Source organism: Juglans microcarpa x Juglans regia, chromosome 1D, assembly GCF_004785595.1.
Source record: "Juglans microcarpa x Juglans regia isolate MS1-56 chromosome 1D, Jm3101_v1.0, whole genome shotgun sequence".
Taxonomy (NCBI): Eukaryota; Viridiplantae; Streptophyta; class Magnoliopsida; order Fagales; family Juglandaceae; genus Juglans; species Juglans microcarpa x Juglans regia.
The window spans coordinates 37,471,262-37,533,729 of NC_054594.1; the positions used below are offsets into that span (position 1 = coordinate 37,471,262).

General features: G+C 34.2%; 6 protein-coding genes across 8 annotated transcripts; 4 read left to right on the forward strand and 2 right to left on the reverse strand.

The window, feature by feature from the left end:
• Positions 1–9,985: 9,985 nt before the first annotated feature.
• Positions 9,986–10,963, reverse strand: LOC121247196. The gene is made up of 4 exons (XM_041145562.1): positions 10,957–10,963; positions 10,583–10,841; positions 10,215–10,491; positions 9,986–10,117 (listed from the first exon to the last, which is right to left on the reverse strand). Exons 1-4 carry the CDS (start codon positions 10,961–10,963, stop codon positions 9,986–9,988), a joined length of 675 nt encoding a protein of 224 aa, XP_041001496.1.
• Positions 10,964–18,944: 7,981 nt separating this feature from the next.
• LOC121251876 (early nodulin-75-like) lies at positions 18,945–23,391 on the forward strand. Of its 2 annotated transcripts, XM_041151280.1 has the most exons (2): positions 18,945–19,194; positions 22,913–23,391. In XM_041151280.1, the coding sequence occupies exons 1-2, from the start codon at positions 18,960–18,962 to the stop codon at positions 23,362–23,364; spliced, it is 687 nt and encodes a 228-aa protein (XP_041007214.1). In that variant the 5' UTR covers positions 18,945–18,959; the 3' UTR covers positions 23,365–23,391. The 2 variants fall into 2 exon arrangements, with proteins under 2 accessions (XP_041007214.1, XP_041007205.1); XM_041151271.1 differs by lacking the exon at positions 22,913–23,391 and having other exon boundaries at positions 18,945–19,889.
• Positions 23,392–32,612: 9,221 nt separating this feature from the next.
• LOC121247203 (early nodulin-75-like) lies at positions 32,613–33,533 on the forward strand. The gene has a single exon (XM_041145573.1). It carries the CDS (start codon positions 32,613–32,615, stop codon positions 33,531–33,533), a length of 921 nt encoding a protein of 306 aa, XP_041001507.1.
• A 2,594-nt stretch (positions 33,534–36,127) lies between these two features.
• Positions 36,128–37,143, forward strand: LOC121251888 (early nodulin-75-like). 2 transcript variants are annotated; one of them, XM_041151300.1, is made up of 3 exons: positions 36,128–36,275; positions 36,360–36,658; positions 36,719–37,143. In XM_041151300.1, the coding sequence occupies exons 1-3, from the start codon at positions 36,157–36,159 to the stop codon at positions 36,937–36,939; spliced, it is 639 nt and encodes a 212-aa protein (XP_041007234.1). In that variant the 5' UTR covers positions 36,128–36,156; the 3' UTR covers positions 36,940–37,143. The 2 variants fall into 2 exon arrangements, with proteins under 2 accessions (XP_041007234.1, XP_041007225.1); XM_041151291.1 differs by having other exon boundaries at positions 36,131–36,275; positions 36,360–37,143.
• Positions 37,144–41,950: 4,807 nt separating this feature from the next.
• Positions 41,951–42,253, forward strand: LOC121247212 (repetitive proline-rich cell wall protein-like). The gene has a single exon (XM_041145585.1). The coding sequence runs from the start codon at positions 41,951–41,953 to the stop codon at positions 42,251–42,253; it is 303 nt and encodes a 100-aa protein (XP_041001519.1).
• Positions 42,254–49,393: 7,140 nt separating this feature from the next.
• LOC121247218 lies at positions 49,394–54,160 on the reverse strand. Its single transcript, XM_041145596.1, has 9 exons — positions 53,878–54,160; positions 53,664–53,787; positions 53,315–53,559; positions 52,270–53,258; positions 51,138–51,253; positions 50,597–50,721; positions 50,436–50,514; positions 50,188–50,332; positions 49,394–49,546 (listed from the first exon to the last, which is right to left on the reverse strand). Exons 1-9 carry the CDS (start codon positions 54,158–54,160, stop codon positions 49,394–49,396), a joined length of 2,259 nt encoding a protein of 752 aa, XP_041001530.1.
• Between the last annotated feature and the right edge of the window lie 8,308 nt (positions 54,161–62,468).

Here is a 62,468-nt window from a genome sequence, read left to right on the forward strand (position 1 = left end):
CAATTTAATAAATTAATTGATAGAACATATAATCAATTAAATGATGAAAACAATTTAATAAGCTAATAAAATGTTAATGGAATGAATTTAATAGTTAGCGTTCGAACGTCTAAATATATGGTCGAACGGGCAATTAATAACGTTCGAACGTGTCGATCAAGTTTGAACGTACAGGTTTACCCGTTCGAACGGACTGGTTAATACCGTTCGAACGTAAAACAGATCTAACTCGGACATGGCTGAGTCAACTCAGTGGCCATGAAAATACTCAAAAATTAATCGATTCCGTGGTTTCTTCAACTAAAAACAAAGTACTATTCATTTCTAAACATCCTGCGATAGATTTATGATGTTCTACGGTAATTATTGATGAAAAAAATGCAATTTTAAAAAAAAACAAATAAAACCATAAAATTATAAAATAAACGGTAAAATGAGTTTGAAAATACATACCTTTACTTGGGAGGAAAAGTGATTGACATATGTGCTGATCACGACGGCAGACGGCGGTGAATGTAGTGCGTTCAAACGTTTTCTCGCTTTTTCAAACGGTGGGGACGGCGGCGTGAGAGAAGGAGCTGCCTGCGATAACTTATACGTGCATAACCGTTCGAACGTTAATAGTTAAAGTTCGAACGTTAATATAAAACCGTTCGACCGTTACTATTTCACGTTCGAACAGAAGTTTTGTAAGTTTATTAAAAAATATATTAAATGTATATTATATTTATATTCCTATAAATTGTTATAATATATATACTATTATAGTAGATTATATAGACTGTAATATATATGTAATATTATAATATATATTATGATAGTAGAATACTTTAAATGAAAGCATAATAACTTATAAAATATTTTTTTATAGTACAATAGTAATATATCATAATACTTTACTATCAAAGTGTTATATATGAGATATTAATATGTATATAGTACCATATAACAGCATGTAGTGCTATATGGTATGAGTTTATACTTAACTAATATATGTCATATTATATATTCCATTATACTTTACCTACTAAAGTTATATATGATATTATGCAACATATATATATAGAGTATAGCTTACTAATATACTATCATCTTATAAATTTCTCTACACTTTATTATGTGACCTTAGTATATTTGAGGCTATATATATGTGAGTATATATTACTAATACATATGATCTTAATAATATATATGATAGTATAGGTCACTACATATATGATAATATATATTACTATATATATATACTATATATTTAGTATAGATTACTATATATATGATAGTATATATTACATTATATATGATAGTATATATAACTAATACATATGATGCTATAGTACTTTTCATTTAATGATGAAAAAAGTTATATTTAAACATAAAGGATATGTGTTCGAACGGTACTCGTAAACCGTTCGAACACATATGTTAACGTTTGAACGTAAAAAAACATTCAAACGGACAAGGCAAATGGCGGGAAAACATCCCGCCAAAAACAAGACAGCTGGATTACCGTTCGAACGTAATTTGTTATAGTTCGAACGGATTATTGCAGTGGTGGGAAAATATCCCGCCAATTAAACTATAGTATCATCTAATATGTCTATATATATTAATGTTGTTCTTTTATTCAAAAGGTGTAATGAAAAAAAATTATAAATAAACATTTACAATACCGTTTGAACAGTTAGAAATTAAAGTTCGAACTGTTAATTTTCGAGCGGTAATAAATCAATAACGTTCGAACATACTTTTGTTACGTTCGAACGTGAAAATTAGGAGGGAATTTTCTCCCGCTTAATATTTTCACGTTCGAACGGTTAGTAAATAACCGTTCGAACATGAAATGTTCTTCAAAAACACGACAGAACCTCACAATTCTGTTTCTCTCCTCCTGCTGTCGCTCCGTGTGGTCGCCCGAAGATTACCCCTTCGCATGTCAGAGGTATTCTTTCTCAAACTAGCCCTTAAGCTCAAAAAAATTGTTCATCTCACTCCATTATTCTCGGATTATTACTTGTAGGATAGTTTGTGATTATTCTCGGATTATTCTCGGATTATTTCCTTTTCATCTTAAAAAATTCAGGTATTTCTTTTAAAATAGAAATGTATGGTTTGAACTTAATATTTTGCAATATTAGAAAGTTGTATGCTTTGAGATTGTTGTTTGTGTTTGTTAGAGTTTGGGATTAATGGAGTTTTCGGCGTTGTTGAAGGCGACTGGAATCTGGAATGAATACGTTCGAACGGGTTCGGATTACCGTTCGAACGTATCATTTTGTTCGAACATAGATTCTCATAGTTCGAACGGATAATGACATGACATCAATAACGTATACAGAATACGTTAGGTTTGGTATGGTTATAAATTATATGTACTACTAAATCACAAATAATTAGGACCAACTACCATTTAATATTGTTAATTCTAAATAAATAAAATTAATATTCAAATTAAAATACTACTAAATCTTTAAATTAAAATAGAAATAGTTAAGATTTAATAATACTTAAATACTTAAAGATAAATTAATAAGTTTAATATTCAAATTAAAATACTACTAAATCTTTAAATTAAAATAGAAATAGTTAAGATTTAATAATACTTAAATACTTAAAGATAAATTAATAAGTTTAATATTCAAATTAAAATACTACTAAATCTTTAAATTAAAATAGAAATAGTTAATATTTAATAATATTTAAATACTTAAAGATAAATTAATAAAATTAATATTCAAATTAAAATACTACTAAATCTTTAAATTAAAATATAAATAGTTAAGATTTAATAATACTTAAATACTTAAAGATAAATTAATAAGTTTAATATTCAAATTAAAATACTACTAAATCTTTAAATTAAAATAGAAATAGTTAAGATTTAATAATACTTAAATACTTAAAGATAAATTAATAAGTTTAATATTCAAATTAAAATACTACTAAATCTTTAAATTAAAATATAAATAGTTAAGATTTAATAATACTTAAATACTTAAATATAAATTAATAAAATTAATATTCAAATTAAAATACTACTAAATCTTTAAATTAAAATATAAATAGTTAAGATTTAATAATACCTACTAATTAAGTTTTTGTTGTATTGTTGTATAAATAATATGTTGTTATTGTTTGACATATATTAGCATATTTTGCATTGTTTGTTCATCAAAATAAACCTTAGACCCGTTCGAGAATTATCAATCTGGATGAATGCTTGATTGATAATTCTTGAATTGTCCAGAGTGGACAGTTTGGGATTGTAAGATCATTCTTGCAAACTATAGAACTATATCTGTTGTCGTCCAACATTATGATTTTGGTAGATTCATCCATTGTTCTCTGGATATGCAGTTTCGGTGATGGTGCAACGACGTGTTAATCGTCAGTGCACACAACCAAACGAGCATATTTGGAGAACTATGGGGAGATGCTGCCGAAATTTTGTTGGACGTGACAGATAATAGATCATAGGTTGACGACTATGATCTTACAATACCGAACGGGATAGGACCAACTACCCGGTGAAAGGTGGCATACTTATTAATTGGTACATGATACATAGTTGTTTGCTGATGCATTACAATATTGTTTGTAATGAATATAGTCGGCATGGATAAGAGTTGGATGAGAGTTAGCGATCGATTGGGTCAGAATTACAATGTATATGCTGAAGGTGTTAAGAAATTCTTGGAGTTTGCATTGGGTACATGTGATAGTGATGGGCGTATCAGATGCCCATGCAGAGAACGCAGGAATTTGCGTTCTCATAAGATAGACTTGGTGAGAGAGCATCTATTTGTCAAAGGTATTGATAAGGGTTATACTGATTGGGTCTTACACGGTGAACCATATCCAACTTCATTTGAAGCTCCACATGAAGAAGAAGAAATCGATGAAGATGTACAACCAGAGATTGTTGGAGATGATTACGATGAGGATATGGAGGAAATGTTAGGTGACATCGGTGCGGGAATGTTTATGAATGAAGGTGACACGGACACATCAAGCTCAAATGATGGGGGCCATAACACTTTTGCACGCTTGTGGAATGATTCACAACGTGAGCTATATCCAGGATGCAGAAGACATAGTAAGTTGTCGTTTACCGTAAGATTACTTCACATAAAATCAATGTGTCGATTATCTATTAAGGCAGTCAATATGTTACTTGAGCTGTTTAAAGAGGCACTGCCGATAGACAATACTTTACCTCGTAACTTCTATGAAGCAAAAAAGTTGAAACGAGGACTTGGATTTGATTACAACGTAATACATGCATGTAAGAATGACTGCATATTATTTTGGCTAGAGAATGAGCAGTTGAATGAGTGTCCTATATGCCACGAGTCAAGATGGACATCGGACAAGGCAAATGTTCCGCAAAAGGTCATACGCCACTTTCCATTGATACCTAGATTACAACGATTATTTATGTCACGCGCAACGGCTGTAGATATGACATGGCACTCATCAGACAGAGAAGGAACGATAAGATTTTGTCACATCCTACTGACTCCCAGGTGTGGAAGGAATTTGATCAGGAACACCCATGGTTTGCTGAAGAACCCCGTAACGTAAGACTTGGGTTGGCAAGAGATGGATTTAATCCTTTTGGGAACATGAGTACTAGTCATAGTACTTGGCCAGTTGTACTTATGCCGTATAATCTACCACCGTGGAAGTGTATGAAAGATCCATATTTCATGATGAGTTTGCTCATCCCAGGTCCGAGGTCACCGGGAAATGATATAGACATACACTTACAGCCATTGATTGCAGAATTGAAAGATTTGTGGGAGAATGGGGTTGTCACATTTGATTCGTCAACAGGCAAGTCGTTCAAGATGCATGCTGCGATGTTGTGGACAATAAATGATTTTCCAGCTTATGGGAATTTGTCAGGTTAGAGTACTAAGGGGAAAATGGCATGTCCAACTTGTAACAAATATACCAAATCTGAATGGCTTACGTACGGGAGGAAATTATGTTTCATGGGTCATCGTCGATTTTTACCTGGTGACCATAGATGGCGTGGAAATTCTAGAATGTTTGATGGAACTGTTGAATGGGGCCAACCTCCACCATATTTGTCTGCGCGAAGATGTACTTGCACAATTTATAAATGTTGGTTGTAATGAATTTGGTAAAAAACAACGAAAGAGAAAACGAGCTACGAATGAGTTGAATTGGACAAAGAAGAGTATATTTTTCGAACTCCCGTACTGGTCGAAGTTAAAATTGCGACATAGCCTTGATGTTATGCATTACCCAAGATGTTAAAGAGCTTATCAAGAAGCGTTGTTTGGTAATGTTTAAAACATTGATTTAGTAGAATAAATTTCTATATTTTACTTAAATTTAGAATATTATAAATGATAATGTGTTTGTGACTATTTTTTTAAGGATGATTTCGAATTAAATTTTGGTCGGAGAGATGAGCGTAAGACTGTGGAAGAGCTTATGGGTAATGCATTCCTCAAATATAAGGCAAGGTGTCATGAGTATTATAATAAGTTTGAGAAGAAGGAAGATGCACGCCAACATCCTTTCCAGGATGTCCGACCTTCTGAGTGGGAAAAACTTTATGACATGTTTGAGGATCCATCATATCAGGTATAATGAAATTTAATTATTTTACTTGTCCTATCTGTCATTTCGCTTCATCATATTTTCAATTTCTTCGCAGGAGCGAAGTTCTATAAACAAAACAAATAGATCAAAATTGAAGATTAATCATCATGCAGGCTCAAGATCTTTCCATCGCCTTTCTAAGAAATTGGTATTGCTATTTTTTTTATTGGATATAGTTAATTATTTGGATGAATCATAATGACTTTATATCTTAACACATTTATTGTAGCAAGATTCATATACTAATTATGATCTGACAAAATTATATACTGCATCGCACACTGATCGTAATGGAGAGTGGACTCATCCTGATGCCCGTGAAAATTATGTAAGTTTTATAACCTGTTTTAATTAAATATATTAGAATATTTATGACGATATTAATTCTTTATCTTATATATGGCTAGGATAAAATGATTGCCCTACGTGCTGAATCTGCGTCAGATCAAAATTCCTCAACAAGTGATATTGAGATTTTTACACAAGTCCTGGGTCAACGTTCAGGATATTTGAGGGGTTTGGGTCGTTGTGTAAAGTCTGGTCCCTCTTCCTCTTCTTCTGGGAATGCATCTATGACTTCTATAGCGCTAGAGAATGCGAATTCCAGAATCGAAGAATTGACTGCAAGACAGCATGAGTTAGAGGCTCAATTGGCAAAACAAGCAGATATGGAGATGCGCCTCAAACAACATGAAGAACAACAAGAAGAGTTCAGAAGACAGATGCAACTCCAAATGCAGCAGCTTATGCAACAGTACAGGCCTCCAAGCAACTAATGGATTTTGGGATTATCTATTTATGTACGAACAATGCCCATCTCGACTGTTATTTATTTAGTTTGCGCTTATTTTAACACTTTTGTGAGTGTTAAACAGTTTCTAATATATTTTTTCAAATAGTATGAATGTCTATTTGGTTTTCTATTATTGATTTAAATTAAAGAGATATCGTTCGAACGAACGTAAAACGTTCAAACTCTATGTAACTACAATAGCGTTCGAACGTAAACGTAATGTTCGAACGAAATTTATGTTCGTAGAGTTCGAACGATCACACAACGTTCGAACGTAAATAATTTCAGTCGTGTTCGAACATAGCCTATACCGTTCGAACTTATATACCGTTCGACCTAACCATTTAACGTTCGAACACAAAGACAATTCATAACGTTCGAACAAATTCATGTGTGTTCGAACATATTTCGAAATCGTTCAAACACGTCACTACTGTTTGAACTTAAAATTTTTTCCGTTCGAACTATTTTCTAGGACGAATTTAAACCATGACAAAAAAAATTTTCGTTCGAATGTGTTCGAACGGTTTCCTTCAATTTCGTCCCAAAAGAATATTTTTGGGACGAAATGGTGATTTTCGTCCCAAAATACCTTTTGGCACAGTGATATTGGAACGACTTTGGGACGAATTTTTTTCGTCCCAAAAATTTTTTTGGGACGAAATTGGGGTCTTTTGGGATGAAAATTTTCATCCCAAAAGACCATTTCTGTTGTAGTGACGGCTATTTAAGGAAAATACAACCATAAACAACGCTATAGTTATTGAAGGAATATATAATTAGAAAACAGAGTAGCTATACAAATATATTGATAGAGAGAATCACAGATGAGCATGATTTATATGAATTCCTTTATACGACCCCTCAAAATGTTCGTTCCATCAGCAATGTTAATTTTGCCACGTAACGAGTTGAAGCGAGACTGAGCAAGAGGCTTTGTCAGTAGATTGGCAAGTTGGTCATCTGTGTGAACATGAGCAACACGCAATTTACCACGACGAACAAAGTCACGGACAAAGTGGAGATCGATGGCAATGTGTTTCATCCTAGAATGCGTAACAAGATTAAGACTGAGCTGGGTTGCACCAACATTATCACAGAGAAGGAGTGGTGGTTCACGTAACTAGAGACCAAGTTCATCAAGAAGAGACTGAATCCAAGCTATGTCCGAAGCTGTAGTGGCTAGTGCCTGATACTCGGCTTTTGTAAAGGAGCGATCCATCGCCTTTTGCTTCCAAGTGCACCAGTTGATAGGATAATTACCCAGAAAAATTATATAAGCCATAGTAGACTTTCGATCATCAAGATCCCCACCCTAGTCAGCATATGAGAAGCCCCTAAGCACTGGATTTGTTTGATGATGCAGTAAGAGACCAAAGTGAATGGTATGTTTGACATAACGTAAGAACCATTTAACATGTTGCCAGTGCGTTATGGTCGGTTTGTGCATGAGCTGAGCAAGATGATTGACTGCGAAATCAAGGTCTGGGTGAGTAAGCGAGAGGTATTGAAGACAACTAATGGTGCGTCTGTATTCAATAGCAACACAGATAGCGGAACCATCATCAAGCACGAGCTTAGCATACACAGATATGGGTGTTTGAACTTCCTTAGCACCAGCCATCTTTAACCTGGTAAGGAGATCATGAACATAACGATTTTGAGAAAGAAATAAACCTTGTTGAACCGAAATGACTTCCACCCCGAGAAAATAATGCAGATCACTTAGTTCCTTCAACGAAAATTTATCACTTAGAGATTTGACAACATGCTGCAAGAACTGATTGTTATTGCCGGTGAGGATTAAATCATCAACGTACACCAACACATAGAACAAAATGCCATCCCGATTGAAGATGAACAAGGAGCTGTCAGACTTCGAATTAAAGAAACCCAACGCAAGTAGACCAGAGCACAGTGCATTGTACTATGTCCGAGGTGCCTGCTTGAGCCCATGAATGGATTTCTAAAGAGAACAAACATGATGAGGATGGGATTGATCTATGAAGCCTGTGGGTTGCTGCATAAATACCTGCTCAGTTAATTGACCATGAAGAAATGCGTTGTTGAAGTCAATTTGTTTGAGTGTCCAATTGTTGGACAAAGCCAGTGATAAAATAAGCCGAATGGTGGTCGGTTTTATAACAGGACTAAAGGTCTTAGTATAATCGACACCTGGACGCTGATTGAACCCTTTAGCGATAAGGCATGCCTTAAACCGATCCATTGTACCATCAGGATGACGCTTAATCCGAAACAACCATTTACAGCCAATTATATTGGAGGCAGAGGACTAAGGAACTAGGTTCCAAGTGCCATGTGAAACTAAGGCAGTAGATTCATCTGCCATGGCCTTACGCCAGTGTGGGTCCTTGAGTGCCTGAGAGACACAGGTTGGTTCCAATGGTGGTGCAAGAGGATGCTTTGTAGTGACTGAAAGTTGCTTAGGACAGAAAATATTAATTTGAGCCCAAGTAACCATGGGGTGAGTGCGAGTAGGAGGTGTGCTATGGGCAAGGGAGACTCAGAATTAGAGGGATTACTAGCATGAGAAGAGGAAGCCATACCTAGCGTAGGAGACGGAGTCACGATTGCCGTAGCATTAGGCGCAGGAGGTCTGACGGGAAGATCATCCAAAGGAACAATACACACTAAAGGAACAGAAGTAGGAGGAGAAGCAGCAGGGGACGGTGTAGCAGCAGTCATAGGAGCGGAAGAATGGCCTTTGTGAAGGGGAAAATTTTTTCATCAAAAGTAATGTGTCGTGAAAGATAGAGCTTACCAGTTTGAATGTCCAGACATTTGAAAGCATGTTGAGTGAGGGAATATCCAAGAAAAACACAAGGGTTAGACTTGGGTTGAAATTTATTTGTGCGATATGGAACAAGCCAAGGGTAGCACTGACAACCAAAGGTGCGCATCTTATGATAATTGGGAACCCGTCCAAATAACGCTTCGAAAGGACTTTGATGTGAGAGTAAGGGAGTAGGAAGACGATTGATAAGATGAACTGCCGTGGCCAAAGCATATGACCAATAAATAGAAGGAGCGGATGCATGACGTAAAAGAGTCATCCCCGTTTTGACGATATGTCGATGGCTACGTTCAACAGTCCCGTTTTGCTGGGGAGTATGTGGGGCAGTAGTAAAATGGCTAATACCGCGAGCAGCCCCAAAAGGTCTAAGTTTGATAAATTCACCACCATTGTCGGAATAAAAATTTTTAATTTTTCCGGAGAATTGATTTTCAACCAATGTGGTAAACTGAACAAAAATAGAGGACACGTCCGACTTATTTCGCATAGGATAGAACCAGCAATATTACATAATATCGGTATCCATCAACAGAAGAAACTAGGGATGGTCCCCAAATATCGGCATACAAATACTCAAGGGGAGCATGACTCTTAAGAGAAGTGAGACTAAATGGTAATTTTTGCGACTTATTGCAATGACATGAAATATATGATGAGGAGGTCTTAGGGGAGGACACAGGTAAATGAAAGCTGCGAAGAAGAGAGGATAAAACTTTTGGAGAAGGGTGACCCAGCCGATGATGCTAGCAATCAAACGAGGCAAGAGTTCCAGCCAAGTTGACAGCGTGTGCCTGAGGTTGGGGAGAACATAGTTCCATGGGATAAACTCCACCTTCACACCGACCTCGCATGAGCACCGCTTCAGTCATCCGATCCTTCAAAAGGTAAAAGGAGGGGTAAAATTCAACAATAACATTGTTATCATGAGTAAACTTGTGAACGAAAATCAAATTTTTTATGAATAAGAGGCACATGCAAAGTTTCATTTAAAGGAAGAGAACGAGAAATGGAGGAAATAGTGGTGGAACCGATGTTAGCAACTTGAAAACCTATGCCATCTCCAAGAACAACCTCATCTTGCCTATCATAGTCAGAGTGAATGGAGAGATTAGCCAAATCAGACGTAATATTATGAGAAGCAGCAGAATCACAGAGCCAGCCATTTGCCATTCGATGGAGCCGAAGAAGTGGTACAGTTAGCAGCAGGGTGAGATTGCATTTTCGCACAATGCCTTGCAATGTGACCAGGCTGATCACATATTTGGCACACAACAGACGACTATTTAGAAGGAGCTTTGTTGGAAGAATTTTTTTTGGAGCGATTCTTGTTATTTTTGAACCGACGATTGAAGGGCTTCCGTTGAGAGGAATTGGCAGTGACAACTAGGGTTGAATTGTTTCCATCCATGCGTTTGAGGTATTGTTCATGACCAATTAACAGATCATGCAATTCTGCAAAAGACAAGGCAGTTTCTCTCGTGCGAATATGGGCTACCATATCTCGAAACTCAGAACCAAGTCCATTAAACACATATAACGTCAAATCATCATCCGAAACTGGTGCATCAATCAAAGAGAGTTCATCAACAATTACCTTGACTGCATGAAGAACTCAAACACCGTGCAGGAACCCCATTGAATGAGGGTAAGATCTTCCTTCAACTGCATGATCCGTGCCTGTGATTTGCTAGCAAACAAGAGAGCGAGATGTTACCAGGCATCACGACTTGTAGTGATCATAGCAATAAGGGGTAATAGGGTATAACTGCTTCAGAAACAGAAGCAAAGATAGCATTCAGCAGTAGCTGGTCCTGTCGGCACCAGTGTGCATAGAGTGCCACAGCAGAGACAGAAGAATCTGCAGCAGGTGCAGGAGGACAATGAAGGGTACCATCCAAATATTTCATCAGATCATATCCAATGAGAATAGTGAGGAAAGTTGCACGCCAGGAAGGATTATTTGAGGATGTGAGTTTGTAGGGCAATTGGCTGGAAGTGTTGATAATAACAAGAGGTAGTGTAGACACGGAGTTGGAGCCATTGGGCACCGAAGAATTATCATTGGACGGCATGGAGTTGGAGGATGTTTCTATTCTTGTGGGAGAAGAACCTTCTGATACCATATAAGGATTACACAAGTGATTTGGAAAAAATCTTCACTGGTATTTTGCATTACAATACGTCTTTATATAATACAAGAACATGGTTATTTAAGGAAAATACAACCATAAAGAACGCTACAGCTATTGAAGGAATATACAGCCAAAAAATAGAGTAGCTATACAAATATATTGATAGAGAGAATCATAGATGAGCGTGATTTATGTGAATTCCTTTATAACGAGTATATGCAAGATACCATTAGATATATCATGTATGAAATTAGTGAGAAGTGAATGCAATAAATTCCCTACTTGATGATCAGTGACACTTTCTATGGCATGGCATATTCGTTACTGCATGTTTCTTACCGAAGTGGAAGGATCGGGTCGATCGACTGCCAAAGATCAAGGACAAAAGTATCAATGTATTACGAACATATACACACACACACACACACACACACACACACACTAGGCTAGAAGCAACACAGAAAGCACGTTTGCCTAGTTGGGTGAAACATATCATTATTCAAAGATAATAAAACTTTTTACATAAAAATTATAAATGAAGTATAATAATTTCATATTTTGATACGTAAGAAAATAAAAATATTAGTTCAAAATACACCATAGTTTAATACAAGTTGGTGGAGTAGAGTAACATAGACAAATGAGATAATATAAAATTTTCATCGATTCCTAAGCTAATTGGAATTCGCTAGGATCCTTTTCCATATAAAAGGAAAAAAAAAATTTGCTAAAGTAAAGGAATCAAAGAAAGGAGAAGGGCAAACTTATTGGCATATAAATGAGAAGCCGAGATAACAATACAAAATATTACAATAATCAGACAACACAAACAATGATAATAATACAAAATGTGTCTTGAGAAAAAGACTTGAAGAAGAAAGGAAGAGACCCTGCGTGAGGGGAAGATTGTGAGCCAACAAACCAGGAGCAGGAGAGCAACTATCTTTGTAGGATCTGCATTAAAACATAGATACAAAAAATAAGTAAATACTTATCTAAAGAGAATGCAGGCAACAAAATCTAATGTTTTATTTATGTTAATAACTTACCTGCTAGAAAAATAATATATATTTGTTTGTGTTGTCCCATTATATATATTGGTAAGTATGATAAGATATTGCCACAGATAACCTAAATAACGTAATAACATGAAAGGAATATCTTTTAGTGTGTCAATAAGCTATTTCACAGTGGCTGTTTGCTCAAGACTTTAATAAAACCTGAGAGAAGTAGACCATTAGAAATAAGACAGACAGGAATTGCATGTTAAAAGTTTTTAAAACAACCTATATTCAAAAGAATGAAATTAACAAGAGAAATTCAAAGAATCATTAGAATACCAAAATTTTCAACCACACAAACTAATCAGAGTCAAACCAGATCACACCAAAATAATAATAATAATAATAATAAGTAAATAAAGTTTGAGTCAGTGTTTTGAACACAAAAAGAACAAGAACAAATAAAAAAAGAGAATACTTGCAGATCGGTCAATCTGCTCTTCTTCAATAAACAACCCTCCAATAATTGGGCGCCACGTATGCATTTTATTTTACTTAGTTTGGGTTTGCCTACACTCGATGAGACCCCATACAGCCATCCCTCACTTCTTCGTCTTCCCCTCCATCCCCTCCATCCCATTCCCAAACGATCTCAACAACCACCACACTCATTCCGGAGGTAACTCGACCCCATGACGGAACTCAAATCTTGACCCCACACTCATCTCGTCGGCAACTTGACCTCTCAATGGAGCTCGACCTAGACGGTGGCATGGAGGAAAATCGATTTACTTCTTTGCTGCGTCTCTTCCGGTCCTCTTCTTTCCCAACACCTTATACAATCCTATCACACCATCACAGCTTCCTTTCCATGAGATCGGCGACCTTTACCTGCTTGATTTCGTTGGACCCTCCGGCTTCATCTGTCTCTTCCAGAGTCAACAAGTCTTTTTTTTTTTTTTTTGTCTTCGTTTCTCCTTACCTTTTTTATTGAGTGAGTATTTGTTTTTGCGGCCTTAAGGAGGTGGACTGGTGGCAGTGGATGCTAGTGGCGGATGCTGCTAGTGGTGGTGGGTATTACTTTGTTTCGGGTATAGTAAAACAGGGGCTTTTTCTTTTGGTTTACAACGGTGGTGCACCGACAGTGGCTGGGTTGTGCTGCAGAGGAGGAAGTGCTCGGTTTCGGTTTGCTTACTGGACGGGTGGTTGTTAGAAGAGCATCTATGGCATTGTTAGATGGATGAAAGTTATTGCCGTCACTGGGTTGCCTCTGTGGGTTGAAAACGTGGAGGAGAAGTGGCTGTGGAGGTGCAACTGGTGGTTGTGGACTTGAGTAACTATGTGGTTTTCTGATTGGTTCTAGTGCCGATGGTTGTTGGTAGTAAGGATGAGCTGTTTCGTGGTGGACTGTGCGACGGGAACCACTCAAATGCAATGGCTGGTCTCGGTGGTGTAGGGCTAAGGTTTAGGCTGTGGGTTCAGTTTCGGTCTCGGTCGTGCGGGGTGATCTCGGCACATTTGTTTCCGTTCGGAGTTGTTGTGCTGCCAGATAGGGGCGGCGTTGCTGTTTATGGAAGGCAACAAGGTGGTAGCAGTTTCTCAAGGGGCTAAGCAGTCTAGGTTTATGTTTCAGATTTGGTCAGATTTGGGCTCTATACAGTGATTCAAGTCGTAGGTAGATGAAGTGAACTATTTTGTTGTGTTTTGCAATTCAATCTTGTGCGCATGAGTCTAGTCTGATTATGGTGTAATTTCTGAGGTGACGCCCTACTATTAGATGGCTGTTATTCTTTGAAAAATAGACGGATAGCTTAAAAGCGGCTCTAATAAAAAAAATAAACAAAATTTGAAGCTCGATTCATGCATGCATGAACCAAATCATTGTATCTGAAGGAAAGGTCATAAAACAAACAATGGGTATATTTAAAAATGTACAACAACCAGCAAAAAGCAATGAAAATGCCAACCAGTTACAACATAGATAGGACACCATCAGTCTGTTTGGTTCTAATGAACAATGACTAAGGATAAAATCAAAACTTACTCAACCCACCATAAGCAATTTTGTGCTTCCAACAACAGAGTACACATGATATGCATTTGGGGGATCCTTTTTCAATAAATGCATCAAAATTAGTTTGGTTCAGAAACTTTTTTTTTTTTAAAAAACAAAAAACTACATCGTTCAAGTCTTTGAGGAAATACAACTAAGCAAAACCCGAAGAAAACAAAATGCAAGATTTATATTACCAAACCTTCATTCCTTTCCTATTACCTCCACTTTCTGGAAAAGCATACACAAAAGGCAAGAAAGATAACTAATTCAAATCTTACACCTAGATCAGACCCAAAAAATAATAGAATAACAATCATTCAAAGAACAAGTCTTGAGAAAATACAACTAAGCAAAAATATGCACTGTTTAAAACATTTGATTTTCACACACAAATGCCCTTTGAACCAAAGGTACTCTGGATTTTTCCACAACTCAGAGAGAGAGAGAGAGAGATAGACCAAGACACAGATCTGAAGAGATTTCGAGATGGGAAAACACACATCATGAAAAAACAGTTTCTTCCTTCTCCTAGTTAGTTATATAGTTTGTTCCTTCTACTTTTAGGTTTTTTGGGTTGCTCCAAAAATCAGAGAGACAGAGAGAGAGAGAAAGATCTAATTTGAACAAATTTACAGAAGAAGTGTTTTCTACAGTGATCCATGCTTCTGCAACTTGGCTTTCCGATTTACACAATCTCGTCAAGAGGAAAAACACAAAAATGCAGAAAAAAATACAAAAAAAAAAAAGTGTGATTGGTGGGATTTAAGAAATTCTTGAATGGGTCTGTGTGACGATGAATATTTTGTGAGTATTAATATATCAAAAAAATGGTATGATGATGATTCTTTTGTTTTGGCTTCTCAAGTATCTCAAATATTGTACTTAGATGATCCCGAGTTAGGAAATAAATGGCGAGTCCCCAAGGCAGAGGGACAAGACGAAGACGAAGATGATCCCTCTACTCAAGAAACAATAAAGAGAGTTAGCATGTCTTTAACTTGTTTGTGAATTTGAGTTTATATGAGATGATTCCTTTGCATAGGAAATATATTGAGGCTAAAATTATTGATGCGACAATTGAGGAAAATGTAGACTCATCTGAAGTATCTACAGATGAGGAGGGTGAAGGGTCCACTGAAACTAATATAGATGTTTATGTGTTTTGTGTTCACATGACACTTTTATGATAAATATTTTATGTGATGCATGTATCAGTATTTTAAAATTATGTCACTTAATAGGAGACAGGTTCGCATCCTATCTCCACTCATGCCTAGCTCAACGCACGTTTACATGCATAAAAATAAGAGCTGTAATTTACGTATCAGCTTTCTTGTCAGACACTGTTCATCCATGGAACAGTTTCCAGCTACTTGTAGTGATCTATGTTCAATGTTGTGTTCTCGTTATATTATTTGTAGTCGGCCTTGTGCCCTAATTACGAGCATTGACATGCAGTTATGCGCTAGCTTCTTATTGTTGTGTGTTGTTGCCAGATACTAGGTACGTAATGTCTATCTATATCTAATCGTTTTCTAACAAATATTTAATGTTGCAGAGAAAAAACACTAAATGCATTATATTTATGCCGGTGACTAGAATTATTAAAATATCACGTAATGATGATAATAGTTCTCAATATTGACATATATGTTATCATATGTTTCCCTCGTGAGATCTCAAACCTCGTTAAAAGCATTATGCTCTGAGGAAGAATTTAAAAAAAAAAAAAATTACCGTGTAAGTGCGTTCTATATATTGGATATTTGTAGCCTATATAAAAGAAGTTAGTTAAATGCTGAAACTACAGCAAGAGAAATGGTCGGGGTGCTCTATTTTTTATTTTATTTTTTATAGTTTGGAAAAAGCCTCCAACAATAAATTTATAGATAGATTGCGAAAATTAACAAACCATAAATCAATGATAGAGCAAGAAAATGCAAGTCCGCACATAGTCTGTATTATAGACTATTTAATATATATAAATACAGTGTAATTACTATATACATATATTTATTATTATTTTTTTTTTTGCAGGATATATATTTACTAATTATTGGGATAAACTTGTAAGCCAGTCTAGATCAAGGCTAAATCCAAATTCAACATGTTAATTTTGGTTTGGATGCCGGAATTCTAGAGGTATGTGGGGAGGAGATTGGCATGGGGAAGGTCGTCGGTGATTGGGCATGATGGTGACGCGACAACGGAGGCCAGCAATACTAGGAGGAGCCGAGGAGATGTGAGATCGAGAGAGAGAGGGGCATGCGGCTGAAGGGAGGGAGGGAGGAGAGAGAGGGAAGAGGGGAAAAGTTAGGATTTGGGTTTTTAAATCCAAACCCTTCATTTTTAGTCTCTAAATTTGATCCAATGGTAGATAAAATCATACATTTAAATAAACTCACTTAAAATAGATAATTAAAAAATAAATATCATATCATACATTTAAAATCAACTTTAATTTATAAAATATTAATCTAAATGATAAAGTTTTGCTAAATATTTTTAAGAAAATAAAACCATATAAATAATTAGAGTTTTTAACATAATTTAAATCTCATAATATTTTTAATTAACTAAAATCATTTAGATAAAATAATTTTCTACAATTATACTATTTTTGAGACTTCCAAAATATAAGAGGCTTACTTTAATGATGATAGAACATGAGAAAAGGAACATAGAGAGTGGATTTGTTTCATATGAGCTCGCTACATCTTCAAAGTTGGAGATAACATGACATGCATGCATTGATCTCTATTGTCAAATATGATTAATTTGTAGAGCTGAAACTTCCATGCAAAGCTTTTAACACGTGATCATAATTGATCTTTCACATACAGATGATCAACAGAAAAGAAATGTAGAGAAATTCATAGAAATTCTGCAGTTGGAACAAACTTTTCTTATTAAAGTAGAGAAATATAAAAATTCATAAATGCTTGCTTATATTAGGTTTTATGCTCCTATGCATTAGGCTATTTACTAATCTTATCTTATGTACTCTTTAAATCTTGATGATTATGAACTAACAATTAATTCAATTATTCAAAATTATATACTACATGTAAGGATCAATCACACTTTATTTATTATTCGGACATAATATTTTCAAAAATTTTATTTTTTCTTCCAATTAGGTAAACGTGGCAAATGTGCTTTGCATGTTAAACCACTGCCAGTATGTATGTATGTGTGTGTATATATATATATATATATATATGCTAGGCTACGCTAAAAACAATTTCTGCTGGTGGAGATAATATTCTGCCTGCCTTTTGGAAAAGAAATTAAGCTGGGTGGAGTTTGAATCCGGTCGGTGAAAAAGTAATTCGTTGAGCTAATCCACTTTTTTCTGTGAAAAACAGTACTTCCACTGATTAGTACATGATGTCGGTGCGGTTAGATTAATAATTAATGCCTGCAGTGGCACTTTTCTTAGTAGTCCACAACTTCTAATTGTTTTGGCAGTGGTACTACTATATATATATATATAATATTATCGAGTCTACCCAAACTTCAATATATAGTTCACACGACTCATTTAATTATGAGTGAGACATGACTTGCTAAAATATTATTATTATGATCTCTTTCAGGCATTTCTCTGCATATATATAATTTAATCATGTACCGCGTGACACACGAAAGTTCGATAATATATATATATATATATGTAGCTTCCTTTATAATTAGTAACAGTTAATTTTATTGGGCATGGTACAGAAGCTTTCCGCTATTCACATAGACTTTACTGAGCCCCCAATTCATGGGGCCACTAGTACTATTCAATTATAATACAGTAGTACTTTTGGTATTCTAGCGTCACATGGCTAGCGGAAGTCACCAACCTAAGTGGGAAATGGAACCACTGATATTGGGATCTCGATAGCTTAATTTGCTAGGTTTCTTTATTAATGTATCTAGCTAGCTAATGCTACTGTACATTTCTCATGCCGGCAGATATATACATATATATATATATATGTGTGTGTATGTATGTATCGAATCTACGCACGATGTCGGATCAGTAGCACTTATGTTAACAGTGATTATACAAGTTTATCTCCATTTGATCAATTTTATATATTTGATTATATGAATGTTCTTTTTTCTTTTTTCACCGAATCACCTTCATATTGGTGAGAATTAGAGACGGATTCCAAGGATTTGAAGACTTCTATCTTCGAGGTAATAAGTAGATCGAAGAACCAAGTTTTGAACATGATCCACTAAAAGGGCTTCGTGCAATTAGAAGAGCTCATACGTTACTTAATTTCCACTCCCCTTCACCGAGACAACGTCCTTGTAACATTGTCAAACTTTTCAACTCCGCAGGACCCAATTCATGGACCCTACACTAATAGAATGTAAAAAGAAGAAAACGTATCGCGTCGGCTTTGGATTGATGTGTACGTAGAAATTCAAATGCGGAGTGACATGTGAGCTGACGCACTAGGCTAGCTCTGATCCATTATAAAAGACATGGAGTTTCTGTTGTTTTGAACCATCGAGAGTCCAAATTAAGATGGCTACCAAATACTGCCTAGTGTTGCTCTTTGGAGTGGTGCTTCTCAGCACTGCCTCAGTACTAGCCGATCACCATGAGCCTCCCAAACACGAGAACAAACCTCCAATTCACAAGCCACCTTTGCAAGGCAAACCTCCTAAGGGAGAGAAACCACCACCAAAACACAAGCCACCAACCCTTCTTGATAATGAGGATACAAAGCCATTCCCAGAGCACAAGCCACCAACCCATGGTGAGGAACCTCCCAAGGGTAAGGGAAAGGGAGAAAAGCCACCTCACGATCATCACCCTGGACGACTTCTACTCGAGTTCCACTCCCTAGATGAACAAAATTCTCCAAGTTTAGCTGGCAAGCCTCCGGCAAAGGGAGCAAAGCCACCTCCAAAACACAAACCACCAACCCCACTCAACAAGGGAGAGAAGCCATTCCCAGAGCACAAGCCACCAACCCATGGTGAAGAACCTCCCAAGGGTAAGGGAAAGGGAGAGAAGCCACCTCCAGAGCACAAGCCACCTCACGATCATCACCCTGGACGACTTCTACTCGAGTCTCAATCTCTTGATGAAGAAAATTCGCCAAGTTTGGCAGGCAAGCCCCCGGCCAAGGGAGCGAAGCCACCTCCAAAACATAAACCACCAACCCAACTCGACATTGGAGAGAAGCCATTCCCAGAGCACAAGCCACCAACCCATGGTGAAGAACCTCCCAAGGGTAAGGGAAAGGGAGAGAAGCCACCTCCAGAGTACAAGCCACCTCACGATCATCACCCTGGAGACCATTTGGTGGAGGACGCAAAAGATTCCCACAAGCCACCCAGAAAGTTGAAGCCTCCAACCGTCGGAAAGAAGCCGCCGACTCACTCTCACAAGCCACCCCACAAACCTCCATCTGCAAACTGATCCGACGCATGTGTACATGCGTATAAATAAGAGCTTCAACTTATGTTATCTTTCTCGTCGGGTACTTTTCTATCCATGAACGTTTAAAACAGTATTGCTACAACTAGTAGTGTTCTACGTAACTATGTTCATGCTGTTTACTCGATCGTCTTGTTTTTGTACCATGCCTTGTAGTTTAATTATGAGCACCGACAAGCAGTTCTGTGCTCCCCTTTGTAATGAATTGTCGCTGCTTGCCCGCTACTACTATCAATCGTTTTCTATCAAATATTTAATATTGCAAAGAACACCAAAGGCCGTGCCAGTGACGATAAATTATCATAAAGTAACGGTCCATAAATGTTGGCATATCGAAACGCAATCGTGAAATTTGATACCTCGTACGAATTAAATATACACTCAATATAAAGATGAAAATAAATTTAACGTCATTATATGAATATAGAATTCAAGACGGACAGTGCTGCTAGCGGAAATCGATCTAGAAAGTTAACCGTCAATGTACTGTATACACTTGGTGAATTTGTTTCTGAATGAGGTGAATCATGAATGGAGGTATTAATTAATTATGAAAATCATCAAAAAATCAACCTTTTTATAAAAAATTTATCTGAACTTTAGAACTGTATATATGTTTTTGCTGATTTTATGGATATGTGATTTTGTGGAGAGCTAAATAAGAGGATGGTTCTGATTAAACATGCAAAGGAGAAATACAAACTGAATCATAAATTCCCTCAGCGGTAATATTTTGTTACTCTGTTCTAGAACAGAGTAAGAATACAGTATGCATCAAAGCAAAATGCCAAAGTGATTTAAGCCCCGTTTGGATAGTAAGATGAGATGAGATAATTTTAGGTGAAAATTAAATAAAATATTATTAGAATATTATTTTTTAATATTATTATTGTCTTAAGATTTGAAAAAGTTGAACTATTTATTATATTTTATGTGAAATCTTGAAAAAATTATAATGATGAGATGAGATGAAACCGTTTCTGTATCCAAACAAGACCATAATTTTTTAACTTTATTAGGCACAAATGATCTGAAGCCCCAAACATGTTTTGGCAATACAAGAAGGAAAATATTTAAACAAAATTTAATAAAAATAATTTAAACTTGTGAAACAGAAAGCTTTGAATTATATTTTTCAAAATAATGGGAACGAATAATAAACTTATTCTCAGTTTGGAAAACATATTTGATGCAACCATTTTATTTAAAAAAAAAATCTCTAGAAAAAGTTAATTTATAAATAAATTGTTACAAATTGGGTTGAACAGTCTGTTGGGCCGGTCGAGAACCTCAATACAAATTCAACACCTTATACGATATCAGATTTGGGTTTGGATGCCAGTCTAGAGACCCAATCCAAAGCCTTCGGACTAGCGAATAATTCGATTTCTGTGATTTGGAGATTTTCACTGCACATATTTCCGAGTAAAATTATCTAAATAATTATAAACATAATCACTATATAATATCCCAAGGAAAATGACAAGGTTTAGGCAGATTTAGATTCGTATAAAGAAAAAAATGGAACACTGATTTAAAATGTCTCGATCGAGGGCGGCTCATCAACTAATAGCAACGGGTTCAAGTAGTTTGAAAACATACCAGACTTTATTTGATTTTTTTTAAACTTTTTTTTTTTGTCTTATTTTATTTAACAATAATACGCTCTTTTATGACTATATTATAATTCATTTAGAACTAATCAATGTAATTATGATATTTTATTAAAAAAAAACTCAATATTGTATAAACTATCATCGATTCAAAATAAAATTATAAACTAATTGTAGAAATTTTTCATTTTCATTTTATTTTTCTTCCTAAATCACACAAAATTGACATTAGAATAGAGAGAAACCAACTTCATGTCAGTGCGTTAATTAGATGAACTGCATGGCATTTTTTATTGGCCACGTACAACTTCATGTCTTGGCTGCGCGCATGCAGTACTGCTATTGAGTCCAAAGTAGTAATAGAAACAAGCCCACATTATCAGTATGCCTCTGACTTCAACAGTTCACACAGGACCATTTTCATATCTTATCGAGTATAATTAATTAATTAATCTTTTTTCTAAGCAGGCACCCTATAATAATTACGAATTGACGGACTCATGCTATGCCATAGTTGGAAACTATGACGAGTTGAGTGGTGATAGATTGAATAACGGAAAAATATAACAGAAGAAATTTGCATTATGGTATATATGGTCCAGGTCGAACATCAATACTAACCCCACGTGCCGGAGGAAGACTGACGGATATTGAAAATGAAGTTGGGAGCTTGATATCTGACCAATCAGATTTTATTAACATTTTTATGAGCCACTAGTGAAGGTTTTCACACAGGCTTAATTACTATTCAGTTAAAATAGCATTCTATTATATATATATATATATATATATATATACAGAATCTACGTACGTACGCACATTACAGTCTCTTTTGTACATATTTCTTATGGTAACGCCAAAGTATGTACTCGTTAATGACCCATACAGGAATTTCTTTTATTTACTTTTCTTCCCTTCCGTGGGAACTACATAATTGCCTTCACCAGGAGCAACCTTGGTACATTGTCAAACATCTCAGCTCCACGAGACCTAATGGGACCCTACATTTATAATGTGCCAAACAAGGAAACGTGTCGACTTTGGAGTGAGTAGAAACTCAAGTGCAGAGTGACATGTAAGCTGACGTAAGAGGTTACAGCTCTGATCGATTATAAAAGACACAGAATTCTTGTTGTTTCGAAACCATAAGGGATCGATCGACCAATTACGTCATGACTACCAAATACTGCCTAGTGTTACTCTTTGGAGCGGTGCTTCTCAGCACTGTCTCAGTACTAGCTGATCACCATGAGCCTCCCAAACATGAGAACAAACCTCCTATTCACAAGCCACGTTTGGAAGGCAAACCTCTCAAGAGAAACCACCACCAAAACACAAGCCACCAACCACTCTTGATAATCATGCAGATAAGAAGCCATTCCCAGAGCACAAGCCACAACCCATAGTGAGGAACCCATGGTGAGGAACCTCCCAAGGGTAAGGGAAAGGGAGAGAAGCCACCTCCAGAGCACAAACCACCACATGATCAACACCCTGGACGACTTTTACTCGAGTCCCACTCCCTAGATGAACAAAATTCACCAAGTCTAGCTGGCAAGCCTCCGGCAAAGGGAGCAAAGCCACCTTCAAAACACAAACAACCAACCCCACTTGACAAGGGAGAGAAGCCATTTCCAGAGCACAAACCACCAACCCATGGTGATGAACCTCCCAAGAGTAAGGGAAAGGGAGAGAAGCCACCTCCAGGGCACAAGCCAGTACCTCATGATCATCACCCTAGAGACCATTCAGTTGAGGATGCAGAAGACTCCCACAAGCCACCCAGAAAGTTGAAGCCTCCAACTGCTGGAAAGAAGCCGCCAACTCCCTCTCGCAAGCCATCCGGCCACAAACCTCCGTCCGCAAACTAATCGAACGCACGTTTACATGCATAAAAATAAGAGCTGCAATTTACGTATCTTTCTTTTCAGACACTGTTCATCCATGGAGCAGTTTCCAGATTCTACGTACGTACGTAATGTCTATCTATATCTTATCGTTTTCTAACAAATATTTAATGTTGCAGAAAACAAAACACTAAAAGCATTATATTTATGCCGGTGACGAGAATTATTAAAATATGACGTAATGATGATAATAGTTCTCAATATTGACATATATGATAATAGTTCTCAATGATAGAGCAAGAAAATGCAAGTCCGCACATAGTCTGTATTATAGACTATTTAATATATATAAATACAGTGTAATTACTATATATAATTTACTATTTTTTTTTTTTTTGCAGGACTATATATAATTTTCTAATTATTGGGATAAACTTGTAAGCCGGTCTAGATCAAGGTTAAATCCAAATTCAACACGTTGATTTTGGTTTGGATGCCGGAATTCTAGAGGTCCAATTGATCATACCATGCATTAATTTTGAGTTGGATTAATCGATCACGACTCCAATTTATTTCGAATTTGGACATTCATCAACAATTGGTGCACGTCTAATTAGGTGGACATTTGATCTCCTCATAGTGATTTATTAGTTGGGAAATTTACAGAAAACACTATATATATATATATATATATATATATATATATATATATTTAGTCTGCAATGTGCGCATGGCTAGCTAGCGTACTATTTCAGATCACAATTACCTAAAATTATCACTCATAGGATGAGTAGTACTGCATGCATTTCCAAAAATTGGAAGAATATATATATATATATATATTTATAGATATAGATATAATTTGAGCATAATTGAATTCGGTGATAAAGGATATAATATATACAATTCACACATATAGGTATAAACGCATGCACTTTGTTTTTCTGACACCAATTCTATTAATTAAAATATTGGTTCATATTCCAACTTTAACTGCATATATATATATATATAGACACACACATACATATATATGTATGCTAGTCTACGCTAAAAACAACATACATATATATGTATGCTAGTCTACGCTAAAAACAATTTCTGCTGGTGGAGATAATAATAATATTCTGCCTGCCTTTTGGAAAAGAAATTAAGCTGGCCGGCGGAGTTTGAATCCGGTCGGTGAAAAAGTAATTTGCTGAGCTAATCCACTTTTTTCTTTGAAAAATAGTTCCACTAATTAGTACAGATGTCGGTGAGGTTAGATTAATGATTAATGCATGCAGTGGCACTTTTTTTTCCAATTCTTCTACAGGTAGTCAACTTGGGACCCTTGTGCACCCCTGTGCTGACATGGCCTTTAAAATAAAATAAAAAAACAATAAAGAAACTGAAGGGAAAAGAACGAAGATTCACAAAGAAACTTTATATTGATTTCCCGCTCAGTACGAACCATTGGCCCTTCTCCGTTAGCAAGTCTCCTCTCCGAATGTCTCTCACGTCTCTCTCGCAGGAAGAGAATCACGAAGAAGTTTTAGCTTACTTTCTCACTCACGGAGCAGTGCACCATTTCTCAGAATCAAAAAATCCTTTCCCCACTGCCAGTCCTTACGAAACGTCCGTTGTCAAACGTGGTTGATTTTAAGCTTTATATTTTCCAGTCCTTAATTCTATTCTAACTTTTGTGCTTCTTGTGCATATATAATTGTTGTTAAGATTGAAGTTTTTTTATTTGTTGATCATGGTGTTCCCTTGTTTTTACCTTTGTATATAGCTTATTCCAAACAAAATATCACTACACAGTACTGGAACTTTTGAGTTCCCCTGATTCTTTTATTTTGGATGCTAAAATATTTTCCCAAAAAAATGTATATATATAAACCTACTTATTTGATATTTGTCATTTTCAAGTTTGTATACAAAATATAATGTGTGTAGTTGAATGAATGGTTTCTATACTTTTGTTCAAATAAAAGCTTTGAACTTTCTATACTAGTTTCAATAGCGTGGCCATACCTCGTACTTGCCACAAGGGAACATTTTTTAAACTTTTGTTAAAGTAGAAGCTTTGATTGGGGCCCTATCTCGATTGATGAACTTTATTGAACTATAAGCCCGGTAATTACTTTGTTCATGCAATATTCAGGATTTATCAGCAGCACATTGCTGATTGATTTAAATTTATGCACTTGTATCTTGTCTTGGTCAACAATTCAGTATGGCTATCATTTATTTGTATGTTCTATGTTCTATTTTCTTGTATCATGTTTATATATTACTAATAAAATGTGTGTGTGTGTGTTTTTATATATTTCTGTATATTTGTATATAAAATCACGTTGATGTAAATGACATTTGAAATATGGTGAATCTAAAAAATTTTTATTTTATATATTGATGACATAATTTTTGTAATAAAATCTAGATTAAGAAAGGAAAAGAGCACGCATCTCCGTTAACACCTCCTACCACAAATCCACCAACAAATTCATCAACCCAAATATACGTAACCATGCTTAAAATTCAGTATAACTGTTTCATTTAATGTTTACATTTAAGTTTTGGTTCACTCTTCAACTAATGGTTGGTTTATATGTTAAGTGATAGCAAGACCTTTTTTACCACAATTCTCAATACCTCATACCACAAGTCTAGCGATACAGGGATTCTGTTATATTATTTTTGAATTATTTATCTGTTCTATTAATATATTTATCTTAGGTTTTCAGCACATTATCATTATTCCTTTATATGTTAGTTGATACCGAGACCATGGTATCTGAATTTACCAGCACCTCATACCACTGATCCATCAACCAATACAACATCGCATGTATTTTGAATATTAATTTTGAACTATTAATGACTATATTTATTTTTGGTCTTCTACACATAATTATCACTATTGTTTTATGTGTTAGGTGATACCGACACTATTTTATCCGGACTTCCAAAACTATATGCATAGTTTGCATGCATAAATGCCATATGCGTGGTTACCACCATTTGTTTCTCGTCCTGCTTCCAACCCAACGAAGCTGACTAGTCAAGTGATGGATTCGTTCTTTAAGTAATGTGATTATTTCTCACCGTGCTTATATTGATTTACACTTGATTTTTTATTTTGTAAACTATAGGAAAATCTTGTGTCTCCATTTCATTCTTCAACTACTCCTCTGGTTGGTATAAATTCTACAAGCTCAAACCATGCCAAACAAATTCAGGACCCCACACTTAACTCTGGGGAGGCTGAGACTTTGTTGCCCTCTGTGTGTAATACTGTTGAATTCAAAGATGACGAGACGTTCGAGATACAAAATAAAGTGCAGACTAATGGTGGTGATAGTATTGAGGAGCCCAAGTTAGGGATGGTGTTTAGATCTGAAGAAGAGTTAGTTTCTTATTATAAGAAATATGAGAAACAATATAGTTTCAGAGTAACAACGCAAAGGAGTAAGAGGGATGAGCATGGGAGTTTAAGATATGTTACGTTGGGTTGTGCTCGTGGTGGGAAGGCACGAAACTAGACCTCAAATGTCGCAAGGCCACGTCCAACATCAAAAAAATAGTGTAAGGCGAAGATAAATGCTACACTGGTTGATGGGATGTTGAAAGTATTAACGGTTCACAATACACACAACCACGACTTGTCCCCACAAAAATCAAGGTTTTTTGCTGCAATAGAGAAGTGAGCGAGTCAGTAAAGAAAGTGTTAGATATAAATTATCAGACTGACATACGAATGAATAAGAGTTTTGCCCCTCTTGTGCAAGAAGCTGGTGGGTTCGAGAACTTACCGTTCCTAGAAAAAGACTGTCATAATTATATCGATAAGGCACGTCGCTTTCGACTTGGGAAATGTGGCGCTGGAGCCCTTCATGAGTATTTTGAGCTGATGCAATACAAGAATGACGGGTTTTTTGCAATGATAGATTTTGATGATGACGGCAAATTGAGGAATGTGTTTTGGGCAGATGCATGAAGTAGGGAACCCTACCAATATTTTGGTAATGTCATCACATTCGACACCACATATTTGACAAAAAAATATAGAATGCCATTTGCACCATTTGTGGGTGTAAACCACCATGGTCAGTCAATCATTTTAGGAGCATGATTGATCTCTAGTGAGGATACAGAAACATTTACATAGTTGTTCCAAACTTGGTTGAACTGTATGGAAGGTAAAGCTCCGAATGCGATCATCATAGATCAAGATAGAGTAATAAAAAATGTCATTGCTATCGTCTTTTCAAATACCCGACATAATTTTAGCTTTGGTACATACCAAAGAAAGTACCTGAGAAGCTTGGTTCACATGGTGCATAAAAAATCGGGTTGAAAAGTCAGCTGTTAAAGTGTATATATGATTCTCAAATAATTAACAAATTTAATAAATGTTAGGAAATGTTAATTACAACATACAATTTGCAAGAGAACGCCCGGTTACAGAGTTTATACACGGAGCGTACGTACTGGGCACCGGTATTACTAAAAGAAGTGTTCTGAGTTCGAATGAGTATAGCCCAACAAAGCGAGAGCATAAATGCTTTCTTTGATGGGTATGTTTATGCTAGGACAAATTTAAAAGAATTTGTTAATCAATACAATGCTGCGTTAAGGAAGAAAATTGAGAATGAAAATGGGGCAAACTTCCACTCATTTAATGTCACAATACCCGTGGTGGTAATCAATCCACTTGAAAAGATATTTTAAGAGTTGTACACGAACTCTAAATTTAGAGAAGTTCAACGTGAGATAATGGAGATGCTCGATTGTCTGCCAATTCTACACTAAAAAGATGGTGTAGTTACAATATATCATGTAGAAGACAAAGTTCTTGTTGATGGTTTCATCAAGTCAGTTACCCATCGTGTGTCATTTAATGAGACTGCGTGCGAGGCCAAGTGTTCCTGCGGATTGTTTGAGATGAGAGGGATCCTGTGTACATATGTATTAGTCATTTTCAAAATTAACCATGTCCGTTCTGTGCCAGAGAAGTACATATTGGATCGATAGAAGAATGACATAAAAATTAGATACATTGTTATGAAAAGTAATTATGACGTACCTGATGCGAGGCCAAAAGTGAGCAGATATGCATATAATCAAGATGTGTTACGACGTGGCAACAAATGCAGCATCATGTGATGACCATGCTGAGCATATGATTGCCAAGTTAACTGCAATGAACGAGGTCTACCACACCAACAGGTCATCGCAACAAATCGGTTCTGACGTTGCAATTATAGCTATCAATGCAAATATAGTTTGGAGTTCAAAGAAGGTACTCAGCCCCCATGTTATAAGAGGTAAAGGCAGGCTACCATCTCTCCGAAAAAAATCAATGATTGAGTGAGTGCGCAAACCAATAATAAAGAAAGCTGCTCAAAAGGGAAAACATAAACAGGTAAACTCAGTGTAACTTTGCAGTCCATGTATTAGCCATTTATCTTGTGTAATTGTTTGAAGAGATGTAATATGGTGTTTCTCCCAATTCGTAGCCGCATGGAAGAGATAGCAAAGTTGTTGACACTTGCAGAAATTTATTTAGCCAAACAATTGTTGGGAATGAAGAGAGTGCTCCCTTTCAGGTTACATACCTATTACTGCCTTTAAAGTATATTGTGTTATTATATTTGTTCAAATTTTATGATTTTAAATAGTTTCTAAAATAAATAAAAACTTTCTTGTTTTGTTGAATCCATAGATGGTGGGTTCTATTTTTTTTTTATCTACTGTTAGCTGCCCCAAAACACTGTCGAAGTGTTGGAGTCCAATGAAACCCAGTTTGGCATTGCAATGATTGAGACTCAAGAAAGTGTACTTAATCTTTGTTTGTTTCGTCGGTTTCTCTAAAGTGATTGAATTTGTTATATTATGTTTATTTTTAACTATTTATATTACGTTCACATATGCAACTTGAGGTAGATAGAATCCAACTATAGTGATTGGGACTCAATTTAGTTGGAGTAGAAGTAGCGATGCTGACATTTTTGTGAAGTGTTTTGTAAAGTGATTGTTATATTATGTTCAATGTAGACAACTTCAAGAGCCACTTTTGTAAAGTGGTTGAGTTCCAGACTTGTTGTAATGTATATACTTCAAGAGCCACTTTTCACAATTTGATTAATGGGAAAAGGCTGTATTTTGGAACAATCATTGTTAGTGCATGAGATTTTTGTTGCTTGTTAAATGAGTAAAAGAAGCTGGTATGTTCCCAATTACAACAAACATATTCCATTACAAAGAGTACGTCCATTATATGTTAATATGATAAATAGAGACTACGTCCATTACAAAGACCACGTCCATTACAAAGACTATGTCTATTACTGTGATCGTATCAAGTACAAAAGATTAATACAGGTTTGGTAACATTGTTGCTGTTAGGTTTGGTAACAGCTTTAAATTGGACAGCGTTTTGTTCTTTCAGTGCAAACCCAACTCTCTCCCCTTGTTGTACCCTTTTGCAACCTGTCAACAGGAATGACAAGAAATAGAACTATCATTTGTCTATTAGAAAAATATTGATGGTATATTGGAAATTGGAAGCAATTCAACTCAAAAAAGAAATCATGACATCAAACTAAACTATTGTGGTCCCAAGTTGTACGTATTGACCAAGATCTCTAGCAAGGATAAGCAGGTTGGGTCCTCCTAAAAGACACAGGAGTGCATACAACAATTAATATAGATTTCTTCACGCAAGATACTATGGGGATCAAGGAAGCCAACGAGGGCAAAACCATTTCAATAGTTAAAAGAATGAAGGATTATAATTTATCACAACAATGCTCCAGCTGAATTATTTTTTTAATCTCTCTTTTTCTTTGTGAATATTCTTTATTTTAGAAACTGAGGTGGCTAGAATGAAATGTTTGCCCTTCCTTCTGGTTTATAGGAAATTGCGCGTTTCTCATTCACCTAATTAAATGTTGGTACTCCTTTTTGAAGCATCACAGTTTGTCTTGGAACATATAGACCTTATACATGATGTCTGGCAGTGCCAAATTTGCCCACAAGTCAATTCTTCCTAGTGCATGAGCATAAGCTGGCTTCATATGAAGCACATCATGAGCATTTAAATAATTTATATTTTAGATATATAAGAGACTTGTTAATAAAAACCCAAAATAGGAAAGAAGTACAAATTCTAAATTGCATATTTCTTTCGATTAACCTAGAAAAGAGAAGACCAATTCAAATCCTCACAGCAACGCAGCATGAAACTGAGTTCTTTTTTTAAATATTTAGTATGACATGGACAAAAGTATCAGCATCTGGCGTGCAAGAGATTCGTACTATAAGGAAAAGATGTTATGCAAGTATCAGCACCTTACCAATTAGTTGCAAGTGTGTTTCTTCGTCCATTTTATGAGAAACACCTCCATATCAAGCAAGCAGATCTGCCTTAATGTAATTAAGACTTAAAATTAGATAATGACACATACAATACACAACTTGGGTCATACTTGAAAAACCAATAATCTGTTATTCCAAGGAAGGTTGAGAAAATTTCATATAACAATAAATTTAGAGAGAATTTTGGGCCTAGGCCAGTCCAAGAAATAGATAAAAAATAACAAAATATTTGAAGATACTACTAGCACAATCGATTCGGCAAAACAATTCTACAATGAACAAATAAAATTCTTATGTAATTAAATCCGATAAAGATGAAAAGCTATACCTAGGAAGACACTACTTGGCTGAGAATCTCGCCACTGCTCCTCACCTAAAACACCCGTAAAAAATCACAAAAACCAACCACAACCCATTGTAAATACACCACAAAGTCAAATACCCATTACAACAAAGCTTGAGCCACAATAAAAGAAGCAAAATTTGGGTTACTTACAACGGCGGCGGCAGCTGGTTTCAACGCTGAGAACAAGTAAATCGTCGCCTGTTCTTGAGATTTTGGGGTGCCCATTACAAAGCGTCATTGTAGCTAGCTAAGAAGGAGTTCGACGAAGAACCGAGAGGTGCCCATTGGGTTCTGGGTTGTTGCATTTTTGTGGAGCGCACAGATTAACTTATCTATTCCGATACAATTTTAGTTTGAAATGTCGTCCGGTCTCCTTACATGATCATCTCCCGCTCGCAATGACCCACACCGTTTCACTTGATCTACTAGCATGACAGGTAAGGGGTGTGCAATGAGAGTGCAAGAAACCGACTATCTTAGATTTTTCCATTTCTTAATAGTTCTCAACTTCTAATTATTTTGGCAGTGATACTACCATATAATATTATCGAGTCTACATGATCAGTATGCCTCAAACTTCAATATATAGTTCACACGACTCATCTAATTACGAGTGAGACATGACTTACTAAAATATTATTATTACGATCTCTTTCAGATATTTCTCTGCATATATATAATTTAATCATGTACCGCGTGACACATGGAAGTTCGATAATATATATATATATAGCTTCCTTTACAATTAGTAACATTTAATTTTATTGGGCATAGTACAGAAGCTTTCCGCTATTCACATAGACTTTACTCACTGAGCCCCCAATTCATGGGGCCACTACTATTCAATTATAATACAGTACTTTCGGTACTCTAGCGTCACATGGCTAGCGGAAGTCACCAACCTAAGTGGGAAATGGAACCACTGATATTGGGATCTTGATAGCTTAATTTGCTATGTTAATTTATTAATGTATCTAGCTAGCTAGCTAAAGCTACTGTACATTTCTCGTGCCGGCAGATATATATGTATCGAATTATCTACCCACGATGTCGGACAAGCACTTCAATTCCATGTGCCATTAACAGTCATACAAGTTTATCTCCATTTGATCAATTTTATATATTTGATTATATGAATGTTCTTTTTTCTTTTTTCACCGAATCACCTTCCGATTGGTGAGAATTAGAGGCATGGATTCCAAGGATTTGAAAACTTTTATCTTCAAGGTAGTAAGTAGATCGAAGAACCAAGTTTTGAACATGATCCACTAAATGGGTTTCATGCAATTAGAAGAGCTCATACGGTTACTTAATTTCCACTTCCCTTCACCGAGACAACCAGCTTGTAACATTGTCAAACTTTTCAACTCCGCAGGACCCAATTCATGGACCCTACACTAATAGAATGTTAAAAGAAGAAAACGTATCGGCTTTGGATTGATGTGTATGCAGAAATTCAAATGCGGAGTGACATGTGAGCTGACGCACTAGGCTAGCTCTGATCCATTATAAAAGACATAAGAGTTTTTGTTGTTTTGAACCATCGAGAGTCCAAATTAAGATGACTACCAAATACTGCCTAGTGTTGCTCTTTGGAGTGGTGCTTCTCAGCACTGCCTCAGTACTAGCTGATCACCATGAGCCTCCCAAACACGAGAACAAACCTCCAATTCACAAGCCACCTTTGCAAGGCAAACCTCCCAAGGGAGAGAAACCACCACCAAAACACAAGCCACCAACCCTTCTTGATAATGAGGATACAAAGCCATTCCCAGAGCACAAGCCACCAACCCATGGGGAGGAACCTCCCAAGGGTAAGGGAAAGGGAGAGAAGCCACCTCCAGAGCACAAGCCACCTCACGATCATCACCCTGGACGACTTCTACTCGAGTCCCACTCCCTAGATGAACAAAATTCACCAAGTTTAGCTGGCAAGCCTCCGGCAAAGGGAGCAAAGCTACCTCCAAAACACAAACCACCAACCCCACTCGACAAGGGAGAGAAGCCATTCCCAGAGCACAAGCCACCAACCCATGGTGAAGAACCTCCCAAGGGAAAGGGAAAGGGAGAGAAGCCACCTCCAGAGCACAAGCCACCTCACGATCATCACCCTGGACGACTTCTACTCGAGCCTCAATCCCTTGATGAAGAAAATTCGCCAAGTTTGGCTGGCAAGCCCCCGGCCAAGGGAGCGAAGCCACCTCCAAAACATAAACCACCAACCCCACTCGACATTGGAGAGAAGCCATTCCCAGAGCACAAGCCACCAACCCATGGTGAAGAACCTCCCAAGGGTAAGGGAAAGGGAGAGAAGCCACCTCCAGAGCACAAGCCACCTCACGATCATCACCCTGGAGACCATTTGGTGGAGGATGCAAAAGATTCCCACAAGCCACCAAGAAAGTTGAAGCCTCCAACCGTCGGAAAGAAGCCGCCGACTCACTCTCACAAGCCACCCCACAAACCTCCATCTGCAAACTGATCCCACGCATGTGTACATGCCTATAAATAAGAGCTTCAACTTATGTTATCCTTCTCGTCGGGAACTTTTCTATCCATGAACGTTTAAAACAGTATTGCTACAACTAGTAGTGTTCTACGTAACTATGTTCATGCTGTTTACTCGATCGTCTGGTTTTAGTACTTTGCCTTGTAGTTTAATTATGAGCACCGACATGCAGTTCTGTGCTCCCCTTTGTAATGAATTGTCGCTGCTCGCCCGCTACTACTATCAATCGTTTTCTATCAAATATTTAATATTGCAAAGAACACCAAAGGCCGTGCCAGTGACGTGGAATTATCATAAAGTAACGGTTCATAAATGTTGGCATATCAAAACGCGATCGTGAAATTTGATACCTCGTACGAATTAAATATACACTCAATATAAAGATGAAAATAAATTTAACGTCATTATATGAATATAGAATTCAAGACGGACAGTGCTGCTAGCGGAAATCGATCTAGAAAGTTAACCGTCAATGTACTGTGTACACTTGGTAAAATTACTAAAAAATATATAAATATTCTCTTTAAGTACTTGAATTTGTTTCTGAATGAGGTGAATCATGAATGGAGGTATTAATTAATTATGAAAATCATCAAAAAATCAACCTTTTTATAAAAAATTTATCTGAACTTTAGAACTATATATATGTTTTTGCTGATTTTATGGATATGTGATTTTGTGGAGAGCTAAATAAGAGGATGGTTCTGATTGAACATGCAAAGGAGAAATACAAACGGAATCATAAATCCCCTTGGCGGTAATATTTTGTTACTCTGTTCTGGAACAGAGTAAGAATACAGTATGCATCAAAGCAAAATGCCAAAGTGATTTAAGCCCCGTTTGGATAGTAAGATGAGATGAGATAGTTTTAGATGAAAATTGAATAAAATATTATTAAAATATTATTTTTTAATATTATTATTGTCTTGAGATTTGAAAAGGTTGAACTATTTATTATATTTTGTGTGAAAACTTGAAAAAACTATAATGATGAGATGAGATGAAACTATTTCTATATCCAAATAGGACCTTAATTTTTTTATTTTATTAGGCACAAATGATCTGAAGGCCCTAACATGTTTTGGCAATACAAGAAGGAAAATATTTAAACAAAATTTAATAAAAATAATTTAAACTTGTGAAACAGAAAGCTTTGAATTATATTTTTCAAAATAATGGGAACGAATAATAAACTTATTCTCAGTTTGGAAAACATATTTAATCCAAGCATTTTATTTAAAAAAAAAAAATCTCTAGAAAAAGTTAATTTATAAATAAATTGTTACAAATTGGGTTGAACAGGCTGTTGGGCCGGTCGAGAACCTAAATACAAATTCAACACCTTATACGATATCAGATTTGGGTTTGGATGCCAGTCTAGAGACCTAATCCAAAGCCTTCGGACTAGCGAATAATTCGATTTCTGTGATTTGGAGATTTTCACTGCACATATTTCCGAGTAAAATTATCTAAATAATTATAAACATAATCACTATATAATATCCCAAGGAAAATGACAAGGTTTAGGCAGATTTAGATTTGTATAAAGAAAAAAATGGAACACTGATTTAAAATGTCTCGATCGAGGGCGGCTCATCAACTAATAGCAACGGGTTCAAGTAGTTTGAAAACAAACCAGACTTTATTTGATTTTTTTTAAACTTTTTTTTTTTTGTCTTATTTTATTTAACAATAATACGCTCTTTTATGACTATATTATAATTCATTTAGAACTAATCAATGTAATTATGATATTTTATTAAAAAAAAAACTCAATATTGTATAAACTATCATCGATTCAAAATAAAATTATAAACTAATTGTAAAAATATATATTATAAGTGTATTAATTATTTTCTATCTTATTTCATTTATTTGGGTTCTGTATGATCTAGCAATCAGTCCAGAAGTCGCGCGCGGCCACAATTAAGGTTCCACCATCCCTAGCTAGCTAGCTAGCTCAAACATTCCAGCTAATTTGGTTAGGTGTACACACTCGCTAGCTAACCATGACTATATAATTATGGGTGTCAATCAGCACAGATCAAAGTCACTATCAACATGAGAAATCAAGAAACGCCAGAGAATACAAAATGTAGTGGTCCATTATTGCAAGAGATTACAAAAGCTCCGTAATGGGACAAAGTGTAGTGGTCCACATTCTAAACCTAACAAAAGCAACATAATCTTAAAATCACCACCGACTTTGTATTTATCCCGAACTATGTGCAATTTTGAAGTGACAGTACTGTGCTATATAGGGAATTAAACTATAATCAAATTACAAATTGTACTACGTACCATTGAAAAAGTCCTACCACGTAGAAATTAAGCGCAGAGAAAAAAAAAGGAACATTCATATTATTAGGTCTCATCATAATTTTCTCTTTACTTTAACCACCTTGCTCTAATTTCCAACTTTTCATCTGAAAAGGGGCCCAGGCCCCTTTTCAACTAAAAATAGCAAAATATTACTTATGTCACAATTAACGCATGAAATCAAGGGCTGGGTTTGATACTGTATACTGCCGACGAGGTGCCAAATCCATTATAAAAAGGACATTCGTTCCTATAGTTTTGAGACATCAGAACCTAAATGCCAAAGACATCTATGACGACACACTTACTAGTGTTGTTTCTTGCAGTGGTGGTTCTCACCACTTCTTCCAGTGCTAATTATCAATATGGGAAGCCACCTCCTATTGAGAAGCCACCCCCAGAACACAAGCTACCGACTCCAGTTTATAAGCCTCCTCCCATCGTGAAGCCACCGCCAGAACACAAACCACCAACTCCAATTTATCAAAAGCCTCCTCCCATCGTGAAACCACCCCCAGAACACAAGCCACCAACCCCAGTCTATGAAAAGCCTCCTCCTATCATTAAGCCACCCCCAGAGCACAAGCCACCCACCCCAGTCTATGAAAAGCCTCCTCCTGTCGTGAAGCCACCCCCCGAGCACAAGCCACCAGCCCCAGTCTATGAAAAGCCCCCTCCCGTCGTGAAGCCACCCCCCGAGCACAAGCCTCCAACCCCAGTTTATGAAAAGCCCCCTCCCGTCGTGAAGCCACCCCCCGAGCACAAGCCACCAACCCCAGTTTATGAAAAGCCCCCTCCCGTCGTGAAGCCACCCCCCGAGCACAAGCCCCCAACCCCAGTTTATGAAAAGCCCCCTCCCGTCGTGAAGCCACCCCCCGAGCACAAGCCACCCACTCTTCCTCCCATTGTAGAGGCACCGCCAAAGCACCCGCCATTGCCACCTTATGGTCATGACTATCCAGGACACCCTCCAGTCGAGAAGGGTCAAGACCCCCACAAACCACCCCAGAAGGTTTTGCCTCCTCCAGCACCGTACAAGAAGCCACCTACCAATGCCTAACCTGGCCCTCCAGCCTTCATCACCTATTAAATAAGAGCGTAGCAGTACTCATGATTATGCGTCCTAGCTTGTGTCATGTTCTGTTCGTCTATAGCTAGCGGATGATTGCTCAATTCACATTGCTCATTAATTACAGTCTTGCTTCTACTTCTAACTGCTGAGCATATCCGAATTTCTAGTTTAATGCAGTGAATTTCATCTTCAGTATTAATTTATAGAAATTCATAATATTTATATTTCCTTTTGCCTTTATTCACGTATTTGTGCCTTCACATGATATATAATAATAGATGCTAAGCTCATCCATTCTGTTCACCACAAGCCAACAGGATAAATCAAGGCCAAAAACATGAGCTAGATTTGCCAAACTAAAAAAATTGCACATGTCATCACTTTTACAAGAAGACAGGTTATTACGAAAGTAAGACTGCATTGCTCCAAATATATCAAACCTCTCGTGTCGGTCGTAAGTAGTGATCACTGTGAACCAGGTTGCGTGAATACCTTGTAGATGTTCTCGGACAGTGATGATGATTATGACGAAAAAATAAGTGTATATTTGAAGCTGCAAACCCCCATTGTGGCTTGCAAAGGTTGGAATCCACCATGGAGGGACTTTTACTAGAACATCGCAGCAGTCTAAAAGAAGACGTTATAACATTTAGATGAATTAAAGTCTTCTAAGCAGCTAGCTAAGCTTATAAGATTCAAATAACTTGATGTTCAGCTAAGAAACGTATGGAGATTATCATTGCGATACTCTTTTGCTTTTGTTCCCCCACCCTCCTCTATTTTCATTGTTAATTTGGCTTCGTTTGGTTATTCAGATGAGATGAGACAATTTTCAAACCAAACTAACTTAGTCCTGAATAATCTAATTGGTTAGAAAAATTCTAAATATAAGCCTCACGCTCCTGTGCACCACTTAAAAATATATGATTTTATAATTTTATCATCGTATTTTATGAAATATGAAATATGATAATAAAAAAAATAAAATTATATATTTTTAAATAGTGTACAAAGTGTGAGACTTTTGTATAACACAACTCAATTAGTTACGATGCAAACCACAATACAATGTGCAAAGAGCTGGGCAGAAGCCATGGTTTTAGTTCTTATAGTATGTTAAGCGGTCGGATGGAATCCAACCTATCACGTCTATGGTTTTCAAGCAAACTATTAAAGAAATAGAGATATGAAGGATAAATTTTCACAGTATATCATCACCAAATGGACTGGTCTCTCTAAATAAGAGATGGCAGAGTTCAACTCCACTAAAATAAAAATACTTATATATATCTTAAGTTATTTATAATAAAAATAATTATTTTTTATCGAAATGAGTTTTCATGATGACAAGTAATTCATCACAAGTCATCGTTATTATTGTATAAATAGTTAGAATATCTTTCAATATCAAATCAATCACATATAATAGGGATTTTGAGCAACTTCTTTTGGTGACTTGTTATACTTAATTATTTAGAGTGGGAAAGTTTATCCCAATGCAATATGATGTTGCCAAATCGTAACCTAACCTCTTTGTCGTTGTTTACGCGTTCAAAGCTGAATCAAGATAGGAACTTGCAAAGCATTAATTGAAAAAAGAGAAGAAAAAGAAGCAAAAATATAAATGAAAACACAGAGATCAACAGAAGAAACTTGGGGAAGGGGTAAACGAGTGAGAAGAAGATCAAGAAGTTGCTACCGCTCGCACTAAAGCATGCAATTAAAAAAACATGACGTGTGTGAACAATGTTATTAAAGCCAACAAGTTAACGACTAAATCTAGACAAACAATTAAGCACGGAGAGGACATCTAGACCAGTAGTCTTTGAATTGGCCTAATAATTTCTAATTCCCACTTCAAAAATTGAAATAATTTCAGTCAACAATAAAAACACATTTAAACCCTGTGGGCCCAAGCGCGTAGTGGTCGGAGATGGCCGATCGAGTTCGCGTTCAGGGGGATCACCAGGTGGCACTTGGCGCGCAGGAAGTATCCTCGTCTCCTTCTTTTATTTTTTTTTATTTTATAAAAATCTATTTGCCTTCTCTTTTTTTATTATCCTCTCATTATTATATAATATAAATATATAAGTTCATAAGTTAAATATAATAAATAATTTCTAATTATTTAATATGAAATAATAAAAAAATTAAGAGAATTAAGATATTGCATAATATTACTCTTTTATTTTTTAAATTGAATCTTTTATAAATTTAAAAACCTTTTGTTAACTTTAAAGTCTGGTTATACAGTTTAAATAAGATGAGATAAGATATTTTATTAAAAATTAAATAAAATATTATTATAATATTATTTTTTAATATTATTTTTATTTTAAATTTTAAAAAAATTAAATTATTTATTATATTTTATATAAAATTATAATAATTATATAATATATGATGAGCGGAGATAGTTTGATTTTGTTACACCTTAGGACAAGTTTGGGGGATGAGATGAAAATTTTATATTTTGTTTAAGAGTTTAAAATATTGTATTTTAATATTATTATTGTATTGAAATTTAAAAAAGGTGAATTGAGATTTGAAAATATTAAATTATTTATTATATTTTATATAAAAATTTAAAAAAGATGTAATGATAAAATAAAAATTTTATATTTCATCCCATCCCCAAACCTGCCCTAACAAATCCAGTTTCTCACGTGCCTTTGAACTTCAATTACATATACAGAAGATAAGATGAGTAGATGATCTGTCTACATCTAGCTCCAATAATGCAAGTACTAATGCCTGTACTGCCGGTTTTGGTTTTTAAGTTAAAAAAACTCAACCATGAACAGGTGTAGCACGAGATCACGAGTAGGGTAAAAAAGTTCTTTTTTTTTTTTTAATTTAATATTTTTTTGACCTTTAAATATATTTTTTAAAAATCATAATATTATTAAAAAATATTTTCTTAATTACTAAATTAAAAAAAAAATTATCAGACGAATGGGGACCCCAACTGTCGGTGGTAACATTTTTTGTTTTTCTTTTACCCTATACGTTCTCCTACATTCGTACGGTCCAGGACTAATAAGTCAGAGAGGGGGCTATCCTAATTGGATGGCCTATATTTGAACTCATTTGTGCAGCATCCTCGCTCAACATCTGCCCTAATTATATAGAGCAATGATATGTACAACATATTACATAATATATTATATAATAATATTATAAAATGAGAATATTTTATAAAATAATGTTATTTTTATAATATATTTTATAAAAATATTTTTTATTTAAAACATAATTCTATAAAATATTATAAAAAATATTATGTATAAATTATTTTCTAATTATATATGCTAGCTGGTCATATTATTGAAAAATGCAATTTAATTCGGAAATCTTGATCTTGCTTTTTCACTTTAATGAGATATATATATATATATAAAAAAAAAAAAAAGGATCATATAAGTTTTTATGTGGTAAAAGAATATTTTACTTAAAAAGAATTTTGTGGGTGACAATTAAAAATCAGCTCAAAATCAAGATCTTATAAAAAAAAACTATTATTAGAGAAAACCAATTGCCTAAGATACATTAAAAACCCACTATAATAAAATAGGCTATAAGATTAATGTGAAAATCTATGTTTGAAACCTAAAATTGCCAACTGTACGTGGGAAAAATATGCAAATTTTTTACTCAAAACTCAAATTCGAAGAAAAACTGGCCAAGATTAATTAATGACAATGTATAATTTTGATAGCTTAATTTAAAGTCCACAAGTCGAGATTAGACCATATAAGTTAAGTAAATAAATTTCTTTTCATAATCTTTCCCTTCCATAAATCTGAACCTACCTACTCTGAAGGAGGGCGGAATGCCGTCTTCCTTCTTCGACCTTTAAAGCATAAAGTTATTAATACTTCTTATATTTTTATAGATGATATGAGATAAAATAAATTAAATTAAAAATTAAAAATTAAATAAAATATTATTAAAATATATTTTTTTAATATTATTTTTATTTTAAAATTTTAAAAAATTAAATTATTTATTATATTTTATATAAATATTTTAAAAAAATTATAATAATTAAATAAAGTGAAATAAAATAAGATAAAAAATTTTGTAAAAGTAAAATTGTCTGCAAACCAATAAAACCTCCATTTTCGAACCCATGCATGATTGATGACTTTTAGCACTAATATTCAAACTTGACGGCTCAGTGGGACCAAGAGTACCTATCACATTAATTAATTGAATCGGACCCTACGAGGTAAGAGATATGATAGACAATTATAGACATATTATGAAAAATTTATTCCTCATCTTCACGTATACTATATATAATTTTTTAATTTTTAATTTTTTTCTCTTATCTAATATACAATGTGTGAATAATAAGTAAAAGAATTTAATTAATTTAAAATAAATAAATAAATAAATTAAAATAAAATAAAAATAAATATAATGTATAATATATAAAAATAATGAATAGAAAAATTCCATTACCATATAACAACTTATTTATAACTATATAATAAAAGGATTCTACTACATGCACATAGGATTTTACAGAGAATCTCACCGAGAGGCAAAAACTTTTGTTTTCTGCTTTTTTTCCAATTCTTTTAAACACTTTAAATATTTTTAAAAAATATAAAAAAAATCATAAACTCATTTAAAAACTTTCTTAATCATCAAAGTAAAAAAAAATAAAATAAAAAAAAATTCGGTAAAAATTTTCGATAAAAACTGTCTGTAGGAATAGTATTTTTCATAATAAAATATTATTATTTTTAACTTTTATTTTGACTTTTACTTTTAATTTGATAGGTTTAAATTTAATAAAAAATACTATTCTATTTAAAATTCTCTATATGAATTGCTTGTAAGCGCTTTACGAGTAAACCATATTCTGACATCTTGGACAATCTAGATAACGAATGAATGAACCATCTTTTGACACCTGTAAGGGCCATTACATGCATCAAAACAGCATAAAAAGGTGCCCTCCTCTTCGATACTCTGCACAATCAAAACCATGTCTCCCCTATACATGTTACTGGCGTTCCTTGGCATGGTGATTCTCACCATTCCAGCTCTTGGAGACGACTACAAGTACAAGCCACCCAAATATTATAAGCCACCTCCCAAGTATTACAGGCCACCAACGTACCAGCCTCCTTCATATAAGAAGCCACCTCCCAAGTATTACAAACCCAAACCACCATCATACAAGCGCCCGCCAACTCTACCTCCGATAAAGGGGAAACCAAAACCGTACAAGCCATACCCACCTTACGGACACTACCCAGGACACCCTCCGGTGGAAGCTGTCCCGTAGAATCTAGCCGCCGCACAAGCCACCAGCAGGCCAACAAAGTTAAAGATTATATAATGCGAGAAATAAGTGCAGTGGCCAACTCGAATAATGTATCCAGAAAAACCGTGTACTTGTTATCTATTGTGAGAAAAGCTCACGGCTTTCTCATTCCGTTGTACTACCAGCGGTACTGATATATATTATATGATATTATAGATTTCCTTGTTTTGATGTGTACTTTCCTTTTCCTTTTCCTTTTTCTTATTCTTCTTCTCGGCGATATGTACGTACTTTCTCGCTTGTTTGAAACTGCGGACTCCGGAAATTTCACTGCGGTTTCTCCGCATGGAAAATTTGTTGGCAGAAAGAAAAAGGAGATCGCGTTAATTTATAACGAGAGAATACAGTGAGTGCACTTACATCCACCTATATATCTTATGACTAAAAGTTATTTTTGGAGATAAAAGTAGTTTACAGTTGTGCGTGTGTGCGTGTGATAGCTGATATCTAGATAGTCTGTCTGGTTCTCCGGAAACATGATGGTGGAAACCAAGTCAGTTTCAGGCGATAAGCAATTTCAGACTTAAACAAAATTAAATATCTCTCGAGTATATGACCCCTTAACTTTTCTGTATGCAGTACTCCGCGTGGCCAGGAGAAGCCTGGCAGTTGAAATATCATCTAATTGTTGTTACATGATTATTTACAAGCTGGAAGCTTATTCATATGTATTTTGCAAGCTATTAAGGATATTATAAGTAGGCCAAAGGCCGTAAATAAATAATATAGCACAAGGGCGGCCATGCATACAGGTGTTAACGTAGCAGTAAATCAGCATGTAAATACCTTGATAGTAGTTCCGCACAATCAGCAGCCATTTGACAGTCTTCTTAGATCCTCCCGTGACGTGCAGAATTCCACCATTTTACCATTCAGTTTATTGTAATTATTTGCTTTCTTAATTTTTTGTATATTCTGTATTTAATTTTCGGGATTCTTTTAGACACTACTATTGTAAAGAATAGTTATTTTAATAGAATTCTCTCAAGTGGTCTTGGGCAATTTTTGAACCAAGTCGTTTACGAAAACTTTCTACAGGTACTCATGTAAGCTAGTGACAGTTTCAATTTCGTTAGCGCAAGGGTATATACATATATATATTTATATATATATATATATATATATATATGCGAGTGTTTTCTTTCTCCATATGCATCCGATCATCTGGTACCATTGAATGATTGAAATATGTTCCAGCTTAATTTACACTGAGAAAGAGGCCGGCATGAATTAGGTAATTATCATCGACCTACTCAATGTATATATTCATCAGAGATGAAAGTTTGGAAGAGGAGAATAGTCAAACCAGCAAGCACGATGTCGCTAGCAGCACAGCAAGGCTCATAACGCTAGTCCACCAATTTTCTTTATTTATTAAATTTCGAATATCTTATGCGTCGGCAGGGGCAACTAGGAATTTTATGTTGGAAGGCCAACTGACATACATTAAGTTCTAGTAGTCTCTCTTTATAATAAGTAAGCGTGCATTATCAAAGACTTTAAAAATGGCTGGTTAGTATCTAGAGAGTAGATAAGATGGTTTGAGATGAAATATGAAATTAGTTAAAAAAAGTATTGTTAGAATGTCATTTTTTAATATTATTATTGTTTTTGGATTTGAAAAAGTTGAATTGTTTATTATATTTTGTGTAAAAATTTAGAAAAGTTGTAATAATGAAATAAAAGAAAATGAAATACTTCCTAAATCCAAACGAGGCCCAAGTAAAAAATCAATATTTTATGTTCAAAATCGATCAAATAATAAAGCCAACATTGCTCGACAAATACATCATAAAATTAGTATAAGCAAAGGATAAGAATTAATTAAGTGGGATGTCCATATTCTAGCATGTATTTTGAAATAAGTAAAATTTTATACATCTGTCATATAGCCATTACCAATTAACTACGTACATATCATATAACTATGTACATATATAACTTTTAGGTTTGATTCAAAATGGAAATCATTAGTCTCAATCACATGGAGACAACCTCACTAAACATCGAAGGGATCCCAAATATCTAGAGAAAATGGAGCAAACACATCAGTTCGGCGGCCGCCAAAAATGTTAGGAATGAGCGACATGTCTTGAAACCTTGAGAGTATGTAAAGATATCTTGAGGAAGAACTAATTAATTAAAGAGAGAGCTTTGATCGATGGATGATCAATTTCGCGATGAACACGAGAGGAGCGAGAGCACTGTATATATAGATGCTGAAAGAGGGTTCTGGATTCTCCATTAATAAAGATGTGGATGAAAAAGGAAAAAGAATGAAACTTCTGGTATTCTCGTTCTCTTAACAGGCATGACGCACGTCGCCATCAATGGAGTAGAATTGCAAAACGAAATGAGGGGGTGCCATCCCTTTCAGATGCGGCTATTTTGAATGGATCGAAGATGAAATTTTGTGTAGATTTTCGATAGAAAAAAAATTCTTGTAAGCGATTTCGTACACCAAATCGTGTATTAATATTAAATGTAAGACATTCTTTTATTTATTTCTGTAATAAAAAAAAGTTACGTAAGTGTTGGTATGCAGTTTGGTGTGCCAAACCGCTTGTATCTAGCAAATCCCTTTCAGATAAGGGTATTATTGTAATTCTTCATTGTTGACACATAAACAGGACTGTAGAGGAGTCCCTGTTCGAGACTGTACGTAGAATTACTCATTCGACAAATACATCATAAAAGCATAAGCTAGCAAAGGATAAGAATTAATTAAGAAACAAATTAAAATTAAACATTTTTGTTGCATTTAAGATTGAATGTAGTAAAGCTAGCTTCTATAAGGAAAATGATAGAGGTTCTACCCTCTTACTACTCATTTTATATTTGATTTTTTTTTAATTTTTTATTTTACTTAATGGATAAGAAAGTGACTATTAGTAAAATTATATATTTTTTTAATTTTTTCTTGATGGTTAATGATGTTAAAAAAAATACTTAAAAAAATGATAAAAAAAAATAAAAAACTTAAAATGAACTATGAGTAGTAAATGGGTAGTAATAAGGTAGTAAGTAACCCTATCACTACCCCTTCTATAATATAGATAGTAATAGCTATGAGATTTGTTGCCTTCACTTCTAATTGTTAACTCGACGGTAGCATAGATGATACTAACAATATCAAACAAAATAAGCTATCTAATAGAAGACTTAAAACGAAAAGTGTAACTAAATAGGAAAAATGAAGTTGTAAATTTACCAAATATATAACTTGTAAAAAGAAATCGAAATATTTTCTTAGATATTATGAGATGTGAAAAAATAAATAAATATATCAATGTGATCAGACTGTGAGATTTATTGATGACAAACATATATATATATATATATATATATATATAGGTGCAAGTATGAAAAAATTGCTGAGAAAATAAAAGAAACCTGGAAAACTAATTAGTATTAAGTGAGAATTTGTAGTTGATCTGCCCCTGTGTCGGTCTTGTGATTTATATTTCTATAATGGGGAAAACTGCTAACATGATCAATTATAAGTTGTTCTCTTTAAACAATTTGAGTTCTTATCTCTCCAGTAAGAACCCATGCCAGATTAATTTTACTTAATTGGCTTAATATTGTTATAGACAGCAGTTACTAGCTTGTTCGAATTACTGATTAATATATTTTCAATTACAAGATGGCATGCAGAGACAGGATTGACAAGCCAAGCTAAATTCTTGAGAATCTCATGAGATTCTTAGTAAAATGATCGATCATATATATATATATATATAGCAGATGAGGAATATGACGAGTTTATTGGCCTATTTGATTTAACAAATATTTAGTAAAATGATTTAACAAACAAGCTGTAATACTTTATTTCCTATAGCAACGAATTACCTAAAGATCAACAACTTCGTTATAACTCATCATGTCCTGTAGAAATTTAAATAAATTGTCATAGGCAGGCAGCTAATTATTCTTCGGGCATATTTCGAACCAATATTATTAAATGGAGCTCGCTACAATCAATTTAATTAGACATCAATGGTAAGCTATATAGTACTATAAAATTTAGAAATGAGTAATGCTGCATATAATTGTGGAGTGTGCGAACCCCGTGCAGTCATTTTGGAAAAAAGTAGGGTTTACTATTAAAGAATTAATTTTATTTTCATATAGGTTTTATATTTATTCACTTTTTTTAAAATGATTATGCGGCGCTTATACACTTATGACTGCAACGATTTTTTTTTGGACCCAGGTAGGGGGGCTGTTTTGTTGGGCTGTGATATATGGAGTTATGCAATTAGGAATCAAACTGCCCTCTTTTCGGTTTTTCAATGAAGGGAAGAAGAATATTACATCAAGTTCAAGCCCAAAATTATGAGATTGATACTAGGCCTCCGCAAATTTTGACATAACTCAAGCGCGACTTTGAGATTAACATAACACGTAATTCGCGATCATAGGCTAAAACTTAAAGAGTTTGATCCGTTTCATAAGATATGTTAGCTTAGGTTGATTAATTGATTAATATACCAACCAAACCTAACATATAAAGAGTAAAGAATTTTTCTCACGACTCACAAACTTGATATAGACAGATTAACAACCTAGAGATGTTGAGTCTTATCCATTTAATTAAATAAAAAAACTTAAAATTAATTCAAATGCAATCCAAATTTAATTTAATACGCTTCGAATATAACCTAATAATACGAGTCGACAGCCCTAATAAGCTAATGATAGAGCTTAGCAAGTAAATGAAGAGAAAATAATAAGAAAAAGAAGAACCACTTGGATGTGGGGACAAAGCATGAATCAAGGGCTTGGACTCCAAAGAATGATATCCATAGCACTGCAGACGCATTAGCGAGGGACAGGGGCCCAATTGCCAAATGAATTCGCTATTCCAAATTAATTACCGTGTCCACAGTTTGGGCTCTGACTAAATTGGTATATATACCTTGCACTTTTTTTACTATTATTTTATTATTTAATTTTCTTTTTATTCTTTGAATCTAAATTAAAAATTTCAAAACATGAATTTTTGCATAATTTAAAAAAATAAATTCAATATAAGCCAATTTATATAAAATTAAATTTATTTTTAATTAAATTATATAATTAAGTTAATTAATTATTTTTTTAAAATTATATAAGAATTACATGCTTTAAGATTTTTAATCTAAAGTCAAATGGTATTATAATAATAATAATAATAATTGACAGTGAAATAGTAATAAAAAATATATAAAAATATCATTACCCTTTTTTATTTACGCCCGGTTGATTGGGCTAGATCCCCATGTATGAAGAGCAGATTCAATATAATAAAAAATTATATTGAATTATTACACAATCGGCCTACGTGGCACTGCAATATAATAAAAAAAATTAATAATCTTTTGGTCTTTATTGAAATTATTTTATTGTTATATGACATGTCATATAAGCAATTTTTTTGGCATAATTGTGTGTAAAAATTCCCTCTATCATTACTCGAAATCAATTGGGCTATCATTACTAGTAGCCTAATATTTGGGCCAGATATTGAATTTCTCTTGGAGCCTTAACAGAAGTTGCAGGGTTTCAAAAACACCAATTATAAAAGCCCAAGATCTAATGGTACAAAAGTGGGCCTACAAATGCCGTGCGCTGCTACTTCGGGGAGGAAGATGAGACAACGAGATGTCGGCGGCTTGTCCGGCTTCGGCTAGGAAATTTTACCCACATTAGTCCCCATGTCTTTTCATCCCGACACGTATTTGTCCAATAAAAATTGACCTCCTTTATGTTCGTTCAAGCCTCAAATTTCAAATTGAAATAGAAATGCATGGCATTCGTTAATCTATGTTTCCACAAAGCTAAAGGAAATTCATGGGTGTACTGGGTCTGGGTGGCTAGTAGGTACTCGAGAAGTGCGTAGAAAATAAAGGATTAGAAAAATCTTGGGCAAACATTCAAAATCTAACTCTATTTTTCCAAATTACAGCCCAATTAAGTGTCAAATCAGTCTTTCACGTCTATCATTAATGTTTTTCTTAGCATAAAATCTCATTCTGGATCCGAATTTTCATCTCATTTAAATTAGGCAGTGACAATGGGCCCATAAGCAGTCCCCATTCCGCAGAGAAAGGGAGAATATGCTTGGCCTATTCCAAGGATACTTCAGTGCAGTCTGCAGACGGTCGAGGATAATCACATGATTCTCATACAGATAAAGCCGAACGAGTAACAGTCATATAGGAGGATTTAACTTTTAAGTGGCTTTTGCTGTCCGACAAGAGGGGAAAAAATCTTGACATCTACGAATAAAGAAATAGCAAGAGGCCAGGAAGGACGACAAGAGCTGAAGTCGAAGTTCAATTAATAAAGCAGTATTTGTTCTCCATCTAAAAGATTATGGCTAAATTCAACTTCTTACAGGATCTTATTTTGCTTTTTAACTCCTATTTTCTCAAACGATTCTCTCTTTTTTATTTATTTTTTTATTTTTTATAAACAATCTTTGCTGTTTTTTTTTTTTTTTTTTGTTGGTTGTTTGCTAGTTTTGGGAAAGGGTAATGATAGAGTTACTACTTTATTACTATCTATTTACTATTTATAGTTCATTTTAAGTTTTTTTTTTATTTTTTTATCATTTTCTTTTAAGTATTTTTTTTAATATCCTTAACTATTAAAAAAAAATTTAAAAATATATAATTTTACTAATAGTCACTTCTTTAATCATTAAGTAAAATAAAAAATTAATAAAATATAAAATATAAAATAAATAGTAAATGAGTAGTAAGAGAATAATAACCCTATCATTTTCCTTTAATAAAAGCTACCTGCGAAAGTATAGCCGAAATAGTGACCCTTTTCTTTTTCTTAAATTGTAACTCCATATATAGATCAAGGACTCAAGCAAGGTGTTGCATCTAGGCTCAATTTATAGATATATATATATATATATATAAATATATATATATATACTAGGTCGGAACAACATGCAAAGCACGTTTGCCTAGTTCGGTAAAAACATCGATATTTATAAAACATTAGTTTATAATGTAACATAATCCATAATCCAACACATATTTACAAAACCAACAAAAATATCAGTTCATAATATGAGTCATTTGATATTTTTACTATGATGCATCATTTTGTGTCGTCTTGTACTGCATCAATAGAGACGATATTGAAATTTTTGTGTTCCTGCTGGTTGAGTCGATTAGGGTCTGCTAAAAGTTCGATCATCCATTCTTTTTGCGAAACTTCTGCTACAAGATTTTCAATATATGGCAAATGCTCCTGCAAAGAACATTTTTAATAAGCTTCTATGATTAATAAAAATTTAAAGAACAGATACATGAAAAATTAATATAAAACTCAATGTGGTCATAGATAATGCAGTAAACATGTCGAAAATTCTAAGATGAACTTTTTTACTCACAACGATAAATTTAATGGAAAATAAGAAAACATACATCACCAGTGTGATTCATAAGTTCAACTGCCGAACAACCGAATGCTTGTTCTACAACTTCACCAAACATAATAGCAGATAGTCTTCATGTACCATCGTCGAGTTCAACATATGCTCGACAACTATAAATTTGATAGAAATGTCATTTTAAGTTAGAATCAACAAAAGCTATACATTAAATCTATCATATAAATTATCAAATAAAACAAAAAATTTGAAAGATACATACCGTGGTTGAGAAATGCTTTGGTATTTACAATGGTAATAAATGAATGTATCATTGTAATCATACCTAGTTCCTTTATTGCAGTCAATACATGACATATAAAAAAATATCTGGCGCAAGTCAACTACAATTATCTTTGCCTTTATCCAAAATTTTGCTTTCTACATTACATTAGAAACAATTTTTTAGGTGAATTGATTGTATAAATATTTGAATCTGTTACAAAGAATACGATTTTACCTGCATGGGTTGTAAACTTTTAATGAACTCAGCAACATCACAGTTCTTGATGATTTCTCGAATATCAACAGAAGATAGAGATGTTGATGGGTATGTCAAGCATTTTGCAATAATTCTCTCAAGTAATAAGTCATTAATCACCGCCCTTAAAATTCATAAAAACAAATGCAACATAAAAAATAAAAATATGGAGATTTCAATATTCAAATGGCATGAAACAAATAATGATTTATATTTGTGATAATTACCACTCTTGCAATGAAGTTGCCTCAGGAAGAGCAGGATTGATCATAAATTTACTTTTTAAACGCGATGAAAGAGACAATCCTTCATTGGAAATAAAGATCATGATTAATGTAAGCATATATAATATAAAAGAAAATATAAGACTGTTAATTATTAAAAATACCATTATAAGAACCAACCCTTATTCTTGTTCCAAGTATAACTGGCTTTGAGCCAATTATTTCTGAGATTTTTTTGCATTCATCTTGCACAAATTGACCCCACATAGTTAAACTTATAGGGTTTAAGCTACAAAATTGGAATAAAAAAAGAATTAACAGAATATGTAAAAAATAAAGAATGAAAATAATTCTAAAAGAGTGAACTATCTAAAAGATATTTTTACCTTTGATCGATAACATAGATTTCCTGAATAGTTGTCGGTCCATGTGCCGAAGTTATCTCTCTACATGGTTTGATATGAATTGCAACAGCCAAAACATCTGACAAATAAGATTTAAATTTTTAATAGATCGATAATTAAAGATTCTAAAATAAAGAGTAAATTACCTATTTCTGCAATTGAGTTTTTGTAAGCGTCAAATTCGTTGAACGGAATGAGTTGGTACTTTGGTAGCTCCAATTGTTCTTCATCTTTCGGAACTTTCTCAATTATCGTTCTTGAATTTAGGATCTATTGATATTCATGTGTTTCAATTCTATACCTTGGATCCAGCGGCCTCACATATGCATTACTAATGTAATATGACCAGAAAATATGTAAGGTATCATCTCGTGAGTCAATATCTTTATCGAACATTGTCGCTTGCACTCGATTTCCCTGTACAGTATAAGAAATTGAAATGAACAATTTATGGAAAAAAAATTGTAATGAATAATTGAGTATAATAATTTTTTTTATTTTAAATTGTTTTCGGGTTTTAAAAAAATAATATTTTTTAAATGTGTTACAATAAGAGAACTAAATGAAAGAAACATCATCAATATTTATATAATATGAAAAGATTTAGAAAATCAAATATAAAAAGATCCAACGAATTAGTAGTAAAAAAAAAAAAACAAAATTTAATAGATAGGATGCAAGAATAACAAAATCATTTACAAGTTTTTAGTACACGAAAAAAACAAAAGACAATAGAAAGAAGTAATTAATATACCTCTGGATCAATCAATGTTAGACTTTGGTACTTCACTGGCGAGCGTTGGCCTGTTCGTTTGGGTGACTTGTCAGCCATGATCATTTTCATTTTCTAATTCCTTGTATTTGGAGTGATATCTTTTATTGATGTATAAATAGTCCGCATCTTTAAAGCTGTTCATATACAAAAATATCAAACGTGTAAGAATAATAAATCCAATAATAAATTTAAAAAGAAAATTGCAAAGAGAATTAAAAAATTCAATAAATATTTCAAGACTACAATACTAAAAATACAGAACAAATAATTCAATTAAATATGTAATTTTGTATAAGTAGTTAAACTCAAATTATACAATTGAATCATTACCTATATAACATTAATCTGAATATGCTAATCTTAATAATTCTGTATACACAATATTTTTTGTGCAGTTCTTTTCTGATAGTTCAGTCGACACTGGTCGTATTAAAACCCTTATTGTAGATGCAGTCTTAGCCCTTGATAAAGCCACATATAATTGACCATGTGAGAAAACAGGTTGAGGTAAATATATCCCAACAAAATCCAATGTTTGCCCTTGTGACTTATTTATAGTCATTGCAAAGCTTAATCTGATAGGAAACTGGGTTCGTTTGAATGGAAAACCACTATTTTCATCAACATTTGGCAAAAATGGGATTCTTGGAATAAATACTCTTTTTCCTCTATGGTGCCCAACTGCGATTTCCGCATCAATCACATTTCGATCAAAAGCCCGACAAATTAGGCGTGTTCCGTTGCATAGTCCTTCTAAAGGATTAATGTTTCTAAGCAGTATGATGGGACAGTTTATCTTCAGTAACAATTCATGAGGAGGAAGTCCATTTGGGGTCAAAGTATTTAAAAAATCCTCCATGACTGATTGTTCAGATGCATCTATTGCTTCATCAAAGCTATAATATCGCCTAAGCTCACCAGGAAACCTATGAATTAGTAATGCATTTATTTCCTCAACATAACTGTTCTTTGGTGTTAATATGGCCCGATTCGTCATAGCTGAAATATTTATTGAATATCCATGAATATCATGGAAAACAGCATCTATTAAATGATTCAAAGAAGTGCAGTCATCTTCATATGGAACAAGCATGCCATCAGGAATTTTTATAGTTTCATCAACTGTGATTGGTGGCATTCCGTTGCCTAATTCTAACAAATATTCTGAAAAAACTGGATCCAATCTTGCTCGCATATTTTCAGTCAAATGAAGCTTGATCAATGTAGGCCACAAATAGGAAGAAACCAAATTGGAGTCAACTTGTTGTTGTCTTGTTCCTTTACGAACCACAGGTAAAACCTGGCGAAAATCTCCACAAAAAACGACAACTTTTCCACCGAATGTTAACTCTGAGTCATTAATGTCTCGTAACATTTTATCTAATGCTTCGATGTGTTGTTTTCTTGACATGGGAGCCTCATCCCATATAATTAACTTTGCTACACGTAGTAGCTTTGCAAGGGCACTTTGTTTACTGACACGACACATGCTATGTTCATCAGTATCCAGTGGAATCTTAAAGCGCGAGTGTGCTGTTCGACCTCCAGGAAGGATAGATGCTACAATACCAGATGAAGCAGTTGCAAGTGCCACTAATTTTCTTGATCTTACTGCGGCGAGAAGTGTCTTGTACAAGAATGTCTTCCCTGTACCCCTGGGCCATCAACAAAGAATGTAGCAGCTCTATTTGAAAAAACAGCACCCAAAACTGAATTATAGGCATATCGTTGTTCACTATTAAGGGCTTCTGATACAGCAATATCTTCTGTTGGAATTTCAACAGCCAATTCATCGTCAATTTCCCTAGATTCGAATTGGTCTTCATCGAAACAAATGTTGTCATCAAGAAGATAGAACGAATTAATATCTTTTCCCATTGATTCAAGTGTAAATGAGATTGAACGCAAAACTTGCCTTCTTACATTGAACATAGAATCTTCAGTTGACCTAAAATCAAGTGACATATCTTGTTCAAAACGTTCCCAAAGTTCTCTTGGATTGGTTGGATTACAATAAACTAATATAGTGGCAAATGGTCATCTCAAACTGACGGCATTTGATATAGAGATGCTTCATATAAACAATCTTCTAAGCTGTTGTCTCTCTGTAACAAACCGTGCATAGTTGCTGCGTCACGAAATGTTGGAGCCACAACACCATCAACTGTCCTAAGATCTTCAAATGACAAAGGTCCTCTGACATGATTTAACAATATCCGTAGATAATACCTCTCACCTTCAAATGGATTTGCTGTAACAATTCGACCTATAACAGTTTTCTTCTTCCGACAAGTCCACTCTTTATATTGTTGGCTCCAAACATAGAATTCTGGAAATTCTTTGTACAACAACGTCCTGGCATTCTCATCCACTCGGTTTAGTGCAAAGAATTCTGTTAACATCGATTTTGCAGACCGATCAGAGTTGAGAACATTGATTAAGTCGTCATTTGATCGAAAAGTTACTTGGTGTTGATCCTCAAGATGTAAATGTAAGTTATACACTGCTGGGTACATTTCATTAACAATGAAACCATATATTCTCCACATTGCTTCAGGTGGCGCAATCCATCGAGCCGATTGAAATTGTTGGATTTCATTAATTTGTTGATTTTTTGTTCAGAAATCAAATTGAAAGCAACACGATCATGCCCTTTGTAAATGTATTTATAAAGATATTTGACTGCTTTTACCGTAGAACAAATCTCGACATTAATGTAACAGTCAAATGTTGCAAGCAAATATGGATTATAAGGAACGACCCAACGATTATCCAAATTATGACTTCTCACATTGACAGTTACTCCATTATCAGAACGCCTATATATTAGGAAGCAATCATTTCCAACAGTCGTAGCCGATATAAAATTTTTTGGATAACAGTTTTTGCAATAACCATTTTTTTTATACAAACATTTGTAGGATTCAACACCCCACATGGTCCATGTATCATATGCTTGACAACAGCGTTATGCAAATGCAAATTCACATTTTTATCAGGTATTTCCGCTGATACAATCTCATCAAAAGATTCAGGCGCATAAAGTTTCCAATCCCTCTGTAATATAATTAAAAAAATGAGCATGTGGAAGCCCTCTTTAACTCTTCTAATTTTGCACGAAAGATCCGAGCAACCAAATCAGGCCGATTTTGAATCTCCTCATACATGCGTAATTCATTTGAAATTTCTTGCCAGATTGGATTGCATGTCATTGTTAAAAAAATGTCTGGCTTACCATAATGTTGAACTAAAGCCATTGCTTCCATATATCTTTTTCGCATGTCTCTTGGACCCCCAATAAATGACGATGGCAGAATAATTCGTTTTCCAACTTTAGAAGCATTAGTTTCCCCAAGCATAATGGTATCGACAATACCTTGATATAACTCAGATCGAATATGTTATTGTTTACTACGAAAATAATCTAATCTTGACGTCTCGATCTTAACATACATATCAACAACAAATTGTTGCAATAGACGACCTGACAGCAACAAAATTGATCTGACATTTTCTCTGATTTGTAATTTGTAGCAATAATATTCACAGCACCAAACAATTAGATCCTTCATTTTTCTGTTCAACGTTATAAAAGTTGAAGGAGAATGAAATATTACAAAATTAGACCTCTACAAACTAATTACAAAATGGGAAGATTAAGATTACACTCTCACCTCGTTGTTCTCTTGTAAGTAATTCTTCTGCTGATATCGATTGGTGAGGATCTATTGATTGAGTTGTTTCATTACATATTAATGTTCTTTCTCTATTGACCATTCGAATGCCTTGATGCCAACCAGTATCCCCAAAAGGAAACAACAGCGGATACTGAAGTGGATCATAGCAGCCAAAATAATACTGAACTATATGACTTCCACCAGAATGACTAAAGACACAAATGTTCCGTCCTCCCAACTGATCTGTATCTTCATTTTCAACCTATATCGCTGCAACTTGTGATGATGTCGGAGCATTGAATACACGCTGATCTAGGCCAGCATCTGATCTTATATGGATTACTTGATTTTCCAAATTTGGCAAATCACCAAGAGACAGAAAAAACATAGAATATGGATTGATGCGAAGAATATCGATGAGTTGAACTATAATTGATGGATTCATTCTATCTGAATCAGAAATGCGATTTTCCAATTCATGCTCAGTATCATAAAAATACAATTGGAGATAAGAAGGACGACCATTTAATGGGACTAAATCATTGATATAGTGATAGATCTGTCCTTGAGTTCGGAAGGTATAAATCCCTCTATTCCGTCTGCAAAGATCTCTATCGAATTTAACTCCAAAAGATATAAACGGAAACTTGTTATTATAAGTCCGAACATAGGTCTTAAAATGCGCGCTTTCATCTGTGTTGGAGGTAAAAAGATCATAAAACTGATCAGGGACATCATTTGTGACTAAAGAAATTGTTTCATCAGCACAACAAAATCTGTTTGTTTCATGATAGAATCGCTTTGCTTTACAATGTCTGCAACAAGGCACACATGACAAAGAATATGCTTCGGATGGCACAACTTGCAATAATTGTCTAAGTCCAGCAGAGCGGTGATGCCCCCCACCTATTGAGTTCAAAATGAACACAAGACAATAGGCGTAAACCCATCAAATTCTTTGAATGATTTGACTAAGGATACTATTGGAAGAATAGCAAAAGTTGACAATGGAATCAAAAGAACGAATAATATAATTATACTTGTTCCTTACCCCTACGAGGTGGCGGTATACTTGTTTCAAGACTTGACTCTTCCCGAACAACATATGGGACCTATTTGAATAGGATGTTCCCAAATTTCAATGGAAAGGAATATAACGCTGCTTGAATAAGAAAGATAGAAAAATAAATTCAAGAAAACCTGTTGAATTAAGAGCTGATTTAAGACAGTTGTTTCATCGATGTATGTGTTTCCTGAATTACTCGGACAATCAGAACGATTCGTCACATTGTTTAATGATGAAGTCGCCTCTGAATCAACCACACAGACATTGACGCCAGGAGGAACACATACTTCATGAGATGAACCCAATTCATTGATGTCAACATCATCAACGCGAAAATTTTGTTGTCTCTTTGACACTTTTTGTAGAACAGTGAAATCCTGAATGATGTCTATATGTTCAACATCATCATTTGAAGGTTCATCAATTAACGTAATCATTTGATCACTCCTAAATGAAGCTGAATCGTTTAACTGGATGGAATTGCTTCTAGACGCTTTTTTTTTAGCATATCTTTCTCTTTGTTTTCTACCGAGTTCTTCCTTTTTCTCTTCTGGTAAGTCTTTATACGAGATTTTCTTTGCTGATTGTTTTCCATGATATTCAAAAAATAGTTTTCAAGCTTAACTCTTACAAAATTAATACTTCTATTTAAAAACAAATGCTACATAACTGATTAATACAATCTTACCACTTCTCATTATGTTAATGATGCGAATAATTCTTCCAAACGTTGGATACTGTTCCACACAACCAAGACTAAATGAATAATTAACAACTGCTTAATGCGAAATACACATCTACATGGTGTATTTTAAATTATATAAACAAAATAACACATAAAATAAAAATAAATAAAAAATACCATGAATAGAGAATCTATAAAAAGCATAGATTGATATCACATATCGAAATTCATAAAATAAAATATTTCTCAAAATTAATTTTCTATTAGTAAGTACACACTAAAATATGTAGTACTTACAGTTCTCAAAACCAACAGTGGAGAGTCTTTTATATAGTTAGATCTCTTGATAAGGAGGATAATTCCTGTGTAGATAGGAAAAACATTGTAAGTTTTGATTGTATTGTATACACACACATATAAGCACAAGAAGATTGTCCAAATACGTATTTTGCAAACATTTTGGAATGATGCCAAAAAATTAAAACTGTTTTTGAATTTTGTTTCTAGTATTTTATTCAAAACTTTTTCATTAATCCTAAACTCAATGAAGACAAGATAATTTTTCTACACTTATCTTGTTTTGTCACAATAATATAAACTTCAATTTTTTAATAATATTTTATATTATTATTGGCTCTTTAATTTCATTTTTTTTTATAATTACTATGATCACTTTCATTATTTTATTTTATTATTGCAAAAGCTATTGTGTATCCTATATTAAGGTGTTTTCTTATATATTATTTTCATTTTTCAAATTGGGCCTCCTGCTTCACAATAATATATGATATAAATTTCAATTTTCTAATAATATTTTATATTATTATTGACTCTTAAATTTTATTTTTATTATTATTATTAAGATCGTTTTCATTATTTTATATTACTATTACAAAGATTACATTAGCTAAACTTGAATTTTCTAATAATATTTTATATTATTATTGACTTTTTAATTTTATTTTTTTTATTATTACGATGATCACTTTCATTATTTTATTTTATTATTGCAAAAGCTGTTGTGTATCCTGTATTAAGATCGTTTTCATTATTTTATTTTTTTATTATTACCATGATCACTTTCATTATTTTATTTTATTATTGCAAAAGCTGTTGTGTATCTAATATTAAGATGTTTTCTTATACATTATTTTCATTTTTCAGATTGAGCCTCCTGCATCACAATAATATATAAATTTCAATTTTTTAATAATATTTTATATTATTATTGGCTATTTAGTTTTAATTTTTTTTTTATTATTAAGATTGTTTTCATTATTTTATTTTATTATTGGAAAAGCTGTTGTGTATCCTGTATTAAGATCGTTTTCATTATTTTATTTTACTATTGTAAAAATTGTTGTGTATTTTGTATCAAAATATTTTCTTCTTATATATTATCTTGGTTTTTCGGATTAGGCTTTCCATGTTGGAAGATTGTGTAGTGTTTGGGTGAGTTTTTATTATTGTTGGGCCGGAGGTCTGTGTGGGAAGGGCCCAGCCCGTGTGTCAAAGTGGCAAAGTGCAAAACGCGGTCGTTTTGCTAAAAATAGGGAAAACCCTATCGTTTTCTCCCTTCCCCCCCCCCCCCCCGCGCCGCACTTTCCCATTTCACTCCATTCCTCAACTCCCTCGCCTCACTCTCTCGTCTCTGCGTCGCCGTGCCGCTTCACTCTCACGCCTCTGCCTCGCTCTGTCGCCATTGTCGCAAAGTCCGATTGAAATAAGGTACGAAAATTTCTCTTCATCCTTCTCCCAAACTTTTCCGTTTTGAGTTTTGGATCTAATCGGTTTTCCTTTTGCCTCTCTTTCCGATTTGAGTGCGTAATGAAACAGATTCGAGCGTTTGTTCATGAAATAAATTAAATAAATTAGGATTTTTAGACGTCTGTTCTCACGATTCTTCAACCGTGTCTCTCAAATCTCCTCTCTACATACGTTTCCCGTGTTTGGTCTCAAAGAAAATGAAGAAAAATGCAGCCTAGGTTAGCCAACGAAGAACACAGTTGTTCTTCATGGGAAAGGTGGAGTTTTTTTTTTTTTTCTTCTTCTGATCTGAGTTTTTTTTTTTTTTTTTTTTTTTTTTTTTTTTTTTTTTTTTTTTTTTGCTTCTTCAAATCTGAATGTTAGATTATTTTAGATCTAAAGTTTTTATTTTTATTTTTTTTGTAGTTTTTCTTGTTTCTGTATTTACAGAAATTACATTTTTCTAATTTCCTTTGTTCTCGGGCATTTCTATTTGTTGTTTCTATTTTCTGTGTTTCCGATATTCTCTGCAACCAAATAGGGTCTTCAAACAGATGTGTCTTGCTAATAACGGTTATTTCTTGGTTCTCAGGAATTAAATGAACCAAGAGCCGAGTTGATTAATAGAATTGAAACAGGTAACTTTAGTGGGAATAATGGTTGTTCCGAAAGTTTATGCGCTTTCTTCTCTGTATTGCTCTTATTTTCTCCTTCTGGGCACCACTTTATCTCCGTCATGGATTTCAGTTCCCGAAACATTACTTCTAAAAGATTCAATCTGTCCTGTATTTCTCATTCTTTTTAATTTTTTTAGGTTTTTTGTGGTTTCGAAATTATATTTTCTTGTATTAAAATTAATTTTTTTTTTTTTTATGTTTTTAAATGGATTCTTTGATCCATTGTTTGGATTCTTTTAATAGTTGGGATTTTGTTTATGAACAAGATTTGACCTTTCGGCTGGATGTTGAATAGTTGGGGAAAATATGTGTTTTATTTTCTGTTCTTATGAGTTTTTCAACTTTTTTTCTTCTTTTTTAGTTTCAGATTAGTACTTTGGTTTTAATGTAGATTGAGAGTGGTATTTACTAATATTTGTTTTATCAATTGAGTAGAATGGCAAATAAATACCCAATGATATTTATTTTTGCTTTGGAAGGAAATGAATAGCAGAATGGTTGAGGGTGTGAAACTTTCATTTCATAAAATGAAGTTGGTGTTTCTGGAAGTCTCACATGTTTGGCTGTTAGTATACCCTCACAAAAGAAAAAACAAAGTCAAGATGAAACAGATAAAAAAAAGGAAAAAATAAATAAATCTGGAGACACAATAAACAAAGAAAAGGAAATAGATATGAACATCTGCTGAGGATTTTATCTTCAAAGATATAAACATATGTTGAGGTTTATAGGAAAAAGAAAATAGAAAAAGCACTACATTCACCATCAAAAAACACTACACTAAATAACTATGCACTCACAATGATCAAAAGCCACAAAATTCTAGCTTTAGAAATCTCCAGCTCCAGCCAAGAACACCTTAGACAACTGGGAAAGCAGCTGAAAAGTAATCAACAGTAAACATTAAAACCAGTAAAAGAAAAAAATGGAAGAGAAGACAATAGATGAGAAGTCAAAAACACAAAAAAGGTTGAACACTGCCAAAGATGAACACCTTAGACAATTGTTTGATCCTCAATTTCGGAATATCAGGTGGTTTGGTTTCACCTATGAAAATATCAGGCTGTATAGATGTCTGGTGGCTTGGTTTCTCCTGTCAAAACCCATTATCTTTTAAAGGGCAATGTCCCCTCTCCTCCTAGGCGACCCATCTCACATATCAAAAACAGCAAAACCAACCAAGCCAGACATGAGAAAAGAAAAACTCAAAAACTCCTAAACCAAATATGGAAAAAAAAAACTCCTGAAACCATGCATGCATATGTTTTTTTTGTGTTCATTAACGGAGTAAGGCTTTTTCGTATTTTTTTTTTATCCACCTAGATGTATTTTGCTTAAAAATATCTCTGAGATGTATTTTATTTTATTTTGTAAGAAAGTGCATGTACTGGCAGAATAGATGGATTCGATTTTTTTTTCAATAACGACAAAGTTTTTTCATACACTGATTAATAATATTTTGTAGGAAACTGTATAAACTGGCAGAATAGACGAAACTTTTTTTTTCTGTGTTTTGTTATAATGTTTTTAGATTTTGATTGTTTTTTTTTTTTTACAACTTTTTTAATGTTTTATGTGTTTTCTTATTGGTTTTTTATGATTTATTTTTCCTTCTCCTGTAGCTAGCACCCTTTCATGCACTCGCAGAACAAATGAAATTTTTTTTTTTTGTTTTTTTCCGTGTTTTGTTATAATGTTTTTAGACTTTGATTGATTTTTTTTCACAACTTTTTTAATGTTTTATATATTTTCATACGCATGCAACCTGCAGAAGGGAAAACGCATCATACACGTGCAACCTGCAGAAGTGAAAACGCATCATACAGACGCCAGTTGCATTGCAGCAGAAATCTGACAACTTACAGAAGATAGAAACCATTCATAGACAGCAGTGACAAAGCATAAAAATGGTGAAGATATATCCGATCAGCTCACAAGAAATCTCAAAATATCACAATCTGACGATGAAAAAGCATTCAGAGACAAATCTGACAATCTGTAAAGAGAAAAAAGCATGCAGGAAAAAAAGTATAAAAATGGTATAGACATAACCTTTAAAACATAAAAGTAATAAACTTAAAACATCTTAACAGTCAACCCATAAAGATCTGAAAATGTTAAAAGTGACTAAAGGATAAAATAATCTCTGTTTTCAAGGCGCTGCTGTAGGATAAAGATGTGAAAATATTAAAAGTAGCTGAAGGATAAAGAATCTCGGTCTTCAAGGCTTTGTTGTAGGAAGTTAACGGCTATTTAACAGAGAGTAAATGGAAAACGCGAATTTCGATTTCAGCCGTTTTATAGCCACTTATATAATAGAGAATGATATATCGTTGCTTCCATGATTCTCACGTGTCGGTGAAAGTTGAATAATTAGGAACTGTGCTTAATTATGTGGTCATATTTCGGTATTATCTATAAAGATTGTATATCTGGCTAGCAAATTGCTATCCATAATAGGCAACGAGATAAACTTTGAAGCCATTTCTATGGACCATGGTGTATGTTCATCTCCAATAACGGCTATATGAAAGGCGGGACAAAATGAAAGCGGAGATATAAAAGGATTCAAAAATCATAGGCAGAAATTAATATTGGACGCGCCAAAAGTAGGAATGGTTATTTGATCCGAATTTGAGTCTTTTGACCCGACCCAAAAGGGTCTACTTTTGCTTGACACTTCAGTTCCAAACTTTTAAGAGTGTGTTTGGATGCTGAAGTGAGTTGAGTTGAGTTAAGTTGAGATGATAAAATATTGTTAGAATATTATTTTTTAATATTATTATTATTTTACGATTTGAAAAAGTTGAATTGTTTATTATATTTTGTGTTGAAATTTCAAAAAATTGTAATGATGAGTTGAGAGTAGTTAAAGATCCAAACAAAGCCTAAAATATTCGAATTTCAAAGCAGATTTTGAACCGAAACGAGTATTCCAACCCGACTCGATTATTACATTTTGACCCAAAACACATATGTTTAGATAGACAATCAAAAAGTTTTAAA

Coding starts and splice junctions, on each gene's coding strand:
- LOC121247218 (XM_041145596.1), bottom strand. CDS start 54,160: ATGTGGAGAATATATGGTTTCATTGTTAATGAAATGTACCCAGCAGTG. Junction 53,788..53,877: donor GAAGAAGAAAACTGTTATAG/GTCGAATTGTTA, acceptor TGTCATTTGAAG/ATCTTAGGACAGTTGATGGT. Junction 50,722..51,137: donor GTGAGGCCGCTGGATCCAAG/GTATAGAATTGA, acceptor CCAATTTTGTAG/CTTAAACCCTATAAGTTTAA.
- LOC121251876 (XM_041151271.1), top strand. CDS start 18,960: ATGGCTACCAAATACTGCCTAGTGTTGCTCTTTGGAGTGGTGCTTCTC.
- LOC121247196 (XM_041145562.1), bottom strand. Junction 10,492..10,582: donor CGGAAGCCCTTCAATCGTCG/GTTCAAAAATAA, acceptor ATATGTGATCAG/CCTGGTCACATTGCAAGGCA. Junction 10,118..10,214: donor CTTTAAATGAAACTTTGCAT/GTGCCTCTTATT, acceptor TACCTTTTGAAG/GATCGGATGACTGAAGCGGT.
- LOC121247212 (XM_041145585.1), top strand. CDS start 41,951: ATGTCTCCCCTATACATGTTACTGGCGTTCCTTGGCATGGTGATTCTC.
- LOC121251888 (XM_041151291.1), top strand. CDS start 36,157: ATGCCAAAGACATCTATGACGACACACTTACTAGTGTTGTTTCTTGCA. Junction 36,276..36,359: donor CCTCCTATTGAGAAGCCACC/CCCAGAACACAA, acceptor ACCAACTCCAAT/TTATCAAAAGCCTCCTCCCA.
- LOC121247203 (XM_041145573.1), top strand. CDS start 32,613: ATGACTACCAAATACTGCCTAGTGTTGCTCTTTGGAGTGGTGCTTCTC.